General features: G+C 43.8%; 1 protein-coding gene and 1 pseudogene across 4 annotated transcripts; both read right to left on the minus strand.

Annotated features, from left to right (window-relative positions):
* Positions 1–1985: 1985 nt before the first annotated feature.
* LOC147445073 (protein ESMERALDA 1-like) lies at positions 1986–46376 on the minus strand. Of its 4 annotated transcripts, none has more exons than XM_086527564.1 (10): positions 46080–46376; positions 29112–29184; positions 4730–4797; positions 4550–4638; positions 4212–4409; positions 3787–3994; positions 3535–3702; positions 2872–3039; positions 2586–2776; positions 1986–2498 (listed from the first exon to the last, which is right to left on the minus strand). In XM_086527564.1, the coding sequence occupies exons 1-10, from the start codon at positions 46359–46361 to the stop codon at positions 2351–2353; spliced, it is 1593 nt and encodes a 530-aa protein (XP_086383690.1). In that variant the 5' UTR covers positions 46362–46376; the 3' UTR covers positions 1986–2350. The 4 variants fall into 4 exon arrangements, with proteins under 4 accessions (XP_086383690.1, XP_086383687.1, XP_086383688.1 ...); XM_086527561.1 differs by having other exon boundaries at positions 45547–46134; XM_086527563.1 differs by having other exon boundaries at positions 2358–2511; positions 45547–46135.
* LOC147445074 (uncharacterized) lies at positions 29200–31099 on the minus strand (annotated as a pseudogene).
* Positions 46377–72089: the final 25713 nt, after the last annotated feature.

A 72089-nucleotide genomic window follows, 5' to 3' on the forward strand; every position in this document is an offset into this window, starting at 1 on the left:
CGATGGTTTGAGTTCACTTATGGGTCATTTTGCAATTGATTTCGATGATATCTCCTTGTTTATTATAGCAAAAAATTGAAAAAATATGATATGACGCATTATCATGCATTCTACATAATATGAGTTTTACTAAATTAAAGAGTACTTTGCTTCAAGAAATTAAAGAAGTACAACAAGACCCTTTTTTGCAATCAGTAAGGTCTAAAATCAATTTAGAATTCATTACTCTTGATGATGCAGCTCCATTTGTCTCATCGAGTAGCTCTCAACCAAGTTCATTTTTGAATTTCTTAGTGGAAAATGAATTTCTTAAATGGGAGGGAAGATTTATGTTCCTTGTGTATGAGAACTAAAAGCAAAATTTTTGCATGACTACCATGTTAGTCCTTCTGCAGGCCATTCTGACATAGATAAAACTTTACAATTAGTAAAATAGACAATTTTTAATCTAAAAAGAAGTCCACAAGTATGTCACAGAATGTTTTCAATGTTGAATTAATAAAGCAAAAAGAGTTAAAGCGCTTGGTTTGTTACAACCTTTCTAGATTCCAAATGTAATTGACAAAGTAATTCTATGGATTTTATAATGGCACTATCAAAAACTCAAAGAGCCAAGGACTCTATTTTGGTAGTGGTTTGTTGTTTGAGCAAGATGGGTCACTTTATTCCTTCATATAAATTGTGAGAGCTCCACAAGTTGCGGATTTGTTTATTCAAAATAATTTCAGACTTCATTGGTTACCTCAATCCATACTTTCTGATAGAGATCAAAATTTCACAAAACATTTTTGGTTAGAATGAATGTCACTTTATATATGAGTAGTGTGATCACTTTGAGACACATGGTCAAGCAAAAAGGGTGAATTACATTTTAGAAGATATGTTGAGAACCTATGTATCTAAAAGACATGCATATTGGAAGATATATTCAGGCCTTTTGAAAAGGAGAGAGAGTGTTTCTCCAAGTTCTTTCAAAGTCTACTTTGTCCACAAAAAGGTATCACAAGCTTTCACAACGTAATATAGTCCTTGTAAGATCATTAAAAAGCGTAGGAACATGGTCTATCGATTGGAGTTACCTTTCCATCATCGAGTTCACCCGGTGTTTCATGTTAGTAAATTGAAGCGATTTATTTTTGCAAATAATAATATAATTGTAGGAATTCTTCTTTTACAAGAATCAATAATATGACCATAATCGAGACAAATACTAAATAAGATAGAGAAACGGTTAAGAAAACTTATTCTCCAAGAATTTTTAGAGCTTATAATGGTCTTCCACTTATTGATGCTGCTTGGGAACGAACGCAAGGACTTCGTTCTTCAACACTTCCCTATATTGCTCATGGAGGTCAAAGATCTTGTTAAACAGAAAGAGAATGTTAGACAACTATCAAAAGCCTTAAAGCCCGTGAATGATCGGGCATGTCGGGCGACGAGCATGGAGCCCCTTGGGGGGGCCGAGCCCATGGGAAAGCGGAAGGTCAAGTAGATTGGGTGGAGGAAAAAGAAAACAATGGCGACGAGCGTGGAAAGAAGAAGAAGAAGAAGAGTATTTTAACGTCGGTAGGAAACTAGAGCTCGAAGGGGAGAGCAATTGCCTACAGGCCATCACTACGGCAAGGCAAAGCATAGGAGTCTTGCCCATCACCACCACTACAATCCAAGTATGTGTGTGTAGCTATTATTTGCTAGAGCTATGGATGATTGATGCATAGCCATTGTATGCATGGTCATTCTGGTATGAGTTGTGCGCTACCACCCAAAGTCTGCAAGTGATGCTTTGAAAGAAGTCTACGAGCTTACATTGGGCTTGTAGTCTAGGTTGTATTGCTATCGTTGAACATCAACGGGAACCTACATGAACACACAAGTAAAAATGAGTTTAAGGAGACCACTAATCCACTGAACGTCTCTTAACAAAAGACATTGTTGTCAGACTTTTCCTGATTTTAGAATTAGTATCAATCTGTGCAATGAGAACAAAACTCAAGAGTTTAGTATTCAATTCACAATTTATGACAAACTAGCATGAAAAACTTTAGTGAGTCACATCGGCGTGTTGAAAGACTCCCAATCCCATGGAGTGTATCAGACTTAAAGAATGGTTGCACCTGCTTTTCCAAGCCACCCGAAGTGAAGTATTCAGACGTATGGAACATTTAAGTTTTGTGTTGTTTTATTGTTTGCTCTCTCTCTCTCTCTCACACACACACACAGGTAGTATGTCAAGTATGAAAGAATGATTGAAGTACCCTCGAATGGGTATATGATACAAATCCTAGGTTTGCAGCGGGAGGGCTCAATTATAACAAGAAATGCGTTGTAAGAGATGGCAATAAACAGTCCCTTAATAAAAAGTGGGTTGGGGCAAATGGGAGCATAGACACTCTGGTGCAGGGTAGGTGTAGATGGAAGCAGAGACTTTTCGTAACTCATGTCCCTTAACATCACTGTGATACCTCATGACCTGCAGTTCTTTCTTGAAGCTATCCCAACTGCACCAAGCCACTATATGAATCAATTATTAACCTTGAGGCTCGACTAGCTTGAAACTAAGAGCAAAAGCAGATCAAAAGGCATGCCTGCAATCAGGTGTGTCCAGCAATATAGCGAGTTTTCTTTTGTCTGGTTTAATGGTCTTGGCATGGCCATTGTGTAAGTATCGTCTGTGCCCAATCAAAAACTGAGGAAAATTGCCACCCTGGGTTGTAACAAAAACTTCACTCCTTAGGCAGACCAAGTAATCTAGAGCTGCAAGGCGGGACGAAAATTCCTGCAAAAGGTGTAAAAATGGATGACATTTTGATAATTCTATTATCAAGAAATAAACACACTCTTAAACTAAGCTCCACAGCTTTCTAGCTAGACCTTGAAAGGTTTAAGCTCCTCCTCCGAGAGCAGTGTTTCTTTTGAGTAGAGGAAAGGAAACATTTGATGCAGAGGAGCCATGTGTTTATCCGCCTTGTAAATCTTTCCTGATGCAACAAAAATCGGAGTGTCATTTTGAAATCCCATGCCCTGTAGCATGAGGCCGACCTGCCCAGAGAAAAATCACCCTGTTTATTCAGTATACTGGAAGAGATGTGCCCAACACATACAGTTACAAGGTAGAACTTTCTTCACAGTTTCTTTCCAACTTTAAGAGAGTCTGTCAAGCCTGGAAACCTATAGAACCATGTTGGTCCAATTCCAAACATAGATAAACCAGTTTTTTTAAGTACTCTCAGAAGTATGAAGTATCTAATTCTACATGCCAAGAATTCAGAAACGTGCTTAAAGAGTCATGCAATTTGAGCCTTTTCAGATTGCCACAAAGAATGGCCAACTGCAGAATAATTGTTCAGACCACAAGCATCAAATCCTATTTGTGGACTCCGAAACCTTGAACAATGGCAGCACTCCTGGTATGACCTTTTCTCTGAGAAATAGCAAATGCGTGCTTAGGTTCCATTGAACAAATGAAATAAAGGGCGGAGTTACATACACGACAACTTACGAACAATTTACAAACAAACATACAGCAGGACACACCTCTAGTGGTGTCATCGGACATTTTCCATTCATCCTGTTTGCTCCAGGTCTGATAACACGCCCAGGTCTCCGAAATTTTCCTTTCCAACCTCTCTCCCTCGCTGCATCTAATTCCCCTTGTTCTTCTTTACCCCCATCATATATACAGCACGAAAAAGCAACCATATCCTGCTCTTCCAAACCATATGCTTTGTTAGAAAATGGTTGAGAGTATCAATATAACAAACCAGAGGACTACTATAGTTGATTAACCTCTTCAAAACGTAGATGTACAGCAATATATTTTCCGTCATACTTGCTACTCCGCTCTTTCATTCGTGTGACAAGTTTCTCCCCAACGGCTTCAACAGATTTCACAAATCTCAGTGACTCGAAATTTGCAAAACATCTGAGTTGCTGCATACTGGAAGGAACTTCACCATAAGACAGCCGATTTGCAAAAGGAGAAATGCGGATAACCCTGTAGAAGCAAAAATGGGGAGAAACGTGCCTTACAAAAGGTTTTAAAACTGGTTGGGATGACAAAAGGATTCACTACCGGGCTTTTCAGTCTACCTTCCTCCCTCTCTTCACACTTGCAACACCCTAGCTTACAAGAAGTAGACCACTTTGATGTTGTTTCTTAGTATCGAAGTAATGCACAAAGTAGAAGAATCTTCAAGAACTTAGAAACTCACCCAGCTTCAAGCAATTTAGGAAGAACAGAGTCTTTGTAGAAGGTAGCAGGTGCCCATGCTTTGACCTTCAAGTTCTGGACAAGAGTCATATTATATTGAAACTTCTGCATGATGTAGTCTGGAATTTCTCTCACTACTCTGACATGGTCTGCCAGAGACTTAATGAAGTGTTCTTCATTGTATATATCAGCAAATGAGCTGCAACATAGAGAGCTGTCATGGAAATACTTGTTTCTCTACAAATAAACAGAGACACTTACAAAGAAAACAAACAAAACGATTTCAAGAGACCTTTGAAAAATTATTAACAAAGCCTTGGCCTTGTTATCAAAACACACCTCCTGTCTTTCCATACACTATTCAAATGAAAATGTGGGATCACAAGCGTCGCATTGAGAAACCCAGCAACTGCAACAGCATTACAAATCTGCAAAACACAAGTTTCGAACACATCATGATGCACGCTGCATAGCCAAATAAAGCTGGTTAAACCATTGTTTCTAGAAGATTATGATTACAGATGAACGTTGCTGATTCAATCCACCGTTAGCTTCCACCATAATAAACCCACTTGATTCCTGCAAGCCTAAAAGCCCGTTAAGTCAGAAAAACCTCCAATAGCACCATAAAATCTGCTTCTACAAACCATAAGAAAACCCATAGCAAATTTTAAAAAACCAGGTGGACAATGCCAACTGTGTATTTTTCAGCGAAGTTGACCGGACTTGAAATTAACACAAAAGCACTTCTTCATATTGCACCTCTTGTAAAGTCTCACCTGACTCAAGTCATCCGGCCCAAGTCATTCTACATCAACTGGTTTAGCAGTTTCAAGTCAGTAAAAGATATCTAATAAAGCGTTTGAATTAGCTTGCTGAAGTGCTACGGTGGATAGGCAAATGAGGCATTCATGATAATAGAACTGAGTAAAATGTTCCATTCATCTTTCATGAAACAGATGAGTAAATTAAGGCCTCGCATGTAGGATCCAGAGATAGGTTTCTTGGTGACATAATGTTATACATCATTCTGTGATGACATCTTTAACACAGTATCAAGGTTTATATCAAAAATTCAGTTTCTAGACGTGGATGCTTCATATGGACCCACATGGGCTAGGCTATATGGCTATAATTGACATGCATATCAATGGAAGTGGGGCATAAGTCTGCAAAATGCCCTACTTCCATTGATATGCAAGGAAGTCAAAACCACGATTGGCTTAGTATCCAACATGCTTGAAGTGCAGCTAGAAGATGAATCTACGGAATTATGCAAAGCCTATGGAAAGATCGGAGATCAAGAGGCCTTGATATTCTTCAATAATAGAGCTAAGGATATTCTTCAATAATAGAGCTAAGGCAAACTTTATCTCTCCTGAAGTTGCAGCAACGCTTGGAGTGAAGCCAGAGGAGATGGCGCCCTAGTTGGATGTGCTCAAGCAGCACCACGCCATGAAGTGGGAAGAGCTCCCTTGATCGGCAAGCTCAGGATGCATGTCCAAGGTTATATTGGACAAGAAGATTTTCACATCATGCCTTTGGAAGGGTGTGATATTCTGCTTGGGATGCCTTGGCATCCTAAGAACCATGTAACGATTGACACCCATGCCAAGAAGCTGCACTTGCAGCATAAGAGCAAAGCTCTTGTATTGAACGTCAAGCTCAAGGGTGAGTCCAAGTTGTGTCTGCTTCAGCAATGTCAGAGTTACTGAAAACAAAAAAGAAGATCTTCCAAGTTGATCACTTTGAGCAAGACTTTTGCTTCCTCATATGCTAGAGTCAAGGCCACTCGTCAAGCATCACAGGCAAAGCATAAGAAGGCAGCAAACAAGCATACACGGGCTTTGGAGTTCAAAGAAGGTTATACTCGCTTGACTTCACAAGTAAGCTTGAGATTCTCTGTGTTAGCCAAAAGTATGACAACATGAACAGAAGGTTCAGACTTCAGTTTGGAAAAAACGAGAAAGGGTTTGGGAAACAAAAACACAAGAATTAGTCATACAAAAGTGGACTTATTTATTGATGGATCTTTTTTCTTTATCATCTACCCTCCAAATGTGGATTAATTTATCTGAGAAATAGTATTTGCTGCATACATTATTGTACCTCCACTTAGCACCTACTGTGGTTATTTTAGGCTCGTCTTGCCGCATAACCTCGGCAAATCGCTTTTGTTATGCGGGGTGATGTTTTGGCTTTTTCTTGTCCACTTCAAGAAGGCTCGAGATGCGAGGCACCCCCACCTTAACATATTGTAAGTAAATCTCTACTCAAAGCTTAGCATACAAGAAAGGATTAACAATGTATCTTTTCGCTTGAAGCTGCCCACTCATTGGAAGATTCACAATGCTTCCATGCGAGTCTCTTCCTCCCTTTTCAAGAGGATGTGCCCGGAGATATGACTGAAGACTAGTAGCCTAAGGTTGAAGAAATGGAGGAAATTCTTCATCCAGAGTAAGTCCTCGCATATAAAGAAATGGAGGAAATTCTTCATCCAGAGTAAGTCCTCGCATATAAAGAACAGAAGATTAAAGGCAAGGTGACCAAAGGAGGAACTATCCTGTCTTGGATGCCAAGTGGTTGGAGGGTAATTTGGCAGATTATCCTTAGTAGTTGGATCTATACTTTGAGGCTGAATGGAGCCTCTCATAATAAGAGCTCAGGCAATATCAGCTGTTGAGCCTGATGGAGTGCCTACAGCACACAACCAAGACATTCCACTCCCTTGTCACCAAGTCAACCGAATTAGAACTGTAGTAGCCATGAAAATGTACTTTCTTTTTTCTTGTGCAGTTCAAATACTAAGCTGAGATTTTTTGCCTTTGGACTACTGGGCATAGTTACCCGGAACGGGAACGGGGAATGGGAGGGTGCGGAACGGAAGGGAGGAGGGGCCGGAACCGTAGACCATAAAAACTATAGATATTATATGTGTATATATATATATATCTATATATATATATATATATATATATATATAGAGAGAGAGAGAGAGAGAGAGAGAGAGAAGGGGGGGGGGGGGGGATGGAGCTTGAGACACGAGAGGGAGGCATGGAGCTTGAGAAAGAGAGGTAGAGGCCACATTTTTTCTTTGAGGCTGTTGTGCTTTCTGCCAAAAAAGAACAGGTAGAAGCTAGAGCTCCATGTCCAAGCTTAAAGCTTTAGCAAGGAGAGTAGCTCAGTAGAGATGTTGAGAGCTTGAGGAGGAGGACGACCATCCTGATGCAATGCTGCACCAATTGCATAATCACTAGCATCCGTTTCAACTACAAATGGTTTGCTAGGGTCCACAATATGTAATATTGGCGCATTAGTCACCAAGTGCTTTAGTATCTTGAAGCTCTCATCGAGACGCTCAACAGGGGGATTACCCTTACAGTGAGGACCCGAAATCTTCGGTCCTTTCACCCATCCTTTTAAAAGTTGCGTAAGTGGAGCAGCAACTTTAGAATAATTCTTGATAAATTTGCGAAAAAATCCGATAAAGCCTAAAAAGAACTTCACTTGGCGCACATTCTTCAGAATGGGCCAATTTCGCATTTTATCCAGTTTTTCAAGGTCAACGCGAATTCCATTGCTAGTAATAATATGACCCAAATACAATAACACTTTCTTAAAGAATTCTCACTTAGAAGCTTTAGCATAAAGCTTCTTAGTTCTCAGTTCCTCAAGAACAGCGCGTATATGCACCAAATGTTCAGATAAACTCCGGCTGTACATCAAGATGTCATCGAGAAATACAACAACGAAGTTACCTACAAACAATCTCAACAGATCATTCAACATCTGCTAAAACATAGCTGGAGCGTTGGTCAAACCAAAAACGCAAGACCAAAAATTCATAGTAACCATAACGCGTATGGAAACCTGTTTTAGGAACATCTCATAGTTTGATTCGTATCTGGTGATAGCCTGATCGGAGGTCTATCTTCGTAAAATACAACGCTCCATGGAGTCGATCTATTAGATTATCCATATGCAGGGGCGAATACTTATTCTTGATAGTGAGCTTATTCAACCCCTTGTAATCCACGCAAAAGCGCATAGTGTTATCCTTCTTTTGAGAAAATAACGCTGGCGCTTTCCACGGGGATTTACTTGGCCAAACAAAACCCCTGTCGAGATAGTCCTTCACCTGTCGTTGAATCTCGTCCTCTTCGGTTTTACTAAACCGATAGGGTTGCTTCGAAAAGAGCTGGCTACCAACCACCAACTCAATGGCATGATCTACTCCTCTTGAAGGCGGTAAGCCAGGAGATAGATTGTCAAGAAAAACATCCTCGAAATCAGTCATGATTTCTCGAATAAGGGCGGATTCGTCGGAATCCCGAAGTTCAACAGAAGAACATGAAACCTTTTTACGAAATTCACTGACAGAAGCTCCAAGCACTAATGAATCAAACCAAGGAGATGGTATACACTGATAAAAGTCAACATCAGAAGACTTTGTATCCTTCAATATTTCCAAAGCAGTAACAAGTGGTATTCCAAAACCATTATTTACAAAAATTTGATTACAAAGTGAGACAGATGTTCTGTTTTAACAAAAACAAGAGAGTGATGTACACAGTCTATATACGATGTGTCTTGTTTATCATAAAACCATGGAATTCATAAAATAACATCTGCTCAAGATTGGTGATCTGAACTTCTTTTCTTCTCATAATTTGCCCCATTTATTAAATGGAACGTCCTGGCCTTTGTCGCTGCATCCTCGACATCAGTCGGGGATTTATCTTTGATCAAGGCCCAACGATAGTCTTCGTGCAAACGTAGTAGATACATATGCACAATATGTGTGGAATCCACGTTGCAAAAGGTGAGCGCTTCTTTGAAAGCTGTTGTATATTTATCAAAAGACAGAGTTTTCATTGAAAGACTGCAAATTTGCGTACGGCCCCTTGTTTGGAACCCCATTGTTAGCACTCAGAGAGACCACTTGGTTGGTAGTAGGCCTCATGTTGCTTGGGGTCCCATGGTAGAGGGTCCAGCACGCACTCTAGGCGACTGGCTTTAGTTCTTAGGTTTGCCAGAGGAGATACAGAGCATCCAGCTACAGGGCATGAGAGGGGTGAGCATGTACCAGGATATCACAAAGGCTATACCAGCTGAGTGACTCACTCCAGACAGCAGCTCCCCAATGGATGGGGGCCTTCACGCAACTGGAGGTCCTCATTGCAGTTCGCGCTTGCTCAAAGTTTGTACCCTCCATGTTCTTCGAGGTCCAGGCTGAGGGTCGACTACACAGAGTCTCAGTAGAGGCTCCACAGGTTGCAGAGTGTTGTTTTCAGAGGATTCGAGTAGTAGGCTTCTGTGGGAGGACTTGTGTTATCTATCCTGACCCAGCAGATCTTGAGATAGGCCACTGGAGGCTTTGGGCTTGGGAGAGATGCCCTCTGGCACTAGTGCAGTGGGATCCTGGAGAGTGGTTTTGGCATAGTCACGAGGGACGCATCCCAAGGAGTGGGGATGGGAGACGGGGGACGGGGCTCAAATGGATTGTTAGTGTAAAAAAGAGAGCAGGACGGCAAGTGGGGACGGGAAGCCCCAAAATGGGCGTCCCCTGTGACTATGGGTTTTGGAGAGACCCCTTCTCTTCAGTCGACCACCCTAGGATCCCTTTCTTTCAGTACACTCTTCGACTGGGACGTCACATATTGGCAGCACGAAGAGACGCTTGTCCTGCTACAACACTTCATTGGCAGGAGGAGGGTCTCCAGAAAGCCGCGGCGAGTCACTTTGTTCCAGTGGCTAGTTGCACACAAAGCTACAGCAGTGGGGAGCTGGCTAGTACATAGTGGCCTTTTGGCAACATGTGCGGCTTGTGACCATTCTTTGGAGAGTCAACGTCACTGTCTGTGGGATTGCCCCATGGCACAACAGGTTTGGCTTCGGGTTCTTTGGCTGATGCCAGCTCTTCCCACACCGCGACAATACACTTGGGGTGCAACTGCTTGGTCCACCCTCACGGGCCCTGCGCTACAGTTTGAGCTATCTTCCACCAGCAGGATGATAGTGATCTAGGGGGGTCGACCTAACACTCCAGCCTGCTACAGAGCTTACCCCCCAGGAGTGGTGCAGTGAGAGAGAGGTGTGTTGGGAGCTTCTGACACTCTCGTTCATTTGGCAGGCCCGTTGCTTCCGCATCTTCGAGGCTCGCCCTGTCCCACCAACGGAGACTGTTCGTGACTTTTGACTGGAGTTAATCCATACTCTCAGGGGATAGTTCGAGAGACTTCAGGGCAGCTCCAACTGCATGCGGGAGAGCAGAGAGGCGTTCCTACGACTCTGGCGCCCTGGGCCTTTCTTCACCATGGTCCGGGGTGGGCCTAGATGGCACTACCGTCCACCTGTGTGGCTTTCCCTCCTCCCATCTCTTGATTTAGCCCTCATGGTACATATGTTGTTTTTTTCATTGGGAGAGTCTCCCCTATGGTAGATGTAACCGGCCTGTTCAATCCAAAAAGGGCGGTTGACTTTACTTCAAACCTTGATTTAGCTTTCACCCATTATTAGTCGTCTATTTTACCTGCGCTTTAGTGACACAAGAGAGGGGAATGGGATACAGATGCTAGAATGCACCTGTATGAGAAGACCGACACCAGATTGGCCCCTAACTTAGGCGCCCCTCTCGGTATTTCTTTATTGTTCAGAAGAGGGAATAAATGCTGTGGATCCCTACAAGCTGCCCCGCACAAACTTGGCTGAATTTCAACTGTTCTAGCCTGATTTCGGCAGCATAACTGTACTAGGACCCTTCACAGTCAGTATGCCCACGCATTGATTGACTTTCCCGACGCATACGGGCACTTTGCAAAACCTGTCCCCGAACCTCCTGGGGGTATTAGGGTCCGTTTAGGGCCAAAACCCTAAACCTGCAAAAATACACAGCAGGCTGTAATTTACTGTTTCGGGCTCCGTTTCGCATGCCGGTCGCATCCGTAGCAAGTCCTCGAGCTCCCGCACCTGTAGGGCTACTTGCCCTTTGAATTGGACGAGATTTCTGGCGTGAAACCTCTCCAAATTCACCTGTACCTGCGGGGGGATTAGCCGCTAGCTAATCTAGTACCTGTGCAAGAGGCTCTTGCCTCGGCAATCGCGCATGAACCCACACAACTGTACATTGGTCAAATGAAGAGCCCACTAGAGGGGCATAACATATTGCCAAAGGGGAGAGAGAGGGCAGTGCGTAGCGTGCAGGGCATCACTCCTGGCACCGCACTGTACATAAGAGGGAAAGCAAGCACTCCATAGCTCTTAACCTGTGACAAATCTGAAAATGAGGCTCTCCCCCTCCTAAATTCAGCGCCACTTCTTGATGTATGAGGCAAGTGCACCAGAAGGTGCCACTTAGCACATTTATAAGCATTTTCCCGTTTCGGGGTTGCCGTCTTAAAATATCCCAACCGGTTGCCCTGTTGACTTCACGGCAGAGTAAGAAAATGTTCCCCTTGTCATTCCGGAGGTAATGACGTCAACACATTTTCAGGTCCCAAAATAGCAGTTCCCTAAATTTTAGGAGATGCTGCCATTGTATCTTTCTAGGTCATCCGACCCTCTTTGTACACTGCGGCCACATCCAGAACTGAAATGTAGCCTCTGTAGCAAAGGATTCCACTTTGGCTAGTCAATGACCCCACTTGGCTAACCATAGTCCTTGTCCAACCTTAGTGCTCTCTTGCCCTCAGGCCTGGACTCCCTCTGGACAGTTCCACACTAGCTATGCAATGCAGGGCAGTTAGATTTCTCGAGGGGTGTTTCCAAAAAGTGAAAGTAAATAGATAATAAGAAAGAAATCAACAAAAAGGATAGATAGTAGTCACACGCTGGTGACATACCCCTCTCTTGAAATCTCAAACGTCCTCGTTTGCATCTATGTCGTACATGCTTACTGTCAACACTGATGTATTCAACACCTGTGGACACATATACGACACATACATGCTCATTGTCAACCCTGGTGTATTCAACACCTGGTCGACTCATGTATTGCCTGCGTGTGAACCCTGTCCCAATGACATAGTGGTAGCTTCGCACTCTGCCATTGCTTTGAGTCATTAACTTTCCAATGACAAAATGGTAGTTGCACATTTTGCCACTGTCTTATAGTACACGTTGGATCTCGTAACACTTTCGAGCATACCCAAACCGACAGTTTAAGAATACAGTTACACATGCACTCTTCAATAGAAGCAATCACTGTATCCTTGACAAACTGACAAGAAATACTCACTTCTATAGCACTAACCAAACTTTTGGACATTCCATAAGAGCAATTGCCAAACTGACAATCTGTACAACTCTAACATTCATGTAACAGGTATTTGATTTGAGCTCACTTTAAATACCATGTACATCATTTGTTTCAGAAGCCATTGTCACACTGACAATCCATTTAGCTTTGAAACTCAAGGGGTCAAGGTAGGTTGCAAATCGAAGGCTTCCAGGTAAAGTGATAACACAGTTGGTGACTCTGCAAGTTCACCTTCTTCCATCCACTGAGCATCCATTGGTGGATAGTTTCTGAACTTTACCAAGTAACGCCTAGCAACCTTGCCTTTCACTTTCCTTTCTTTGTGTGCCAAAATCTGTTCCGGGACCAAGATCTCGTCAAGTTCCTCCACTTCCGGCTGATCTTCAGCTGGCATATCTTCTGGCACATCACCCACATAGGGTCTGAGAAGACTCACATGAAACGCATTGTGAATCTTCCAACTGTCAGGCAATTTCAGCCTATATGCAACATCACTGATTATGTCGCACACTTGAAAAGGCCCATAGTAACACATGCTGAGCTTTGGAAACAGTCTTTCCTTGCCCTTCATCTTCTTTAACCTTGCCTTTTCAAAGCGTAAAAGCACCCAATCACCAAGTGAATATACCACTTCACGACGGTGACGATCAACTGCTTTCTTTTGCTTTGCCTAAGTCCTTTCTAAGGCCACTTTGACCTTCTTGTACATTTCATCCATGTCCTAAACATACTTATCTGCTTCAAATATCTTGTCCTTTGTATGCAGTATGGGAGGAACTTTCTTGCCACCTTCAACTATCTCAAAAGGTGCCTTGCCAGTTGATGAATGCACTGTATTATTGTATGCATACTCCACCAATGGCAAATACTGCTCCCACTTTCCTTTATGCTCTGACACATAGCACTTCAGTAGATCTAGGACAGGAGAATTTGCGTCTTCTGACTGCCCATCTGTTTGAGGATGAAATGACGAAGAGAATTTGAGCGTGGTGCCCATATTCTCAAACAAGCCTCTCCAGAACAAACTTGTCATGCGTGGATCACGGTCGCTAACAATCAACTGTGGCATGCCATGATACTTGAAAATATTGCTCATAAACAAGCGTGCCATCTGATCTGGCTTTATCTTCTTCCTGACAGGAATAAAATGAGCTTGTTTGCTGAATCTGCAAATAATGGTCCAAATACCATCGTTTCCTGTCTGCGTTCTCGGAAGATCAAAGATAAAATCCATAGCAATACTTTCCCATGGTTTATCTGGAATAGGTAGTGGTTGCAATAATCCTGGTGCCTTTTGCCTGTCAAACTTGACCTTTTGGCATATTAGGCATTCTCGCACAAAGGTATCCACATCCCTTCTCAATGTAGGCCAATAGAAGAATGTCTCAACCGCTTTAACTGTAGCATCGATACCACGATGCCCTGCATACGGTGGGACATGACTCTCTTCCATAACTTTGCGTTGCAATGGCTTTGTGACACACAATCTGCCATGCATCATCATGAACCCGTCTTTAAGAAGATAGTGTTCATGACGTTGTCCATCCATTAGTTGCTCGAAGACCCTTGCAAAATCTTCATCATTTGCATACTCTTCTCTCATATCATCAAGTTCATGATGATAAGGAATCGACACAGCTGAAATTTGTGGCTTCCTTGACAAGGCATCAGCCACAACGTTCTTCTTGCCTTCCACATGCACAATCTGAAAATGGAACATGGACAAGATATTTGCCCATCGCATATGCTTCTCAGATAACTTTGTTTGTGTCAAGAAGTATCGCAAGGTCTGATGGTCCGTTTGGACAACGAAATCTGCACCTAGCAGGTAGTGTTTCCAACTTAAGAGCGCATGAATCACAGCCAGTAACTCTTTCTCATAGACCTGCATGGTCATCTCTGGCCCTTGCAAAATTCTGCTCTCATAGGCAACTACCCTGCCATCTTGCATTAGCACTGCACCAATGCTACTACCGCAGGCATCACACTGGACCACAAATGACTTCCTAAGATCTGGCAACACAATGACTGGATCTGAAGTCATCTTTTCCTTTAAGAGATTAAAAGCTGAAATCTCTTTCTGTGTCCATCTGAAGGTGACTGCCTTCTTTTGAAGAGCATGTAAAGGTGAAGCAATCTCAACGAAATTTCGGATAAACCTTCTGTAATAGGAGCATAGTCCCAAAAAGCTTCGGACATCATGCACCGTCTTCAAATTTGGCCATGACTTGATCGCTTCAACTTTTGCAGGATCCATTCTGACACCATCCTTTGAGACAATGTGTCCCAGAAAGTGAATCTCTTCCAAAAAAAACTCACTTTTCTTTGCATTGATGAGCAACCTATGACTGCGTAGCTCTTTGAACACAATGGCCAAGTGATGCCTATGCTCCTCTTCATTCTTTGAGTAGACTATCATGTCATCAAAGAATGTACCAACAAACTGCTGGTGTGGACGGAAAATTCTATCCATCATCCTATTGAACGTAGCAGGAGCATTTGTGAGACCAAAGGGCATCACTAAAAATTCGTAAAGGCCAAACGTCGTTCTAAAAGCAGTCTTGTGCACATCCTCTGATCTAATGCGAATCTGATGGTACCCACTCTTTAGATCTATCCTGCTAAACATAGCTGCTCCTTCTAATTTGTCCATAATATCATCAATTCTAGGTATAGGGAACCTATTCTTGATGGTATTCTTGTTCAGTGCACGGTAGTTGATGCACATACACCATGAGCCATCCTTTTTCTGCACCAACAACACTGGAGAACAGAATGGAGATGAACTGGGCTGAATCAGCCCCTTTTCTAACAGCTCCTGTACTTGGCCCATTATCTCTTTCTGCTGAGCCGCACTAACCCTGTACGGAGGCTTATTTGGTGGGCTACTGCCTGGCACCAAATCTATCGCATGGTCCTCGGGTCTCTCTGGCGGTAATTGAGACGGTAATGAATCGGAAAAACAGTCACTATACTGTTGTAAAAACATTGACCTTTCTTTATCTAGCACAGATAAATTTGATTCATCACAATCTGACACTTCACGTGCAAAAACCAAGTACGCGGAAAGATGCTTTTTCATTACAGAAGTAATAGCAGAAGCTGATACAGTAGGAATAGACTCCCCTTTAAGCTTTACATCCAGAATGTGAGTCTTTCCCCTGCTCTGTACAGTGATCTTTTTGTTGTAGGCATCCATGATTCCCTGTACACGAAACAACCAAGGAATACCTAACAACACATCACATCCGTCCAGTGGCATGATGTAAAATTCTTCAGCATCTACATAGGACTGGATATGTAGACGCAACTTTCCAATGATGGGTGTCAGCCTCTGTATGGCCAGGACATGCCAAACCTGCCTTTGCTGTATACCCCATCTCTTCGGGTCTTATTCCCAACTTTGAAGCCAATTCTGGGGAAATGAAGTTGGCTTTGGCACCTGGATCAAAGAAGATAAGCACTGTTTGATCTCTGACCTTTCCCCATGCTCTGCAAAGCTCACTTGCATCTGAATTTGGCTTGTCGCCCACCATATCTGGCACTAGACCAGCCATGGGCTTCTTTCCTTTCCTGTCTTCCTTGTCATCAGAATCAGCTGGCCTTTTCTTTGTAGGACAATTGTAAGCAATGTGGCCAGGCTGCTCACATATAAAGCATTTGTTCTCTGTCCTCAGGACCTTCTTTTGCTCTTCTGACTTGCGAGGAAAACGTCTTTTCCATTTCTTTGCTGGTCCTTTTTCTGATTCAGTCGTAGCTTTGTCTTTCCCTGCGTTGGCTGACTCCTGAGTCCCTTTAGGAGCCTCATTGGGAACGTGCTTCTTGGCTGAATTTTTCTTGCCTGATCCTGCCTTGACGCCAGTGTTAAATTCACAATCTTCTCCCTTGAGCAAACCATTGCCAGTGTTTGCTACCTCGATGAGCTGCGTCAAAGTAGTGACTTTGGTCTTTGTGCAGTATTTTCTCAATCCTTTAGGTAGGCCGCAACAGTATTTTTCAATCTGTTCTGTCAATGGCACAAACCTATAGGAAGTTACTGGAAGTAGAGCTTTCCAAAACTTCCGATTGTAATCATCCAGATTTCTGCAAGTGGCAGCATTTAGCTGGTGCCATTCTGTCATGACATCTGCTTCAAAGTCATCAGATAACCATGCTGCTGCAAAAATCTGCTTGAAGTAAATCCATGTGGACGGAGCTTGCCCTTGAAGCAATAAAGTTGTCCACCATTGTCCCGCATTCCCTGTCAAGAAAGTGGCTGCCTTGCGGACCTTTGAAGCCTCTGTAAAGTTTCCCCCTGCATAGGCCTTGTCAAACTGCTGGAGGAATGAGAGAGCCTTCTTCCTGTCATCAAACCCTGTAAAGGTCGTTAATGACACACCTTTGCCACCTTCTTTGTACGGAGTTGGCCTCTCCAGCGGCGTTAAATTGTCATATGGAAGTGACTGAAACATGGGAACACTATTAGGGTTCATCTGTGTTCCTTGGCCGCTATTAACTTGACCTGGAAATGCCATATTTGGCTGTTGATTTGTAATTCCAGCCATACCAAAATTTGCTTGTGGCATCCTAAATTGGCCCTGAGTGCTCTGAAACCCTGGTTGCATACCCATGACACTGTACATGGGGTTAGGCATCATCGTTTGAGCACCCCCAAACACTGTTCCTGGCGTGTAAAACTGATTTCCAGGTGCATGACCAACCATGCTCTGGAATACGGATCCACCTCCAAAATAGCCAGGGTGTACTGAAGGTGGTGGGAAGACCTGTTGCATAGCCTGTAGGTTGCTTCCCTGCCCATTAGAACTAGCTATAGGCTGCTGAAAGGTGGCGGGCTGAACTGGTACAGCGTGAAAGACTGGCATCTCAGCCACCTGTTCTTGCACCTTAGGCATAGATTGTGGAGACTGCATGTTCTCCTTCAAGTGTACAGGTGTTTCCATTGACTGTGCGGTATGACTCACCTGTGCTCGAGCCTTAACAGGCTTTTGAATATGATCCAATGACCCAACTTGCTGAGACGGAACAGCAGGTTGCAGAAAGGCTAAAAACCTCGGGTTCTGCATTACTTGTGTGCACATAGCCACAGCAGTGGCCAACTGGGTCCTGAATATATCGTCATCTGTCTGTGGTGGTCTTGAGGACTCACCCACTTCATGTGTCTGTTGACCCTGTGAAGAGGAAACCTCTTCAGTCACATCATCTGGTCTGTCAGCCATAATTGCTATTCCCTGTGTCTTCAAGCCCAATCTCACCAAGGCTCACTTCTATGGGAAAAAGTGATTTAATCCCATCGATGGAACCATGTAACCGGCCTGTTCAATCCAAAAAGGGCGGTTGACTTTACTTCAAACCTTGATTTAGCTTTCACCCATTATTAGTCATCTATATTACCTGCGCTTTAGTGACACAAGAGAGGGGAATGGGATACAGATGCTAGAATGCACCTGTATGAGAAGACCGACACCAGATTGGCCCCTAACTTAGGCGCCCCTTTCGGTATTTCTTTATTGTTCAAAAGAGGGAATAAATGCTGTGGATCCCTACAAGCTGCCCCGCACAAACTTGGCTGAATTTCATATGTTCTGGCCTGATTTCGGCAACATAACTGTACTAGGACCCTTCACAGTCAGTATTCCCACGCATTGACTGACTTTTCCGACGCATGCAGGCACTTTGCAAAACCTGGCGAGAACCTGCAGCACGCTGAATTCTCTGTTTTCAGCCCTGAAAATGCGCCAGATCACCTGTACAACGGTCCCCTTGTGTCCCCGAACATCCTGGGGGTATTAGGGTCCGTTTAGGGCCAAAACCCTAAACCTGCAAAAATACACAGCAGGCTGTAATTTACTGTTTCGGGCTCCGTTTCGCATGCCGGTCGCATCCGTAGCAAGTCCTCGAGCTCCCGCACCTGTAGGGCTAATTGCCCTTTGAATTGGACGAGATTTCTGGCGTGAAACCTCTCCAAATTCACCTGTACCTGCGGGGGGATTAGCCGCTAGCTAATCCAGTACCTGTGCAAGAGGCTCTTGCCTCGGCAATCGCGCATGAACCCACACAACTGTACATTGGTCAAATGAAGAGCCCACTAGAGGGGCATAACATACTGCCAAAGGGGAGAGAGAGGGCAGTGCGTAGCGTGCAGGGCATCACTCCTGGCACCGCACTGTACATAAGAGGGAAAGCAAGCACTCCATAGCTCTTAACCTGTGACAAATCTGAAAATGAGGCTCTCCCCCTCCTAAATTCAGCGCCACTTCTTGATGTATGAGGCAAGTGCACCAGAAGGTGCCACTTGGCACATTTATAAGCATTTTCCCGTTTCGGGGTTCCCGTCTAAAAATATCTCAACCGGTTGCCCCGTTGACTTCACGGCAGAGTAAGAAAATGTTCCCCTTGTCATTCCGGAGGTAATGACGTCAACACATTTTCAGGTCCCAAAATAGCAGTTCCCTAAATTTTAGGAGATGCTGCCATTGTATCTTTCTAGGTCATCCGACCCTCTTTGTACACTGCGGCCACATCCAGAACTGAAATGTAGCCTCTGTAGCAAAGGATTCCACTTTGGCTAGTCAATGATCCCACTTGGCTAACCATAGTCCTTGTCCAACCTTAGTGCTCTCTTGCCCTCAGGCCTGGACTCCCTCTGGACAGTTCCACACTAGCTATGCAATGCAGGGCAGTTAGATTTCCTGAGGGGTGTTTCCAAAAAGTGAAAGTAAATAGATAATAAGAAAGAAATCAACAAAAAGGATAGATAGTAGTCACACGCTGGTGACAGTAGATGTAGCCCTCTCTCGTAGAGGTGATTGTAGCTCTTTGGGCAAATTTATTGACTAATGGAAGGATCTTTGTTATCCGACTCAAACCGATCCATAGGTGTCCATGTGGTCCTTCCTGCAGCCAAGCCGGCTCTAATACGAACACGCCAAGAGGATCTCCCAGCTACACGCACCGCCTATAGACACGCATCGGACGAACCACCCGAACGTAACCACCATCCGGTAGCACCCCCATGCTGGGGCCAGTGTCCGAGGACGTAGAGTGCACGTGTAAGGCCGAACGTCCCATACCACCCCGCCTCACCTCCTCGAGGTGACCTCGAGCACTCCTAGCGTCACGGGCTAACCACTGAAACTCTGCCAGTGGGGTTTGATTACTCCAAATGAGGCCTTGGCCTCCCTTTTATAATAGTGGCCGGCCACACTGGCGGGGTTCACGCTACTCTTGTCCGGACATCGGACGCCCATCCCGACGGTGTCTTAGCCAAATCCCCTCCCCTGTGAGAGGGACATAACAATATGAAACATTCCATCTTTATGTGTTAGCCCATTGCAACATCTGAAGTAGTTTCTTGTGAAATGTTGGATCAAGATGGGGTGGATAATGCACCATATTTCTTCCAATGTGAGATATTGGCATTACATGTGCCACCCAATGTGCAATGTTGAGCACATATATGTGTTGTTGATTGTTTTATGGAGTCTGTAGGACTTTTGGGTATGCGTGTATGCTTGATAGCAATGTCTACTCATCTTTTTCTTGTCTCTGTAGGTCTAATCGAGGACGATTACTCTTCTTTAGAGGAGGGAATGCCACAAATTGCTACTAAGCACACTTTGCTTGAGAAGCTTGGTGATGTGGCAAAGCGCTCCTAACATTGGACAAGGTAAAGAGGTACTCGTTGACAACAAGGAGCTACTGATATGGCACGTGCTTGCTAACATAGAGAGGAGATAGCTAACTTGACATGCTCGCGATATGGCAGGACACTTGGCAAGTTGAGGTGCCAGTTTGTAAAAAGTGGAAACCAGTCCTTAGAGAAATACCTTTGCTTATCTCTAGAATTTACATGGAAGTTGTTCGAGTTATCTAGTGGAGTTACTATTAGTTACGGTATACTATAAGACTGTTCCGACCAATCAAAGTCCAGTGCAGATACCTATAAATAGGACCCACTAATCCTATTTGGGGAGGCTTAACTCTTAGATCTCAGAGGCTTCTTGAACCTCTGCTTACAGAGCTTAGGAGTATGCAATACTAATCTTTGTATCATTTGTACTTTCCAGTTAATCATTCCAAAGCCTAGATATAAACCACTTGTAATCTTAACCGTATTCTAAATCAGAATGCAACCCCAATGGTCTTGTAATCTGAAGTTTATTTCAGTTCAGTTCATTTGTTCATATGAAGTCTGATGTCAAGTCATCTTGTATGCCCTGGAATTACAAAATCCATCCCATCCCAGACTATGTAAGCAAGAAACTATCCTTTTCCTTTAAAAGACAGCAGTATGATGTAGATGCAAGTGCTAGTGATTGGACTATTCGTATGGTCAGTCACATCGCTATTAAAAGAGAAATAAAGAAGCGTCTTTCTGCTTGCTTGATTTTTGTCAAAGATAGAGAGATGAATGGTGAAAATGTCTTGTCTAATTTAGATAAAGATTGCCTAAATTTTCTTAATCGGTATAAGAATTGCTTTACTAACACTCTCCCAGATGAATTACCTCCTGAAAGATTGGAAGATCATCGTATTGATTGAGTTTGAATCTATCATCTGGTCATCTAAAGTTTGAAGTTCCCATCTAGTCATCTGATCATATGAACTTGGCCAATTACTCTAAGTTTAACTCTGAAATAGCTGTCAAGCGATCCAGCTCATTCCATTTTGGGGATCACACTGGTAAGCTAAAGCCCTTGATAAGAACCAATCTCCCACATCGAACTCACAATCAGTAAACCATTGACAATGCCTATACATTGTTCAACACGAGGAAGGAGACCTGCCACAGCATTTATAGAAAATCAGGACCACATCAGTACAGTGTCAGAGGAATCAGAGCAGGGCTACAATGATGAGCAACCGCGCACTTCGGGTGAAGAAACCAAAGGAAATCCAAGTATCGGAGGAGGTAAGGAACGTCGAACTTTTGAACACTCAGCGTATCCCCGTTGACAAAATTCCGAGAGAGTTGAAAGACGCTCTCAATCACACGGTTCTCGTCATTCATTTGGGAAGGGCAAAGCCATAATCCATACTGACACTAGCAATGCCGGCAAACACAAGCATAGACATTTGAATCACAAACAAAACTTGGTCGAGGGAAAGAGGCAAACACAGTCACGGAAACCGGCAAGGACTATCAAATCAGACCTAAGAGATCGGAGGTAGATATTGACTATAAGGAAAAGCCTAGACAACAAGAGAAAGAATCTGAACATCATGCGGAATCCAGACAACCAACGAGGGAATCAGATCATCATGCAAAATCCATACATGGGGAGAGGTCCAATGATCTGAAAATAGCATTTCCTACTTTCAAAGGTAGCCAAGGCTTTTGAGCAGTACGACGATCTGAAAGATATACATGAAGATAATTGGCCTGAATATTTTCCAATGATTCTAAAAGTTGCCGCAAGAAAATGGTATTATCATACAACAAGCTCTGAACATACAAGCAACTCAAGAAAGCTTCTTGCTAGAATACAGTGAGAACCAAGGGGATGAGGATATCCTCTGCAAGTTGGATAAAATCTGGCAAAGTAAGCTTTCAGTCATAATCTATGTAGAGAAGATAAAAGAGCTAACCAGACAACTGAATGAGCCACCATCAGAGAAGCATATGCGAAAGTGGGTTAAGGATCAGAGAATAAGAGGTACCAACACCTACCAGAAAACTTAATGGTCTATTACAAAGAGCCTTGAAACTGGAGCAACATGCCAAGAAGGAGAAGGGCCGGCACCAGCGAGTCTACAATTGAAGATTCGTCAACCACTCCAATTCTTTGGATGACAAGGAGTTAGAAAACACATCCAAGAGCAAGAAGAAGGAAGCGTGGAGTAGGAAGATTCAAGAGTTGTCCAAACAGATCTCTGAGATCTCAAGGACCAGACCTCTAGTTGGGACAGTAGAGACCTGGTGTACAAAATGCTAGTGTACGTATTGCAAAGCTTTTGGGTACCTACGGGATAACTCTGATTAGACTTATCAATTCAAGGAGGAGAAGGATGTCCCCATGATAGCATTGACCAATCCCGAGCAAGAGAAGGCATCTGAAAATGTAGAGAATGGAGCCAATACCAGTGGTATGGCTGAAAAAGATAGACGCCAGGATTTTTTTTGTAGCAGATGTGGTAGGACTCATTTTACTAGACATAATTTTAGTTGCTACACGTAGAAAGTACGAACACTTTGCAATACAATGTCCAGACAATGTAACAGCTGAAGTGGTCGAAGGAAAGGCAGCAGAGCCTGTACCAAATGCGTGTAATCACTAGGAGCGATGGCGTTGTCATTAAGGCAACGCCAGATGAGCCAACCAGCTAAACGAGGCAAAGTGAAGAGGCTCAGAAGTGGGAAAAACAAAGGACTATCGGAAGGCTAAGGGAATTGGATGAGTGGCAGGAGCAAAGGGTACTAGCTCCAATGTCAAGATCTAGAGCGGAGGAGGCCAGAGAGACGAAAGTGCTCAGAAGCTCCATCCATTCAAAGGCTTTCGCCGGCGGCTTCAAAAACTTAGAGAGTGGAAATCCCAAATTTTGGATCTCGTAAGGAGAATGCTGAAATGCAGCAAGAGAGTCTGGTGAGAACCCTGAGAAGGAGGTATGGCAAGTCAAGACTGACTTGGCTAAAGCCAATAAAAAGGATTTGGGAACAAAAAAAATTCAAAAGAAACAATCTGATCCAACGGCTAGAAGATAGAGAAGGCCAGTAGCTGCATGGCACTATGAGATCGGCTTTCCAAAGGGAAGGTCATCCAATTCAGACAGGAATTCTGGAAATGAGCAAGACGTCAAAGTATGTGAAAGATCTAGAAGCTAACCATTGAGCTAAATGACATCAGAAGGACGCTACTTGAGGCTGCTAAATTCATAAGGAATCAAAGTCGGAAGGAATCTGAAGTAATGGCAACAGCATGGTCTGATATTAAGGACAGTGAAGTACCAATCATTTAGATTGACTACAAGGTGAGAAAACAGTGGGAGTTTGAAACAAACACATGAAGAGGATCTCCCGGCTACAGACCGCCCATAGACACGCGTCGGACGAACCACCCGACCTTACCACCATCCGGTAGCACCCCCGTGCTAGGGCCATCGTCCGAGGACATAGGCGTGCACTTGTAAGACCGAGTGTCCCATACCACCAGACCTCACCTCCTCGAGGTGACCTCGCGCACTCCTATCCTCACTCACAGGCTAACCACTGGCACTATGCCATTGGGGGGTCGATAACTACAAATGAGGCCTTGGCCACCCTTTTATAATAGTGGCCGGCCACACTGGCCAGGTTCACACTACGTCCGTCCAAACACCGGGCGCCCATCCCGACGGTGTCTTAGCCAGATCCCCCCTCCTATAAGCGGGACATAATAGAGCCACTGTCAGGAGTCATTCTGAATGGGGGTATTGGAGTGAACACACCAGGGTGACCATATCACACAGACATTGGGAATCACTGAAATGAAACGTGCACCTTTCAAAATAAGGATGGCAAGCTAGTGGCTTAGTAGAGGATTTATAAATCAAAGTAGATTCTAAGAAGTTTAAAACCAACTTTCTGGTAATGGACATGCAAGATGCCTACAGCATGCTGCTAGGCAAACCTTGGCTCAGAAAACCAAACAGAAGGATCCAGGTCCGGACGAACAACAACACCAAAGGCTGGAAAAGAGCCACGAACCACACGAATTATGCAAGAAACGTGGAACCAAAAAGATAGAACGAATGCTAGCCTCAATGAACATCTTCCCTCTTACAAAAATAGATTTAAACACGATACTGCTAGATCAGAAGAGGGCACTGAAACAATTCAAACACTACCCGGAGAGCTTCACCAAATTGAACAAAAGAGAGAGAACAATTAATCTGGACAACCGAGCTTAAGTAAGAGAAAGGGTAAGATGACTAGGGAAACCTCAGATGAGAACACCCCAGATATAAACAAATCAGATAGAGATGGCACTGAGTCCAGAAATCAAGGTACAGGAATACCAGATGGTGCAGGTCAGACAATATCTGAACGAGAACAGGCTCCGAGCAGTTCAGATACATCTGATAATGAATATTCATCTGGGATTCAAACAAAGAAAGAAGTTGAATCTTTGGCCAGAAGAACAGGGGGCGGGACGCCGAATTGGTTATTACCAAATGATCAAGAAGTAAAAGAATGGAACCTGGGCTTGAAGTCAGATCCAAAGATAATAAAGATTGACGAACACTTGAGGCCAAAGATTAAAGAAAAGGCAAGACATATCTTTCATAAATATCAAGACACCTTTGCCTGCGAGCATACAGATTTGAAAGCAGTCGACTCTGAGGTTTGACAATATATAATACCACTTAAGCCCGATGCTAGACTAGTCAGATTGCAAAGATATAGAATGAATCCGAACTATGCTAAGAAGGTCAAAGAGGAGACAGACAACCTTCTAAAGGTGGCCCATCACAGGGGTGGCGAGTAGTGATTACCTATTTCCCATAGTGATTGTCCCAAAGAAAAATGGCAAACTCAAGAGTATCGGTGGATTACAGAAAGTTGAACGCGTAGACCATCAAAGACCGATTTCCACTATCATTCACAGATATGAAGCTCGATGAGAGAGCTAGACACGAGGTGTACAGCTTTTTGGATGATGATAATGGATATAACCACCTGAAGATTGCACCCGAGGATAGAGCTGAAACAACTTTTATCAATGAATGGTGAGCATTTATGTATCTGATTATGCCATTGGGTTTATGCAATGCTCCGGCTTTCTGGATGATAATAATGGATATAACCAGCTGAAGATTTTACCAGAGGATAGAGCTAAAACGACTTTTATCAATGAATGGTGAGCATTTATGTATCTGATTATGCCATTGGGTTTATGCAATGCTTCGGCAACTTTTCAAGATATTCACCGAGTTCTTGCGTAAGTTTTTAGCAATCTTTGTGGATGATTTCACCATCTATTCATCTGAAGACATGCATCTACTATTCCTGAAGATGGTATTTCATAGATGCACGGAAAAGAGGATCTGTCACAATTCCTTCCAATCAGTATTCATGTTATGGAAGGGACAACTACTTGATCATGTGATGTCTAGAAATGGAATTGAGATGGCCAATGACAAGATCCGAGGTGTTCAACAGGCTAGAGCACCCACAAATGTATCTGATCTTAGCTCATTTCTCGATTATATCAATTTTTATCGGAGGTTCATTCATATGTTTGGAGCTAAAGCTCTTCCATTATATGAACTTACCTTGAAAGGAGTCAAGTTTAGCTGGTCTCATGAATGTAAGACGGCCTTTCAAAACTTGAAAACAACTATTAGCACAAAGCCAGTACTTCGCCAACCAAACTAGATTAGATGCTTTGTACACATTTGCCCATGATAGTGTATTGTCTATTAACATGGGGAAAACCAAGGTTATGGTGTTTAACACCACACCACAGTGGGTTAGGAGGTCAACGCCTACTATTACATATGGCCAAGAGACGGTGGAGTATACAGATGCATATACCTATCTTGGGGTAGTCTTCAGTGGACCGGCATTTTCATTGAGGAGAGCAGCAGAGACTAGATTGACGAGAGCTTATGCAGCCTTGGGAGGTTTGGAGAAGATGTGTTCGCAGGTTCAGTTTCAGGAACCTCGAACAAAGCTGTGGCTTTTTGACACTCTTGTGGCTTCAGCTATGCTCTATGGGGTTCAGATTTGGGGGCCCTCAATGGACCACCAGGGCAGATCTGGTAGCACTGATGGATGGAGATGTATGGAGAGGCATCTAGTCTCTATGATCTCTCGGATGATTTGGGGTAAGGCCTCAGTGCCACATGAGATTATTCGGGCTGAGCTAGCTGCCCCTCCTCACGTAGTTGAGGCCCTTACCAAATCAGTCTCCTTCATGCATAATGTATGGGACCTTCCTAGAGACATATATGCTCGGCTAGCACTTGAGTCATCCCGACAGCTAACGCTACAAGGGGACACAGCATGTTGGTATGGGCATATGACATCATGGTTTCAGTCACACGGCTTCAGCATGGATAGACTGCCTCCATTCCAGTACTCCTTGGATGCACCCTCCCTTTCTCTCACACAGATGGAGACCACTAGACTTATACATCAGGATTTGATTCAACTAGATACCAGAAGCACATGGATACAGCCGGTACAAGAGTTGGGCACGAAGATGGCTTTCTATAGAGAGCATCTCCTCCAACTAGCAGAGGATGGATATGTGATCAGACTGGCCTATATGGACAGTCATTTATCCTATGGGATACGATGTGCTACTGGTCAGATGCGCACATCATCGCATCAGCTAGAGATTAAGAGTGACACATTTAGGAGAGTACCTGCAAAAACCAGGATATGCCAATTATGTCATATAGAGCCAGAGACAGTTACATCACATTTGTCTATGTCCAGTATACTATGAGATACGAGGCCGCTTTCACTGTCTGTTTAGAGAGGGCTTTGAACCGTTGGCTAGAGTCATGAGATATCAAGATCAAAGATGCCTCGGGTTGTTTTTGCTAGAGCTGCGCAGACACAGGGAAAGTCTCTTAAGGAGACCAGGTAGTGGGAGACATTCACAGAGGGAGATCACTGACTTCTTTAGAGAAGGGACTCAGCAGCTAGATGAGCATGCTTCGTAGCAGACTTCAGAGCTAGAGTCATGAGATATCAAGATCAAAGATGCCTCGGGTTGTTTTTGCTAGAGCTGCGCAGACACAGGGAAAGTCTCTTAAGGAGACCAGGTAGTGGGAGACCATTACAGAGGGAGATCACTGACTTCTTTAGAGAAGGGACTCAGCAGCTAGATGAGCATGCTTCGTAGCAGACTTCAGAGCCCACTTCTACTAGAGGTATATTAGTGGACACAGCCACTGAGCTCGGGAGAGCTAGATGCCCACGTCTACGGGGGTGACCACGACATCGGAGGCTCCACCAAAGAATCAGGACTATTCTAGCACGACATGGGAGACGCCCACTATGATTATTTACAAAGGTGGACATTGACGAAGCTCTTCAGCGACCAATGCAATACTTTCTTGGACAACACCCGATGCCGGGCATCCTTGGGCATGGATGATGATGATGATGATTTTCAGGCTGACGATTTGAGTCTTTTATTTTAGTTTTAGTCTTTCACTTTACTTCATTTTATTTTTGTACCCAAACATTGGATTATATCAACAAGGATTGTATCAGTTTGGCCTCATAGGTTATTTTGGCCTTTTAAAGATGTTTAAGATATCATTTCATTTCATTTCTCTCTCTCTCTCTCTCTCTCTCTCTCTCTCTCTCTCTCTCTCTCTCTCTCTCTCTCTGTGTGTGTGTGTGTGTGTGTGTGTGTGTGTGTGTGTGTGTGTGTGTGTTAAAGTTTGTCTTCTCTGTGTGTTAAAGTTTGTCTTACCATTTTGCTAGTAATACCAGCTGGTCACAATAGCAAAGCATCTAATCCGTCTGCAAGAGTCCAAGTGGCAAGAATCGAATCGAGGAAGAGGGTCAATGATGGTTATCAAGTTTCACAATGAGGTCATGATGGTTATCAAGCCTAAATGCCATCCCACCTCCTATATATAAGGAGCCCATTGTACTCAAATCAAGAAGAATGCAAGTGATGTTTGTTTCTACTTCTTTTCGTTATGAATGGCTCATTGTATTATCGATCCTAATTAATGTAGTATATCCCACTAGTTAATTAAGTTCAGAAACCAATAAAAATTAAATTGTGGACAAGTCAAAAACATTCTGACCAAAAAAGAAACTAAGTCCATTGTCTAAAATGAGAATTGCACATGTGGCAAGGCTTGGATTACTTGCTTTTGGAAGAGAGCAAGTTTGTCTCTTACATTTATGAGGACCAAAGACTCACCTTTGAAGCTTTTTCCATAGTCATATATAACTTTGAGAGGCCTCTTTTAAACATCCCACAACAAATAATTCCCACCACCTCTCTTTGGATAAGACATAAATGAAATTTCTCTTCAATCAAGAATTTTATCATGAAGAATTGTAACATAATCGACAACTTTAGCCATTTAACTGGTTTTATAACAAACACTTTGTTAAATCTACTCGTGCAATGTTCTCTAGTCCTTGGCAGCTTCAAAGAATGTATCTTGGTTGTTTTTGCAACGCAATTGTGGACAAATGGAAGAGTTTGGCTTGGCATTGGTTTCATTCTCCCTATTGCACATGTGTGTTTGTTGTAGAGGTATGGGTGTGGGAGTATTGCCTATACTGGGCTTGTTTGCCTTGGTATTGGTTGCATTTTCTGCATTGCATGTGTGTGTTCATAGTAGGGGTATCTTTGTGGGAGAGTAGTAAGAGAGCACAATTGTTTGGGTTAAGATCTTGGAGTCCTCAACGAGGAGATATCTTAAAGTAGTATAGCATGTACGACTAGGTTGCTAACTCTACAAAATATAAGGGTTCCCTCCAAAGGATTTGGGAAAAAAATTCACCAGAAGGGACAGAGAGCTTGGAAAATCATCATTTACAAAATCAATTGTTTGCACTCTTGTTTACAAGAGAAGCTACGTGCTAATCACCCATTCTAAACTGAATCCAAACACATTGCATATCTCTATCATTTCAAGAGCACTTTCTAAACTTATCAAACTAAACGCTTGACCACTCACCTTTTGAAGAATTCAAGACTTCTAAACACGGCTTCCAAACTTCCTTGTCCGTGTGCTGCCATACATTCGCCACCTACAATAGACACAACAATTTCAACAAACTGCAAAACAGTCTTTACTGATTGTTGCCAATAGCAAGAAATAATAGTAAATAGCCTCCAATTACAGTAGAGAGAAAGAAAGAAAGAAAGAAAGATTTTTAACGTCTATGTCAGGCCGAAATCGGCCTATGAGACAAATCAAATGTACATGGTGTGTATGTCATCCGTCTATCGGAAAGACAAATGAAACAAAACTGAACTGAATGTAGGTAGTGGAGTATCTGAGGAGGGATGGAGCTCTATCTCTAGGGGTATATGCATGTCTATATGCTCAATGTAGTACAATCATGAGAATGCATCAAGCTATCTAGCTCCATCCTGTACTAATGGGGGGATGTAAGATGTGGTACATGGGCGGGTCTGGTGCCAAGGCTACCCGGATGAAAGCTGTCGGGTCGGCCCTCATCTGAGCCACTCGCTCCTCAGTGGCACGGCGCTCCCGGGCTCGGATCTCCTCGATCTGTCGGTGGTGGGAGCTCGCGCCCCTGTAGCCTATGACAGAGTGAGAGAGAGAGAGAGAGAGAGAGAGAGAGAGAGAGAGAGAGAGAGAGAAATGAAATGAAATGATATATTAACGTCTTCAAAAGGCCAAAATGACCTATGAGACCAAGCCATTACAACATACTGAATCTGATACCATGTCCGGAATAAAAAAGAAATCAAAAAGAACTGAAACAAAATACAATGTGTAGTACAATGAAGGAAGGGGGGAAGATATGGTGGAAATCCATCCTCATCTGCGCTCTGGACGTCGAGAGAGTATGGCTCGAATCCTCTGTTGTAGTCTCCGTCGATGTTGTGTAGCTCCTCTCCTCAATCGCGGGCGTCTAGATCTCCCTAGCTCCAATGCTCGGTCTATGAGAATGCCACTAGCGGTAGTTGCGGGCAGAGCTCTGCAATGGTGTCTGCTCCTCTGGCTGCTCCTCTGGGGGTCCAATATCTAGTGTAAAGAAATATGTAATCTGTCTCTGGGACCGTCTCTCTCCAGCTCTCCTCAGTAAAGTGTCTCTGTGCCTGTGTAACTCAAGTAGATACAGTCCAAGACATCTCTGATCCTCATAGCTCATGACCCTAGATAGAGGCCCAAAACCCTCTCTGAATAGACAATGAAAACGACCTCGTATCTCATTGTACACTGTGCAATGACATATGTAACGTAACTCTATCTCTGGCTCTAGATGACATAAGCGGCATATCCTGCTATCTGTTGGTATCCCTCTCAATCTGCCAGTCTCAATCTCGAGCTGATGTGAGGATGTGCGTATCTGGCCAATGGCACAACGCAAGCCATGAGAAAGATGTGTGTCCATATAGCTAGGTCGAATCACAAACCCATCCCCTGTGAGGTGGAGAAGATGCTCTCTATAGAAAGCCATCTTCGTGCCGAACTCCTGTACCGGCTCTATCCAAGTCCTCCTCGTGTCCAGCTGGATCAGATCCTAACGAATGACTCTAGTAATCTCCACCCGTGTCAGAGACACCAAGGGTGCATGTAGAGAGTACTGAAAAGGAGGCATCCTGTCCACGGTGAAGCCATGTGTCTACAACCATGATGTCATCTGTGCATACCAGCATGATGTATCCCCTTGTAGAGCTAGCTGTCTGGAGGACTCTAGGGCCAGCCTGGCATATCTGTCTCTGGTAGTATCCCATAGGCTGTGTACAAAGGAGACTGATCTGGTAAGCGCCTCAATCTCCATAGGGGGGGCAACTAACTCCGCTCGAATGATATCATGTGGTACGGACGCCTTGGCTCTAATCAGCCGAGAGATCATAGATACCAAGGGCCTCTCCATACATCTCCAACCATCTTGGCCTACAGAAGGTCCCCAAACCTGCACCCCATATAGCATAGTAGATGCAACCAAAGTATTGAAGAGCCATAGCTTTGTCTTAGGTTCCTAAAACTGAACCTACGAACACATCCTCTCTAGTCCTCCCAAAGCTGCATAAGCTCTAGTCAGTCTAGCCTCTGCTGCTCTTCTCAAAGAAACTCTCGGCCCAGTGAAGCCTGCCCCCAGGTAAGTGTATGCATCTGTATACTCCACAATCTCCTGACCATATGTGAAAGTAGGTGTTGATTTCCTGATCCACTGTGGTGTGGTGTTAAACACCATAACCTTGGTTTTACCAAGGTTTACACACAATCCTGAAAAACTGTGTAGTGCATCCAATTGTCGCTGCATACCCTCTGGTGAGTCAGATATCAACACAATATCATCAGCATATAACAACAATGGGATCCACGTCCCTACCAGCTGGGCACCTCTGTCACCCTCTCTGTCAATGTAATCAGACACCTCATCAACATACATACCAAATAGAGTAGGAGACAATGGGCAGCCCTGTTTCACTTTAACCGGCCTGTACAACGTAGAGGGCGGTACTATTTCAATTACCTATTAACTTTACACAGAGCACTGAGTTGCGTCTAGCGACTAGAATGTCACTGCGCACACGAGACCAACACCCTGTAGGCCCCAAAGACTGGCGCCCCTTTCGTAGAGGGCGGTACTATTTCAATTACCTATTAACTTTACACAGAGCACTGAGTTGCGTCCAGCGGCTAGAATGTCACTGTGCACACGAGACCAACACCCTGTAGGCCCCAAAGACTGGCACCCCTTTCGGTATTTCTTTATTGAAATTAAGGTAGACGATCCGACCACTTAGCACAAGCTTTCACAAAGCTGTCCAAACCTGGTGAGAGCTGAAAACGCAGGTTTTCGACTTGATTTCGGCAACATAACAGCACAAAACCCCCTGTAGGTCAAAAGCACTTGTCTAGGACGGATTCCCTCGCTATCTGGAAGCTTTCTGGTGAGCTGTCACAGAAATTCAGCAGGCTGTAATTCTCTATTTTTCACTGCCGGGTGTCCAAAAGCCTGTACACGCATCCCAAGGCTCTCACGAGGCTTCCCCGGTGTTCCCTTGCAGTTCAGGTGCGAAACCCTGAACCTGCAGAAAAACACAGCAGGCTGTAATTCCCTGTTTTGGAACGTTTTTAGCGGAGCGAACACGCCTACACGTGTCCCAAGGGCTCCCGCACACAATGGGACATTTCCCCTGTGAATAAAGCTCGGCGTTGTGTCATAACACAGTCCACTGTACTGGCCCCATGTCTGTGTGGAAAACATGTGAAGCCGGCTGCTCCAGGAAATCGCTGTAAGCCGTTAAGTATAGCTAACCCATGTGTAGTCGTCATCTCTATGAGGTATCTCCCATACTCTGTCTGCTCTTTGTCATGTGAGCGTCTGTCAAGCCCCAACTCCCCCACATCCATCTCTCTAAGCATCTCATCTGAAGTGTCGTAGAGACTGTCTGAGAGTTGCCCGTTCGGGCATTGAAGTCCCCTAGGAGGATGATATCACCACCCCTAGAAAACTCCCATATATCATCGTCCAGTATAGAGAAAGGCGACTGCCCTTTGGATGCAGCATATACTGACGTACTGAGAGGGAAGTAACATATGGCAATGTATAGAAATCAACATGTGCCAGCTCTCAACCTCACCTGCATGTATCTAGCATGCTCATCTCTCTGTACAATATGTAGTAGTGGTTGTAGCTCCTCTCTAAATAGCACTGCTACTCCTCCTGAACCTCTACTCGCGTGCTCAGATCTCGTGACTGTCCTGTGGGCTGTCTCCCATCTATATCCCCCCACATGTGGCATCACCTGTCCAGGCGCCTGGTGAGTCTCCGAGAAGAATACAATGTCCCTATCTCTGAAACTGTCCTCAAAGGCCCCAACATCCAACCTCATAGACCCATTACAATTCCAAGTAGCCATCTTCAGTGTGGTCCCATAGGTCTCGCACCGTCATGTAGGGAGTCTCTCCATAATGACCACTCTTCCTTCTCTGTAAAAAGCTGTCTTCCCTTTTTCTCTTGCGGCCCTAATCTCTAGCATGACTTCCTGCATGTGGGCAAGCTGTGAGAGGGTGAGATCGTCACCAAGGAAGATACCAGTCTTTTTGAGAGTAAGCCTCCTTCTCAAAAAGTCCTCCTCAATAGAGGGGAAGCGCAATATGAGAGCTCTTCCTCTCGATGTTTCCCCCATGCCTCTGCTTTTCTTACCAACTCTCCATGCTCTTGTGTGTGTCGCTTTTTGCATCCCCATTAGTACCATGAGCTCTTGTACTTCCTCATCAATTTTGTACCAATCGTTGAGGCCGGTAACCCTCACATGCAAAGCCCTCATAGGTCTTCGTTGTTCCTCCTCAAGTGTCATGTGATGATGGTGGGAGTGGGGATTGATACCTCCTTGCCTTTGCCATTCTTTGCGACCGAAATCCACTTCTCCGCTTCCTCCACTTTCTAATGGGTTTTGGTAATCATATATGTCCATGAAGACTCCCGTTTGTGACAGAAGCAAAAACGTCTTCATGGACATATATCAGTTTCAGGAACCTAGGACAAAGCTGTGGCTCTTCAATACTTTGGTTGCATCTACTATGCTATATGGGGTGCAGGTTTTGGGACCTTCTGTAGGCCAAGATGGTTGCCAAATTGGCTTTATCTGACAGAAAAATAATTCTAAATGAATTATTGGATTTATAAGTGAGAGGGTTTTCTCGCTTGGAACACCAAGGAAAAATAATTCTAAATGAATTATTGGAATTTTAAGTGAGAGGGTTTTTCTCACTGGAGACATCCGAGTACAGAATATTCCTAGTGTGTCATTCAGAGTAATGACGGGAGCACTATGAAAGGGAATATCTGTAAGGCCACCAGGAACGGGTACTTCTGATGCGTCACATCGGATGGGTGACAGGGAGCATCGGAAAGAAGTATCCGACCATCCGGGAACGGACATCTCTGATGTGTCATAGGATGGGTGACATAGAGCATCGTGAAGGAGATTGTACCGTAAGTTCGGTAGGAAAGGACTAGGTGATGGGTATTCCTGATGCGTCACAAGGTGGGTGACGGGTGCATCGGAAAGGGAATATCCATAGTCGGGAGGAAATTCCAAACTGTGTTAGAATTGTGCACAAGGAAAAGCAAGCACTTGAATGAAGATGGGTTTAGAGGAAACTTTGAGGAAAAACACATGCTTTCTGAGAAAGCGGGATTGCTTTTCGGGAAAGCAGATGCTTTCCCGCGAGGAAGTCTTTGTCTGCATTGCAACTGTGCATGTGATTGCATCCAGGGACGCTTGGGAAGTGCTGTGAAAGCATTGTTTTTAACTTCTAAGGTTTTATTGAGTTTTTGGGCAGGTTCAGACTATTTTTAAAATACGTCGGCCGCCCACTTAATAAGTGGGCAGCCATCTGATAAATAAGGCAACAGATCAACCAGAGTTTTCTCTCTCTCTTTTTCTGGCAGAACGGGGGGGGAAAAAAAATTGAGAAAAAAAAAAAAAAAAACGGCCGCGATCTCTACGCAAGCAGCTATTCGTGCCTGTGGCTAGGAGCTATAAAAGCATCACATGCCCTCACTCAGAGAGGAGGACCAATCTTTGCAAGGAGGAGATGCTACTGCAGATTTCAGCCGTAAAGAAGACGTTGCCAGTGATGCCCATGGCTGCCCCAAGTGTACCAGATGTCGCCAAGACCCAGTGCGCCAATTCCCTCGCGAAGAAGTGCCTACGAAGCGTGTTTCCATCGTGACAAGTTGCTGTTTTTCTCTGTTTCCAGCCCATAAACGTCGTAGACGGGGCTGATTTACGAGAAGGAACCCGAGAACACACCTCTTTTGTGTGTAGGATTGGAAGAGAGGATTTTTCTATGTAAAGATCTCTTCCGGGGAATTGCTTTTCGAGAACGGAGTTGCGTTTCGAGCGTCGAGACTTTGAAGGTAACGTTTTTCATGTTATGACCTTTGAGTATTTGATTGCAGGTGTACTTCCTCTTCGTGAGGGAGTAGGAGCAGAGGAAGGCATGAGCCTCTGCAGGAGAAAAGCGCTCTGAGGAACTAGAGCCAGATTAGCCCAAGGGTTTCGTACCCGAGTTTGGGAAGAAGATCCACGGATCGGAGAGAGGTAGTCTCTCAAGTTGCGATCCGGAAGTTGGGATTCCCAAGTAAGGACTTCCTGTCTGGGAAAGCAAAGTTGTTCTGCGGGAACAGGACTCTGGAAAGAGAGTTAGAAAGAGTTGCAAGGATGTCATGCCCTGAGTCTGGAAGGTGAGATCCAGAGGCGAGAACCTTGGTTCTCAAGGATTTGGAATAAGAAACGGAAGTTCCTTGGAATAGGGTTTTGCCCTAGGAATCGGAAGCGGAGGCTTCCGAGAACCATCAAGTCTTATTCTAGAACGAACGTGGTAATACGTTCGGTTCAAGTGCTTGTATAGACTTCTCCTCAGTAATAAAGATACTATTACGGGGGGGACCAGCCCATCTTCTGGTCCCAGTACTGTGTCGATCTTCTCACTCTCTATCTCTCTCTCTATTTATTTCTCTCTATATCCTCTGGCTTCAGTAATAAGTGATAAATCCTATTTATCCGAATGTATTTTATATTGTTATGCGCTCCCGTTTGTGACAGTGGTATCAGAGCATGGTCTCCTCTTTCTCTGTAAAGGAGGACGACTCTGAGAAGATACGGGAAGAAGCCATGACAAGCCAAGAGAGAAGTAAGCAGGCGGAACCCTAAGTCCTGCAAGGAAAAGCTCGCAGAGTTGGAAATTTTTTTTTTCTCTCTGCAAGAAGTCGACACAAGGCTTGGGATTCTCTGAGAAGGCGACAAGAGCATGATGCTCAAGAACCTAGAGAATCCAAGGAGCGGAATGCTCGAGATTCTTCAGAATCCAGAAAATATCCATGAACGTCAATCCAGAACTATAGCCATGAAATCCCGTCATTCCGGGAAGGATATGAAGAAGGTCTCTAGACCTAGGAACACTTCCTGTCAAGTTTGATACTTTTGACGGAAGGGAAGATGCCCCGAAAGCTACCGCTTACAGTCGACAGTTTGAAGTTGCCTTTGCATACGGCAATTTCTGAGAAGCATCGAAGATGAGGCATGTGATTAAACACCTCAAGGGGATTGCAAGTACTTGGTGGTATACCAAAGCTCTGCAAGGAACTTATAACAAGACTTCGATTCAATTCAAGGCTGAATTTTCCGACAAATTTTTTTTCCTCTACGCTTTGAGGAAGGCATTCAAGAAGATTGGGATTGGTTTGCCCAATAGGAACACGAGCGAGTCAAAGCAAGTAGTGGTTCACTCTTGCCAAGGTAGGTCCATTCTTGATCCTCTCTGAGGAAGGAAAGATGAACAAATTTAACGAAGGACTTTTGCCCGAATTTTGTAAACCCATCTGCAAGATACTTTGCAGCAGATGGTGGAGTCAGCAATAAAAGCTGAAAGTGTACACCTTAGTGTACATAGAATCCAATCCCCGTAGTGGGATGGGAATCATCGAACACAGAAAGTTTGGAGTAAGGGAATTCAATCTAACTCCTGAGTTCTTGAATAGAAGACCCTCGAACTTTAAGTGAGAGGGCAGGTTTTCAATCAAAGTTACATCTTTGAGGAAATCATAAAGTGCATTGTGCTTGTTTGCTCTTTTGCACAAGATATGGTTATGTCTAACCTGGACTACCACTCTCGAGTGTTTATGAGAGCAGGATCAAACTGAACCATTGTTTTGTGTTCTGAGATGAATTGGTTTGCTTAACTAGCAGGAAGGTCAACTATTGATCTGGTATCCGGTAATTCTCGAACAGATTACCTGCTACTGCGGGTAGGAAATTATGAAGGAACCATTCTGAGCTTTCAAGCAAAGAAAAGCTTTCATGAAGCTTGAGTACTCTTTAAGCCAACACCCCCTACACGGTAAGGGAAGATATGGTAGTGCTTTTTGCACAAGTGAATGAACACTCTCTTTAGGAGGGAAGGAACAAGCGACGACTACGGCCTGTGCTAGGGGGATCCAAGGATTAAAATCCTAGATTATTTGATGAGCGGGTTTTGCTCTAAGATCGAGCCAAGTGATCGTCAAGTTGAGCGTCTTCACTCTAAGGATCTTAAGAAGGGAAGGTAATTTCCAAGGTTCACCAAAACGCTAACACAGCTTAAGAATTATGTACACTTTTGAGTACATGTAGAAGGAATTTGAGTTTCTCTACGGAGAAAAGGTTTTCCGATGGTCGTTGATCATTGAGTACGCTATGTGCCTTTACCATTACAGTAGCAACTTTTGGTTGCGGTATATGTTTCTCCATGAGAAGGTCAAGTAGCATTTACACGCTGCTGGAATAAATTCGAACTATTATGTTCGTAAGAATATAGCTCGCCAACCGTTTCAAAATGGTAAGAATTACATATGGGAGAACATCCCTCAGAATCAAAGAAGGTTCGCTCTATTGTGAACTGGGTTTGAACGTACGTTCAAAAAATGCTATGGCTAGAATCCTATCAGCCTGAGATTTTGCAAGTTGTCATTGATGCTCGCAAGGTGAATCATTTTTTATGATTTTGCAAGAAAGAGACGCTAATGGGCGTCGGGAAAACATTGCTAGTGGTAATAACTCGCAGGAGAATAAAATTGGAAGGAAGTGCCGCCGTGCACAAGGAATCTTCGGATTGGAACCGTCCGCCTACGTTGAGCGACGGCCCGGAACAAGAACCTTCTTTAAGGTATCGTAAATTGTGAAAGAAAGACATCGAGCTTAATGCTCTATGACTTGGGCATTCCCTATGTGGGAGGACACAAGAGGTTTAATATCCTCAGGACTAATAGCGCAAGGTTATGTGCAAGGACAAAGACCTAGATTGATTTCTAGGAGGATTATTCTTCTCGGATTGAGAAGGTGGATTTGAGTTAACAGACTCTCGAATGAGGAAACGTTCGATCTGTTGGAAAGACGCGAATGACGAGTTCTTCCACTGCTCGTAAGTTTGATGATTGGTGAAGGATGTCCTCGAGATACTAGAGGAAGGACATGAATCGGTAAGCTAAGTATTGAATTATTCAATTTTTGAATTTTTGTTTAATTTAATTTTTAAGTTCTCTTTTGAGAAGGACTAGCTCAACTCACCATTAAGCAAGATTTGGAATCTTTCCGGTTTCTCCCCTGCAGTTCAGTTGGACCTCTACAGTTGAGGACAACTGTTTATAAGTGAGAGGGATGTTGCCAAATTGGCTTTATCTGACAGAAAAATAATTCTAAATGAATTATTGAATTTATAAGTGAGAGGGTTTTCTCGCTTGGAACACCAAGGAAAAATAATTCTAAATGAATTATTGGAATTTTAAGTGAGAGGGTTTTTCTCACTGGAGACATCCGAGTATAGAATATTCCTAGTGTGTCATTCAGAGTAATGACGGGAGCACTATGAAAGGGAATATCTGTAAGGCCACCAGGAACGGGTACTTCTGATGCGTCACATCGGATGGGTGACAGGGAGCATCGGAAAGAAGTATCCGACCATCCGGGAACGGACATCTCTGATGTGTCATAGGATGGGTGACATAGAGCATCGTGAAGGAGATTGTACCGTAAGTTCGGTAGGAAAGGACTAGGTGATGGGTATTCCTGATGCGTCACAAGGTGGGTGACGGGTGCATCGGAAAGGGAATATCCATAGTCGGGAGGAAATTCCAAACTGTGTTAGAATTGTGCACAAGGAAAAGCAAGCACTTGAATGAAGATGGGTTCAGAGGAAACTTTGAGGAAAAACACATGCTTTCTGAGAAAGCGGGATTGCTTTTCGGGAAAGCAGATGCTTTCCCGCGAGGAAGTCTTTGTCTGCATTGCAACTGTGCATGTGATTGCATCCAGGGACGCTTGGGAAGTGCTATGAAAGCATTGTTTTTAACTTCTAAGGTTTTATTGAGTTTTTGGGCAGGTTCAGACTATTTTTAAAATACGTCGGCCGCCCACTTAATAAGTGGGCAGCCATCTGATAAATAAGGCAACAGATCAGCCAGCGTTTTCTCTCTCTCTTTTTCTGGCAGAACGGGGGGGGAAAAAAAATTGAGGGGAAAAAAAAAAAAAAAACGGCCGCGATCTCTATGCGAGCAACTATTCGTGCCTGTGGCTAGGAGCTATAAAAGCATCACATGCCCTCACTCAGAGAGGAGGACCAATCTTTGCAAGGAGGAGATGCTACTGCAGATTTCAGCCGTAAAGAAGACGTTGCCAGTGATGCCCATGGCTGCCCCAAGTGTACCAGATGTCGCCAAGACCCAGTGCGCCAATTCCCTCGCGAAGAAGTGCCTACGAAGCGTGTTTCCATCGTGACAAGTTGCTGTTTTTCTCTGTTTTCAGCCCATAAACGTCGTAGACGGGGCTGATTTACGAGAAGGAACCCGAGAACACACTTCTTTTGTGTGTAGGATTGGAAGAGAGGATTTTTCTATGTAAAGATCTCTTCCGGGGAATTGCTTTTCGAGAACGGAGTTGCGTTTCGAGCGACAAGACTTTGAAGGTAACGTTTTTCATGTTATCATCTTTGAGTATTTGATTGCAGGTGTACTTCCTCTTCGTGAGGGAGTAGGAGCAGAGGAAGGCATGAGCCTCTGCAGGAGAAAAGCGCTCTGAGGAACTAGAGCCAGATCAGCCCAAGGGTTTCGTACCCGAGTTTGGGAAGAAGATCCACGGATCGGAGAGAGGTAGTCTCTCAAGTTGCGATCCGGAAGTTGGGATTCCCAAGTAAGGACTTCCTGTCTGGGAAAGCAAAGTTGTTCTGCGGGAACAGGACTCTGGAAAGAGAGTTAGAAAGAGTTGCAAGGATGTCATGCCCTGAGTCTGGAAGGTGAGATCCAGAGGCGAGAACCTTGGTTCTCAAGGATTTGGAATAAGAAACGGAAGTTCCTTGGAATAGGGTTTTGCCCTAGGAATCGGAAGCGGAGGCTTCCGAGAACCATCAAGTCTTATTCTAGAACGAACGTGGTAATACGTTCGGTTCAAGTGCTTGTATAGACTTCTCCTCAGTAATAAAGATACTATTACGGGGGGGGACCAGCCCATCTTCTGGTCCCCAGTACTGTGTCGATCTTCTCACTCTCTATCTCTCTCTCTATTTATTTCTCTCTATATCCTCTGGCTTCAGTAATAAGTGATAAATCCTATTTATCCGAATGTATTTTATATTGTTATGCGCTCCCGTTTGTGACACAGGATCTATGACACAAGTCCTCCCACAAATGCCCACAACACGGATCCCCTGAAAACAGCACTTTGCCACCTGTGGGGCCTCTACTGAAACACGGTGTAAACGACCCACACCCTGTAGCTCAAAAAACAAGGAGGGGACAGTCTCCGAGCAAGCCCAAACTGCGATGAGAAACTCTAGTCGTGTGAAGGCTCTCATCCATCTTGACTCGAGAGGCGTGAGCCACTCAGCTGGTATTGCCTCTGTGATGTCCTGACACATGCTCTGCACCCCTCTCATGCCTTGAAGCTCCTTTGACAAGCCTGAAAAACGTAGTCAATCACCTAAAGTGCGTGTTGGACCCTCTGCCATGGGACCCCAAGAAACATAAGGCCTACTATCAACCAAGTGGCCTCTCTGAGTGCTAACCATGGGGTTCCAAACCAGGGGCTGTCTCAAGCGCTCCTCCGTGCAAGTAGGCTGATGCTGCTCCAGGCCTCTCCGCAGCTACTCCCAGGAACGGAGCAGACACTCAGCAAAACGGTCCTTTAGTCTCCTGCTCAGGCCAACTCTGCGCATCTCTGTGAAAACCAATGTGGTTGAAGGTCGCCAAGGACCTCCAGCCTGAGGCACTCTAGCACTAAGCCGCTAAAGCAAAAACTCCTTCCAGGGTTCCTCCCCTAAAAGTAATCCTGTGACACAAGAAGGCCTCTACTCCGCTGTGCTGGGTCTATGATCCCCAACCCTCCCTGAGAACAAGGAAGAGTGATGACCTGCCAGGCCACTTTGGCCCGTGCTATCTAGGTGTCATGTCCTGACCAAAGGAAGTTCCTGATCAACCTCTCTACGTGGCTCATGCAGGAACTCAAAAAGATCCAAGAAGTGATGTACCACATAGTAGCCCTGCACTAGATCTGTCACCCCTAAGTCCCTTGTGTGGTGTGATAGCCTGAATCTGGAGCCGGTCAAGGACTGTGTGCTGGGTCCACTCTGTGAGATCCCTACCACACAGCGGTAAGGAGAAACCCACCGCTGTGTCCAGAGCCTCAATGCCTCTAGCTGCATAGTCCCAGTGTCTGTGAATGTCGAAGCTAGTCAAACCTCTAGGGATTGCTGCAAAGGGAGAAATTTGCACCAAAAAAGGCGGCCTCCGGTGGGGTTGTCCCTCTTGAACGGCTCGTAGCGAAAGCGCTACCAAGAGAACGCCTCGCGGCAGAAGCGTGTCCAGTACCCTACGTCTGAGGAGGAGTGGAGCGGTCGGGGATGAGGCTGTGGGCCCCATCGGAGGGGTGGGAGGCGAAGGTGGAGGCGGGGGAGGGGAAGGAGGCGGGATCTGAGGAAGGAGGAGGCAATGGTGGAGGAACTGACGTGGACGGGGCCTCCTCAGGCGGGTCCTATTCAAGGGGGTCAAAACGATTCCCAATCGGAACCCAGTGCTACTTAGTTGTCAGAAGGTCGGCCACCAGTGGGAGGGAGTGGGGCGAGCCCACCCCTCTTGACGCTGGCCAGGCACCTGCTGTCAACCGTCAGCTGTCTGATCAATGGTCCTTGTCGAGGGACCAGCCTGTGCATCCTGTGTATCTGGCTGCTTAGCATGCTCAACCTTGGGAGGTTGCCCATGCGCTGTGGGTCGAGGTCTCTTGCGAGGACAGGCCTTTGCCAAATGGCCCATCTGCCTGCAAATGAAACACTCGTTGGGGAGACCCGAATACTCCACACTCTGTCTGATCCATCCCCCACTCACCCAAGGCAGTAGTATCACCTTGGGGAGGGAGTGTGTGTCTCGAACAAGAACCCGCACAGTAGGTAAACCTACGGCCTTGGCCACAACTGAAGCTGCAGTGCACGAAGACTCCAGAACTGTCCCGAACATGGAACCAATCCTGGGGAGAAGAGGGAGGTACTCTCGCCTCAGGCCTAGGAAACAGACCGAAATCAGCAAGTCTGCCTCCTCCTCGAGCACATCTATAGTAGGGTCAAAACCATGATGCCATCGTCGGAAGTAAGCTCGAGTTGCTCGAATGTCGAGCAGGCTCATCGAAATCACCTTGGCCGTCATATCTGCAAACTCAAACTCTACCTGGTAGTACCCGCTCCCAAGGATCTGGACATCGCTGATCTTACCCACAACAGAGAGAAGACGGGCCTGTAGTAAATCCCGAACCTTGCCCCGACTGGGCCGAGTGCCAATGATCTTACAGATAACCGAAGTGGCTTGTAAGCGCTCCACTTCGGCCATCAAGCTCGCTTGCTCTTCTAGCGAAAGAGCAAGTCGAAGGGTAGGCTCCGTAGTGTCGGGCGAGGGGGCTTCTATGGAGTCCCTCTAAGGTGGAGCAGAAGCCGCCATTCTATGTCTACTGCTGAATTGAGGAGGGTGTTGACAACGAGACGCTCACAAGGAAGCTGAAAATACAGCCTGCCTGCGAGCAGGGAGGGGGGATAAGGCGGGGTGAATGGAGCAGGGGGAGGGGGCGCACACAGTGGGGAAAGGGCGGGAGAAGGGGAGGATGAGGCGGGCAAGGGAAAGCGGGCAGCAGGCAGCGCGCATCATCAGCTAGCGGGCAGCAGGCGAGGCGGGCGAGGGTAGGGAAAGGCTGCGCGAAGGGGAGAAGGGGGGCTGGGCGACGGCGATGGCAAGCAGCGAGCAGCGAGCGCTGGCCTTCCAGATCTAGATCATCAGCACACCCCCTTCTTCTCTTTCCGGAAAAGAAGCACCTAACCTCCCTGTATCGCTGAAGCCAATGTCGAATGCTGAAGAAGCATCGAGAGTAAAATCTGACGCCAAAAATATCGGTTGAAAACTGTGTTGCTCAAATGGAAATTTTGAGCGCATAAACAGCTTCGAGAGGGAGGTAAAACCCCAAGACACCCGCTAGAAATAATCTTGGGACGACAAAAAAGCTGCAGTAACAACCGGAACCGAAATCAGGCCTGAAACTCCGCGCGCGGATGCGAATTTCAGCCCTCTCTCTCTCTCTCTCTCTCTCTCTCTCTCTCTCTCTTTGTGCGCTCTCCACGACTATTGTGTGCTCGATTCAAGCTCTGAACCTCCTCTAGGCTCTGCACAATGTACAATATTTGCTATGTCCTTCACCTAAGGCTGTAAGCCTAGCTCATTCTAAAGCTTGTGCACCACGGGGAAGGAAGACACCATCATAGCTCTGATACATTGTGGAGTGCGGGGTGCGTGCGGAGTGCGAGGGAGAAAAAGAGTAGACACAAGAGTGTTTGTGGAGCTTAGCATGAGGATTAACCACTCACCTCTCCTTATTGTTCTATATGATCAAAAGAATAGATAAGGTTAGTAGCCCTCATCCGACCTAGCCCAATCAATGCAAGTCTCCCCAAATTACCGGCCCTCCTAGTCCTTGTCATATGCATTCCCATAGGGATCTAATGAGGTACATGGATCACGATCCATGTTTGACCTTATTTTGACATGAAACAAAGGTAAGCTCATTGAATCTCATAAGAAGGCATGCCGGTCTATCCCCAAAGTGCAGCATGCCAATCAGCATAAATAACATCCTCAATCTATAGCATGTAGGTAGTAAGCCCTCGTTGAATCCCATACTCCTTGCCAAATAGAACGACCACATCGTGAATAGGTGTTCTCATGGGATTTGAAGAAGATTTCTTCCGTCTCAAAGTCTAAAATTGAAAGGCTTAAGCTTTTCATTTTGGAAAAAATAGAAAGTGCTATTCTGATGGTAATTCTAGAGCTGGGGAGGCAGGTCTCTCTCTCTCTCTCTCTCTCTCTCTCTCTCTCTCTCTCCCCCCTTGATGCGGGATGTTGGCCCCATAAGGAGCTTCGTTGCCTCCATGGCTCACATGGAGGAGCCTCTCTCTCTCTCTCTCTCTCTCTCTCAAATAGATTCATCACCCATTGTATCTCTCTCTTGTATTGGGCACCCATTGTATCATTGATCACACATACCCCACATAGTTCGAGCTAGTAGCACTTTTAGATTCATTTTAGTACTTCTTTTCTTGTACTTAGACAAGGTACCAGATTCACAAGTTTGTAACAGCTTGATCACACATACCCCACACAGTTCGAGCTAGTAGCACTTCTAGATTCATTTTAGTACTTCTTTTCTTGTACTTAGACATACCCCACACAGTTCGAGCTAGTAGCACTTCTAGATTCATTTTAGTACTTCTTTTCTTGTACTTAGACAAGGTACCAGATTCACAAGTTTGTAACAGCTTGGTCTCATAGGTCTTTTTGGCCTTTTGAAGACGTTAATATATCAATTCATTTCATTTCCTTCTGATGAGCATTCCTGCGCTCTTTTGGGGGTTTAATGATTAATCGTAAGTTAATGCATTTGATTTGATGGATGTGACTTTTTTTCCCACTCTCACGTGTATCACCAAGATTTGGATGTGAATAGCCTATCAAACTTCTTCCTTCATTTTGCCAAATGCAAAGGGGGAAATGTATGCAGGGTTTGAAGTCTCAGTCTGATAATTTTGGTGTTGACATCCCACATAGGCCACCCATTCTACAGTCACCCTTGATGAACGGGCGCACCACCTCTTGCGTGCTATATAGAATTCAAGGATCGTCATTCCACAGCTTTTATATTATCCTTCCAAGAGGGTACCCCACACCAAGAGGAGGGGGTAACTATTCACCTCCCTCGAAGGTGCAAAGAGGCGTGGTTAGCGTATACAAACTGCAAAGGTTAGAGCCTGGTCGCGGTGGCTTGAGATCTCATCCTGCCATTCAGCCCGTTGCTAGCCGGTCATGGAGAGAGCAAATGCAGCCATAAAACCTTCGAGAGGCTTTGTCACGTCACATAAAAAGAAATTTTTTTGTCCCCATGCCCTCGAACTCGGTGGGATCGTCTTTTAATTGCAAAAATCTCATGTGATTGGACATAGCCGCCCGGCAGCAATCCTGCCACAGTAGCGAGCTCTTTCCAGCAACCTCTCCGGCGGCTGTTGACATGCCTTATCGAGGGTGATGATGGGATTTCGTCGCTACACGCAAACAGGGCAGGCGAGTTGCAAAGCAGGAGCAGGCGACCAGGCTCTTACCCTTCATTTTAAGTGACCACTTTTTACCGTTATTTTGTCCCCCAGGCTAAAACACTTGCAAACAAAGGTGGTTCTCTCTCTCTCTCTCTCTTCGAGAAGTCTTGAGTTCAAAGCTCATCAAGATTATCTATGATTGTGGAATTGCTCCCACGACTCTCTTCTCTGCGCGCACCCCCCTCCTCCTCTCTCCCTCTGAGCTCTCCCCACAACAAAACAACATCATTCAATTCAAAAGGCTGACCGAGAAAGAAGATGAGTTGACTTCGTCCTGTTGCATGTGGGGCCAGAAGCGAGCGAAGGCCTCAGGGCTGCGATAGCGAGAACCAGGAGGAGGAGGGGCGATCCAAGGAGGGGAGGAATCGCCAGAGAGGACATTGCCCATGTAGAGAAGCATGCCAGAAACATAGCAGAGAGGAGCAAGCAGAAGCACAGTATGGCGCCTGACAAGAATTGTGAGCAGCAAGCACACCAAGCGATGTAAGAAGTTCCTAGGAGCTAAATGAGGAGCGCAGCCTCCTGCCACAAGTTTCGTCCCCGGCCTTGCCCCTGATAATGATCCCAAACTCATCCCTTCTCCCGCTGCTCCGCCCCATGCAGCAGCACCCACCCCTGCGCCTGTTGACGTTGATCTTATCTGCGCTCTCATGTACAAGACCAGCTTCTCATGCTTCTTCTTCATTAACTTGAGTTTGTCTCCTCATTACGACAAGCTCCCTGTTTTAACACCCTCGACAGCACAAGCTTGCTGATTACGCAGAACCTGAGCGTACGTACTCTCGGCCCGTTTTGCAGAGGGAGGGAGGGAGGGAGGGAGTCGACAGCGAGCGTCCAGGATGCTTTGAGATTTTCAAGATTCAAGATTGTCAAGGCCCCCGCCGGAGGAACGGACACGTGGCCAGAGACGCGCCGGTCATCGCGCCGCATTGTGGCAAGCTCAAAAAGGGCAGCACTCGTGAATCGTGACCACATCATCCAGCGGCCTCCTGAGTCCATCCTTCCTTCGTAGGCTATGGATGGATGATGATGCTGATGATGTTGGAGTAGAGAATGCGCCATCAGCACACGTCAGCGTCTATGCTTCTCGTGACACAGTTACGGACACTTGCTCCCGTGACAAGCTAGGCCTACTACCTTTTTTCTCCACGACTTTCTTTCCACCCTTAGGAAATTGGAACGGAACACGTAGAGCCGAAGAGAACTTTATGAGAAAATTATCAAAATACCTCTCTAATTTGTGGAAATTCCCAAAATACCCGTCAAATTTCAAAAATTCCCTAAATACCCCGGATATTTTGTCATAATTTCCCAAAACACTCCTCAAATTTTCCAAAATTCCCAAAATACCCCTAGCTGGAAGATTAAATGTTTCCAAAGATTAAAAAATTTGTACCTTTCATAAGAAGATTGATTGTCTATCAATACAAAATACTAAAACTAGAATTTGAGTAGGTTATGTAGACTTTGAAGATGAATTGCTTCATTATATTTTGATAAAATTGCCCTTTCTTGCTAGGTAATTTGTGACAAATTACATGCTAAGCACTCAAAAACGGATCTTGATTGTCAGAAAAGAATAAAGGAGTGATAAGCTTGAATAATTCAACCAAAATAGATACAAGGGTATTTTGGGAATTTCCACAAATTAGAGGGGTATTTTGGTAATTTTCTCGAACTTTAATAACAATGATTCACCATATGGGGCTATCCCACCCGAGTCTCTATTTGACACCTTCATTTTTCAAAGGGGATCTACCTCCGCACTATCTCGCACCGGCATGCTCAAATGGGATCGACAGTTGAGGTGATTTGGGTCGTTAGACGCAAATTTGTAAATTCGGGGGATCAACGGTCCCACATGATTGTTCATTGTTGGTTGTTCGATTCATTTGGAGGAAAAAAAGAAGGGTATAATGGAATTGGCCTATTTAACTTGAGAGTAGCGGAAATTAATGAGAGTACTTTTGAGAAATGACTTTGTGAGCATAGCGGGTGAACATACTTGAAGATAGCAACATAATCATAGCAATTAGTTAACTTGGCATGAACAATACTTTTGCAAGAGAGAGAATTTAGAGAACATGACAACAGTTAAGGACCGGATTTATGTGGAGCCGGTCCCCCCTCCAATAGGCATTTGTATTATGATTTCTCCCCTTAAGAGAGACTTGTTACAATATAATCTTTGTATTCCTTGTAACCTAAGATATGCAATGAAGACGGAAAGCTTCATGCATCACAAGCATAACATAAACTTGAAGAAAGCTTTAACTATCCCAAGCCTCAGTCCCAAGACCTCAAACACCTTCGAAGGTGGAGAGAGCTAGCAGAGAATGAGAGCAGGGAAGAGGAAGAAGAAACATTTCATAGGAGAAAGAATTAGTTCCTCACTTATCATAACTCTTGTTGCTAGCATACATAATAGCATAGTAATGAAGAAGAAGGAGATGGCAAGCTTAAGCATTGAAGCATGGCTCTTGGTTGGATTTGCACTCCATAGCCAAGAGTGTTGGTGTAGGCTCTCAACCTCTACTTGCTTGGAGAAGGAGAGGGGCTCTTGCACTTTGCATAGCACACAATGAGAGTGTTTGTGAGTGTGTGTGGGTGAGAAGCTTCAAGCTTCGCCATTCGGTAAGCACTTTGTCCTTTGCATCGCTTGCAAGGAATTGCTTCATGATGGAAACTCGTAGATTTTTCCATGTCTTTGGGGCTTCTCCATTGCCACGAAAATTAGCCCACCATTGACAAGCTGATTTTTGGAAGTGCATAGCTACATGCCGTAGCCTGGAGGACTCTGTGAAGCCCTCGTCTACAAAGGCCGCATCAAATTGCTGGATAAAGGCCAACACTTTGTCGGTAGCACCAAAGGTGCCATCATAGGTGAGAAAAGAGATACTCTTTCCTCCCTCCTTGAACTTCTTTAGCTTTTGTGACCTTCGCCATGCAGGAAATGATTTGCGATGTCCTCCCCTCTTGTATTCTCTAAGAGAATAGCCATAACTTTCATCGGAAGAGGAGGAAGGTGAAGAAGAAGGAGAAGAGGGTGACCTCTTCCTAGCCCTTTTCTTCCTTTGTTTCCTCTCTTGCCTTTCAGAGTGATGAGGAGAAGGACTATGTGTTGATCTTTTCCTCTTGGGAGGAGTGGGCGATCTTCTAGACCGCCGTCTTTGTGGAGCCACATCTTCAGAGGAACTTAAACTTTCATTGCTTTCTTGCTCTTTGGATTCCTCCTCTCGAATGGGAGAGAGTCTTCTTTTGGGGGTCTCTTCAAGAGGCCTCCTAAGCTCTCTCTCCTCTTAGAGAGGAAGGGAAATTCCATAAGCACGAAGTTGTTGAGTAACTTCGGCTTGCAAAGCAGGGTTGCCCATAGCTTGCTGCAACCTAGTGACGAGATAATTCACAAACATGGGAGCATCATTATTAGCACCTTCATGTGCAAAATCAAAGCTATCAATGTTCATTCTACTCTCTTGATTATTGTCAGCCATGTTTTTAACAAAATTTATGTATGTACTTAGTGTATTCTTTGGCAATTCAAAACCTTAGTTGCCACTCCTCTTAGCCTTTGAAAATCGGCTCTTAAGTATCTACACCCACAGCTCGAAGTGGTTAATTATAGAGAGTAGAGGAGTAGGTCTAACATAGTAGAGTTGTCGAGGCCTAGCTCCTTTCGAACTTCTTATGGCTCAATAATGGTAAAGCCGTAGGCAAGTCTAAAAAGACTCCATTATTAAGTCCAAAGCTCCCGAGGTGTGCACCATCCCCCACATAGTGGGCTCAACAAAACTGATAATAGATCCCAGTTCCACTTACCCTAATATAATTAACAACACCAACCATTTATAGCTACTTGAGGACCTCTTTTCTTAAGCAAGAAAAGAGAAACCAAATGCTCTGATACCAATGTAATGGAATTGGTCTATTTAACTTGAGAGTAGCGAAAATTAATGAGAGTACTTTTGAGAAATGACTTTGTGACCATAGCGGGTGAACATAATTGAAGATAGCAACATAATCATAGCAATTAGTTAACTTGGCATGAACAATACTTTTGCAAGAGAGAGAATTCAGAGAACATGACAACAGTTGAGGACCGGATTTATGTGGAGCCGGTCACCCCTCCAATAGGCATTTGTATTATGATTTCTCCCATTAAGAGAGACTTGTTGCAATACAATCTTTGTGTTCCTTGTAACCTAGGTGATGCAATGAAGATGGAAAGCTTCATGCATCACAAGCATAACATAAACTTGAAGAAAGCTTTAACTATCCCAAGCCTCAGTCCCAAGACCTCAAACACCTTCGAAGGTGGAGAGAGCTAGCAGGGAATGAGAGTAGGGAAGAGGAAGAAGAAACATTTCATAGGAGAATGAATTAGTTCCTCACTTATCATAACTCTTGTTGCTAGCATACATAATAGCATAGTAATGAAGAAGAAGGACATGGCAAGCTTAAGCATTGAAGCATGGCTCTTGGTTGGATCTGCACTCCATAGCCAAGAGTGTTGGTGTAGGCTCTCAACCTCTACTTGCTTGGAGAAGGAGAGGGAGCTCTTGCACTTTGCATAGCACACAATGAGAGTGTTTTTGAGTGTGTGTGGATGAGTATACCCCCTAAGCAACCCCCTAGCTTGCTTGGGTTGACCCCCCCTTGTAGCTCATGCTTGAAGCTCATTGGACCCCTCCAGGCCTAGCCAATCACAAGCAGGAGGCATTACAAGCAGCAAGGGTAGCCTTGAGACAAGTGTCCCCCTTTTCCCTTTGAGAGAGAGGACTTGATAAATGCAAAATCAATTAACTAAATATCATAAATTATCAATGGACCCCTTGGGTGACAAACCAATAGGCTTCAGGCACACCATGAGGGCAACATGAGGAGGAGCTTTACAAGTGTCCCTTTTACTTTCTTTGTACCATGCATGCCTTGTGTGAGTGTGTGGGTGTTCTGTCTCATCCCCCCTCATGTAGGGCTCGCCCCCTCCTTGTAGGGATTGAATATTTGACTTTTTGACACCTCAAGCCCCTCATGCATAGGCCCAGTTCCCACCACAAGCTTGGCCCTTAAGCACTTTAAGCTTCGGCTGGGTTCTCACCTCAAGTGCAACCCTAGCATCTGAAGCATGTCAAGCACCTCAAGCATCTCAATCATCAAGCACGTCAAGCATCTCAAGCACCTCATTCATCAAGCATGACAAGCAGGACTAGCACCTCGATCTGGGTCGGGTTCCCGCCTCAAGCTCAGCCTACCTTACCTAAGGTCAAAGGACATTTACACACATTATAATAGGTCTTCAATGAAGCTAAACCTAAGGTACTATGCTCCATTGGTTAGCCTTGCTCTTTGATATACCATCTCTTATTTGGGCCCCTTTACCATTGGCCCCGTGTTTAGATATATCTATAAGCACATGTCTATATCTTAACACTTGTTCCCGTTTATTCTCCCACATTAAGTGATTAGTTTAATATGAGAAAATCATTTTGGTTGGTAAGATATTAGATATTAGATTTTATGACAAGGGTAGGGTGGGGTTCAACCTCATAACCTCCCCCACTTGAGGCCATTGTTATAACTGCACGTATTTTGATAGGTATGGAGAATGATAGCATTATATTGCGTAGTCCTAGTCCATCGCGATCTTAGTTCACACAGAGTTTACTTCAAGTTTACAATGAGAGTTTACATCTAGTTTACATGCAAGTTCACAACGAGTTTACATTTGTTCGAGTTTACATCAAGTTCACATTCACAATCAACGGTTGTGATCTTCGTCGAAAAATGACGTCGATTTTCAACTGTAGATCCCCTCTAAAAGAATGAGGGTGTCAATAAGAGACGAGGCCCACCCACACCTGACTTGTGGGTCCTTTGTATCTTTTATTTCTCTCTCTTTAATATAATTCCACTTTTCACCCAAAAAAATGATTCACCATTTTTACCTCAACATTTTATCCCATGAGGTCTCCAATGAACGCCAAGTGTTGGGTCGGCAGCAAAGAACTAGACACGTTTCCCACGACTCGCATGATTCCTTGAATGGTGTGCCGAGTTTACTTTTGCATGGGGGAGTTTACTTTATTAGCAAGTGAATTGTTAGGGCAGCAACAAAACCCACGCGAGCGCGTGGTTAGAGCATGAGGCTGCCAGCATGAAGGTCATCGGTTTAAAACCTAGGTTTTGAGGGGGGTAGTCAATGTATGTTCACCTTGAGATTCATGAGAATATGTATCCACTATCGAACTCCACCTCCAAGGGTTCACTTAAGACCCTATGGTAGGTGGTGTCATGCACTTCTCCCTTTCCATAAGTGATGAGGCCTGCCATTTTGGACATGGTGGTGGTAGTCTGCGATTTGTAATAAGACAATATATAAGTTAAGAGAGGTTTAAAAGATCTTCAAGAACTTTTAGACACGACAGGATACTCCCACATCCACACAACCTCACAAATGTGGTATTTATAGACTCTATAAAGGAAAAGGAAATTCAAGTTGCCAAGTGTTAGCGAATGCAATCTCCATCGAAATCTCTCTCTTTTCCCCTTTTCTCTTTACGACACTTTATCTCGAGTTAATGTTCGAGTAGACGACTTGAAAATTTTGAGTTCTAATTGTTGTTACATGCAATCACGTGACGGTTGCACCTCTCTCTCTCTCTCTCTCTCTCTCTCTCTCTCTCTCTCTCTCTCTCTCTCTCTCTCCCGTTCCTCATGTCCCAGCTCTCTTTGGCTTGACTTACAGACAATGACTTTCTATCATTATCTTCTGGGTGTGTAATATCAGAGGGCTGAGAGAGAGAGAGAGAGAGAGTCACCAAATTCCATTTTTGGTTTTACTTAAATAAATTCTATCTCTCAAAAACTGGCCATTTTAATGAGAAAAAATAAAAATATTTACTACTTACATAGTGCAAGGACACTCTAAAGAGAAGAAAACGCTAAAGGAAATTAAGCAAAGAAAAACACAAATGTAGTAATGTGCACTCGACCATCTCTCTCTATATAAACACAAAAAGTATTTTGACTTTCCACTTCCATGGGTCTTTTCATTTCCTAAACTCACCCTTCACTTATTCAACTGCCCAAATTCCTTCAGCAGTTGCACAATCGTTGTGCAAATCCAAACTGGTGAAGTTGATCAATCACTCTCCTCTTCTTCATTGTGTCCAGACATAGTGATGGTGTTTGTGAATCAAAAGTTCCTTGTGAGAGATAACTTGTAATGGAATTGGACTATGAACATTGAGAATATTGGAATTTAAAGAACTGTAGTAAGCATTTTTATGAGAATACTTTGAGAAAATAGAGAGAGAACTTGATTAGAGGTGGCAACATAACCATTATACTGCATGCAACTTAGGATAAATACATTGATAAGCCCTTGGCTACACTAATGGCATCAATGGTTTCACTCAATACCTTTAAGTGCCTTGCACTATCAAAAACTAAATTTGATACATTCAAGTACTATTCAACTTTGTCATACGTAAATGAGAACTTGTATCTCAAGAATATTGATTCCGCTACCCTTGGTGTCTTGTCATAGATCCAAGCATACTAGCAAGGAATCAGCATAGGGTAAAAACCTTGGTTCTCATATGCCCTTCAAAGCACCTTGATTTGCATGTTATGACTCATTTCAAATTAAAGGTTAAAAACACATAATAAGCAGTAAAAGCTTGAAATGTTTCACCCTTGTCACCCGTCTTGTGCCAGTTGTTGTAAAATCCATAAGCTTGAAATGGTATTGAGGCTTAAACTCCCTAGTGTTGAAGCCCCTCTTGTTCAAGTTTTTGGGTTTTATAATAGCCATGGCTTCTTATATACCTAGAACATGTCCTATGTACCTTGTAAGCCCCTTAGCTTGGTTCATCTTGGCACCCATTGGATGACCATGCATCTACACTTGCAAAGCTCCCAAGTCCGTATATTGATAGCATATTGCAAACTTTGGAAGCAAGCATTCCATATCTAGAAAATTGAAGCCTTGCTTCATATAAAAACCGCGGGACCAGGCTCTTGGCCACTCCAAATACCCAAAGACCTTTAAAAAATTATGGCTTGGTTTGAAAGTAAGCTCACCACCGACAATCATGGCAGTAGCAGAGTGCGCAAGTAAGACAAAGAGAGAGACAACGCTCTATGCTGCTTCTTGTGCCACGATGTAGTGACGAGAGTTGTTCCTCAAAGCCTTGGGAATTTTCCAAGCCTACCTTGATGCATGATGATGCATGTCCCTCATATGTCAATCGTGTGTGCAAGGACAGCTTCATTCTTGAATGCTTCATATACCCAAAGGTTGCCTTGAACTTCCATCAGCATGGTTTGCATGGCACATGCAAAGACTCCATGACCTTCCACTCTCCACAGGACTTGGAACCACACTTTGATACCAGTGAAAGACTGATGGGAACTAGAGCATGCTACCTCATATGCCAATCGTGTGTGCAAGGACAGCTTCATTCTTGACTACTTCATATACCCAAAGGTTGCCCTGAACTTCCATCAGCATGGTTTGCATGGCACATGCAAAGACTCCATGACCTTCCACTCTCCACAGGACTTGGAACCACACTTTGATACCAGTGAAAGACTGATGGGAACTAGAGCATGCTACTCTCCACCCATCCACTCTTCTTTATAGACTCCTAGCGTGCTTTTTAGGAAAACCCCTAAATCGTGCATGCCTAGCATGCCCTGCCTAGGGCCGTGCCCCCTGGTCCTACTATTGTCCTGACAAATAATTTCCCAAAAAATATTTTTCAATTTCTTGTAGACCATGAATCAAAAAACCAAGGTGGCACCACACTCTCATAGTAGTATCAAAGTTATCATAGTAATGACAGGTTGATACAATCTGGAAGCTTGCAGCCCCGGCTCATCAATTACAATGTTTATTCAAAAAATAGGAGTTACAATATTCCCAATTTATCAAAAATAATAAGTGTTTTTACATGGGAGCTCTCCCCAGCGCATTCACTCTCTGTCACCTTGAGAGTGCATCAGCCACTTGATTATGCTTCCCAGCAATGTGGGCAATATGAAAATGAAATTGCGAAAGGAAATTTGCCCGCCTCATTTGTTTGCCAGAGAGCTTGGTCTACGTCATGAAGTGCTTAAGGCTTTGGTGATCCGTTCGCAGAATGAAAGGAGTCCCCAATAAATAGTGCTTCCACGAGTCTAGAGCATGTAGAACTGCTAAGAGTTCCCCCTCCTCGTCTGTGTCGTCCCTTGACACAGCTTTATGGGCTGAAGTAGTCTTCAGGTTGACGGCTGGCGAGGCGGTCTTTAAGTGCATTTAGTGCCTTTTGGTATTTGATCTTTCTCTCTTTATCTCGCATTTGCAAGGAGTGCATTGTTACTCTGTTTTTCAGCTCCATTGTTGAGTAGCCTATAGACCATGATGTCAGGTTGCTCATCACTGGCCCAAATATTTTCGTTCGCCAAGTGAAGAACCCTGTGTAGAATGCTTTTTCGAACGCCAGCATATTGTGAGAAGGTAAAAACATGCATCTGGCGTAGAAGCCATAGAGAAGTTCTTTGGAAGGTTGACCACTAAGGTCGTAGCATAATCCTTTATTACCCTCGAGGAATGACATCCAAGGGGCGCCTGCTTGCTCTCGATCATCGAAGACTTCGATGCAGCTGAGCAGCATTCGGCAGATTTTATATAACATTGCACATGATAAATCTGGTAGACTTTTGAAGAAGGACATGGCACCCATTAGGGTTTTCACCATGTACTCTTTCGTCGGCGGTCCATTTGTTGGAGCAGGCAATATGGGGTAATTTAGCCAAGTTGACCACTTCTTTACTAGTGCCTCGTGTGCTTGCCAAGTCCTTACTCTTGGTACAGGATAGAAAGTAGGATCCTTTTGCAAGGTTGCAAGTGCTCTTGTGAAGAGAATCAAATACCTTGGATTCTTGTTCAACCAACTCAACCTCCACCCGGGTGGTCTTGGTCTGCGCCCTCGACTTGCATTTCTATGTAAAGCCTTTCTTTCACTTGTAGCAACTCCACTTTAATCAGAGGATAGGGCAGGGATTGTTGGTGCCATTGTGCATTGATTTGATTGGGAGTGAGTTGTGTAACGTTGACGGAGTGAAGAACTCTCAGCTCCCAATCCATTGCTACCTTCCACTGCTCATCTACCTCTTGTGTAATTTTCTCTTTTAGTACATCTTCCTCAGCCTTTGAGAGCTAGACCATTGGCACTGTGTCTGTTTCGGTAATTGTACTTGAAACTCCTCCTTGCCACTTGCTCTTCTGCTGGATGCATCTCCATCTCAGTGAATGAAACTGAGGGGATCTCTACCTGTGGATGCTCTGAAGTGCCTGCCTCCTCTTGGGTTTCTAGCTGTCCCTCTCTCAATAGCTGGTTGACTCTTTTAAGTTCAGCTATTTCTTTCAGCAGCTCGTCTTCTCTTTGGACCCGCATCAAAGCCAGGTCTTTGTGCTGAGACTGCTCCAATTTAAGCTCCAGCTCGAGGTCTTTATTCTTCTTCTCTAATGTCTTGTAGACCTCGTCTGTGCCTTTGATCGAAGCCACTGCGGGATTTTCTCTAATTTGTCGCAGGAAAAGTGCCTGATCATTTATTCTTTGCTCTGAGTATTGTAGGGAGGCATTGGCTATATCTAACTGAATCTGAATCTTCTGAACTGACAGGGTTGTAGTTAGAAGTTCATTTGTGACTTCTATCAGCTTTTCATCCTTTGCTTTGCATGCGTCTGACAATTTCGTAAACAATTCACCAAGATCCTCCATCTCTTTCTGCTGCTTATCCCTTGCAAGCTGATGTTGTTCAACTTTCGCTTTCAACTCTTGCACTTGCCTTTGTAGATCGGTGATGACGTTTAGTCGGTCGTCTAACTCCCCTTGGAGTGCGTCAATCACCATTTCTAATTCTTTGGCCCTTGTGCTACGGCTAAGTGTTGCTGAGCGAAGTCGTTCAGTCATGTCCTGCATTTTCTTAGCATACTCATTAACTTGCAAGATCACTTCGTCATTTGATTGCCAATCTTTGTTTCGTGCCAGTTGACTTGATGTTTCTGCAGATTCTTGTGTATCCTTTGGCGGCGTCATGGTTGCTGGTTGATGTTGCCCTTGTGGCTGTGGCTGATCCTCTTTCGCTTTGTCATCCTGAGGCTTTCTCGATGCCTCGGCCTTCTCTTGCTGTGTTGAGGTAGAGGGTGTTTCCTCGGTATCCTCTTTTCTTGTTTGTTCAAACCCTGTGGTGTCCTTTGGTGCAGGACTTGTTGCCCTTTCCGGCTCTGGCTCTTGCTCTTTTCATGGCTCTTGTGTAGTAGCTGCCTGTTGTGCAGATTTCGTTGCTTCTTGTTGTTCAGGCTCTGTCTCTTTTGTTGGCTCAGTTGTTGTTGTTCTAACTGTTGGTGATGGTGGTGGGCTTGGCATGGGGTGATCATGCTGTTCAGAAATAGGTGAAGAAGGGCGAGGAGACACATCACCCTGATCATGTTGTGCTACTCCTTGTTCAATTGCTTCCTCTGCTTGATTTTGCTGCTTCGCCACCTCTTTAGCTTTCTGTTCCGCTTCCTAGGCTTCCCTTAGCTTTAAAGCTTCTGCAACTTGGTACATCTTTTCCAGCAATTCGGTGCGATCTTCAGCTTGTTTCCTGGTATGATGCTTTGTTCTTGCACCTTTAAGCTTAGTGGGTACCCACTTTGCCGTGTCCTTTCCTTGTGCTTGGCGGCTGCGTTTATAGGATTGCTTTTCTCTTTCAAAACGGGCCTGATTTTGTATAGGTTCCTCCTGGTGTGCTGCCACGGCTTTTCTCTTCATTTCTTCCCGTCGTGCTCTTTTTTCCTTGTTATCTGAGCTTTCATTGCTATGTCGTTCTGGCGAGCTCTCAGCAGACTCTTCATTAGACTTGAACGATCTCTTGGCAGATCTTGTAGCTCAAGGGGAAGGTTGTGCTGACACTATTCAAGTGTTCTGATCTGGGGCGGGCGGCAAGTTGTCGCCCATGCCGATGGCATGGTAGGCGATTCTGGTCAAAACCTCTGGTGTCCCCAGGTATGTAATTTTTCCCTCTTTCTTTGTCCCCTTCAATGTGGACAAAACGTATTGTGCATGGTCAATTAGTTGCCTAGTTGTTGATTTGAGAACTTGTGTAAAGGTTGTGGCAACCGCATGATTTGGTGTCGTATACCTTGGTGGTCTCTTGGCAAGGAAGTGAAAGTGCTGGTGGTACAACCTTGCAGGCTCTTCCACCTGTTTGTGAATGAAGTCGGCATATGTGGCTGCGGCGGTTTCCTTGGTGAAAGTTTTGGTCGTCTTTCTATCTCTTGCCCTCATTGTCATTCCTTCTGTTGGCAGTCTGAGTGCTTCTGCCACTATCTCCTACTTCAACCTTATTCCCTTGTGGGTCAGAGATTTGAGCGGTTCCATCTTCTTTGATCGTGGACAAAAGCTCATAAGCTTTTTGGAAGTCCACACCACACAGCTCTTGTTCATAGAAATCTCTGAGTCCTAGCCTTCGGTTGGCTTCTTTGGTCTCGGGCTTTGCGACTACATCATACACTTCTTTTGGTAGAAGTTGAAGCTCTACCTGATGTCCTTCCTCGCTCTTGAATCCGTCGGTGAACACTGTGGTGTTGTGCTCTTCAAGCAGTTTTCTTGATAGATAGGTTGCTTGGGCGGTTTTGACTGGATTGGGGTCCAGTTGGTATGATGGTAGCTCTTGCAACTTTTCTTTTTGATTGAGCTTCTTCTTGGCCTTCTCTGTTGCTTGCATGGCTCCTGTTGAGTGAATAGAGTGTCAAAGTTAGCAAATTTGACAAATATTTCTCTGAAAGGTCTTCAGTCAGAAATGCTGACAAATTTGGTCCAATTTGCTTCAAATTAATTTTTGAACATGCATGGATGCATAAAAACATGTAAAGGTCAAACTCATAAAGTCAATACAAAAATTTGCAACAAAAGTAAATAATCGCGATTTACACCTGAGTAATTTTTTCAACTTTTTACAAATTTGGCATTATTGGCTTGAGTATATACCAACTACATACTCTGAGTGAAATATGGGCTTATTTGAGTGCACTGGATGAAAATGGTGCCAGATTTAGGCTTTAGGTCTCTGAAACAGTAGATGTTCTGAGATTCTGAGCTCTAAATTTGTTCAAAGTTGGCTAGTGGCCTTAGGGCATCATGTACTTTGGATCTATGATGGAAAAGGTGCAAATTTTTCCCATTTTGGCCAAAAAGTAAATAATCGCGATTATTAACTTTTCTACCAAAAGGAGCATTTTTTGGTACAACTTGGTTCTAGGCATTGTATAGACCCTGTGTATGTGATATGAGGTGATTTGGATCAAAAAATGTTGCTCATAACTCAAAATTTTGGCTTGCAAAGACTTCTTTGCGTTTTTTGGCAATTTTCCAAGTTATATGTGATCATTTTGGCTCATACTTGAATTTTGGCATGTAATAGGTGTGTACAAGTGATAGGCCAAAATAGTACAAAAGTAAATAATCGCGATTATTTATAGCAGTCAACATTTTCTTGCAAAACTTGTAAATTTTGACCTAAACACCTTCTAGACACCTAAAACAAGTCATAAATTGAATTTGGTAAAGTTTGGTCTTGCCGGCATCACTTTATGCTTTGTCGACTCAGAAATCTTTGATTTTTGTGACTACACTGCCTGTTGAGTTGGTTAGTCACCTTTAAGGCTGTGGACTTGTCCGCAACATAGTCATGAAGCAACTCATCCAATTTTGGTCCATTTGGAGTCAGTTTGACCCCGTATGTCAAATTTGACGCTTTGTAGCCTATGAGCCTTTTTCTACTTTTCGAGGGCTTTGCTTGATTGATTCACGAAACCAATCATATACATTGTGTATAGACCTTGTAGGTAAGCTGTCTGTGGAGTCAGAACCCAATTCTGGCATCTGCCAAAAACCTAGCTTGTCTACTTGGGACCCCCTCGACCTTTGCCAAATGGTCAACTGTTGCTATAGATGTGTTCTAATATGTTGGGGCATGCTACAATTCAAATCTTGTCCGATTTGGTTGAGCTAACAGGCCGTGATGGTCGATTTTTGGTCGTAGGTCTTCGTGCACTGCTTGGATTCTAGGGTTTTTTCTACGGGTTTAGACTAGCTACCGGCCGTACAAAATGGATCATTGATGAGTAAAGAACTTACCCCTCATGTCTTGTGTGAGACGGCGCTGAAAATGGACAACTGTAAACTCCGAAAAGTACGCGCGAAAGAGGTCGAAAAGCTCTCTCTCCAAAGGCAACAAGTGAAAATGAGGTGGTTTTAGCCTACCTTGGATATCTATACCCGGACTTCCCGAACCATTTTTCCCCAGATTCCCCCATTAGTCCTACTAGGCTTTGAAATCTATGTTAGACTCAAAAATTTCCCCAATCGGATTCCTGTAGCTCATTCTGCACAAATTCTGCAAAAGTAGGTCTGGCCGCCCAATTTAGGCTTCCCGCTTCCATCTTCCAATTTGATTGAAATTTTTTGTGCTTGTTCGCCTTGTCTTTCTGATCAGCACCGTGTCTTCAGTTTTTCCATCTGAGCTCCTTTGCTATTTATTATTAATTTTTGACCTGTTTATTGAAATATCAAAGAAAATAACAAAATGCGCTAAAAAAGCAAAGTGAAAATCCAATAATTAAGAAAATCCATTGAAAAACAAGACTTTATTGTTTTTTGTTGGATTTCTCCATTTTTAAGTCTTAATATCAAGAAAAATGATGAAAAATAATCAAAAAGGACTATTTTTGATGATTTTTTATAGTATATACACTATTTATACTCATTGGGGAGATATCATCAGTTAAATTCCCATTTTGATGATTTATAAGGACATTATTAGGTAATTTTACAAAAAATCACACGTTAACATCAAACTTTTTCCTCCCTCTTCAAACATTGCCCTTAATTACTTAGTACTCTTCCACCCCTCCTAGATGGCGTACTCCGGGACGACTGTGTGCATGGGTTGAACAATCGTGCCTTGCATAGCCCTGGTTGGCTCTACCATGCTTTGAAGATCAATGCAGTTCAAACCATTATGTTGTGCAAGAGGTGGGTCTTGAGTGATTAACTCAAGGGTTTCTGGTGTCGAGGCTTGCTGTTGCTGTTTTCCAAAGAGCAAATTTTGTAGCTTGTGTGCTCTTTGCTTGATTGTACCATCAGGATGCTTTAGCACGCTGATTTCTTGAGCTTTAGGTAACAGTAAGGATTGTTGTCGAGCTTTTACTCGCCATTGATACCTTGGTTTGTCTTGGTCAGAATGGTGTGGTTGGGGTTTCTGAGACTTAACTCTCCATTGCTTGATTGGTTTTCCCGTTTGCGGAGAAGATAAGTGCTCTTTTTTCTGCCAAACCCATTTCGTGTTAGGTTCCTTTCTCGGAGATGCTCGTCTCTGTGTTTTGACCTTTGGAACCGTCTTTGGTATTGTCGATGATGTTTTGGGCACCCAGATTTGAATCGGCTTGTCCTTAAGCAGTGCCTTTGGTACCCAAATTTGCATGACTCCTTGCATGCTACCTGTAGCATTTCCTTGTCGATAGGATGCAGAAGATTGATTACTTCGTGGTTTGGTCTGCTGATCGCTTCCTTTCCATTCCTCCTTGCTTGGTGCAATTGGAACAATGAGTTGTCCACCTTTAGGTGATAGCTTGAGCTGATTCATATCCCAATCTAGTACTACCTTGTATGTCCGCATCCATGGAATTCCAAGAATCATCGTCTCATTCATGTGTTCATCTGGTAAGCATACAAACTTATGAGGATATGAACATCCATGTACTATCACGTTTAAGTTGACTACTTCCAATGCTGGTGTTGGGTTCTTGTTGCATTCTTTTATTGTCACTATTCCTGTTGTCAAAGACTGACTTGTTTCTTTCTTGTACATGGAATAACTGACTACATTTACTCGAGCTCTTATATCGACCAATACATTCGTGCTATGATTGTTGAGTTTGATGCAAAGGTCCATTCCATCTAACCATTCATCATCTGTTGACACTGCATCTTTTGGCAATTCCCATTGTCGATCATCTATTTCCAGGGTATTGATGGGAATAGGTATCTGTTGATTCTTGAGAGCAGCTTGTCTTTTGAGTACCCAAAGCCGAGCTTCCTCTTGGGCTTCAACAATAACCTGCTGTCTTTTTATCTTCTTTTGCTTGGCTGCATGCATTCTTTCTAGCAATTCATTGGTTAGTGGCAGATTGTACTTCTTTGAACGACATCCACTAATCCAATTAGCCATTGGTTCACCATCTAGGGTGGATAACTTAATTGCTCCACTTGGAGATACATCTTCAATGATAAAAGGTATGTTTCTCTTTTTCTTAAACTTGGGAATATGTTGCTTAAGGAATAGATTAAAACTAAGTCCCCTTTTTTGAAGATTTTGGTAATTAGATGGGAATCAAAAAATTGTTTTTGTTTCCACTTTTGTGCATAGATGTGAGCTACAGCAGTTAGCCTTTGTTCATCTAGCTTCTCTAAATCCTCAAGTCTTTCCGACAATTCATGTCCACTCCACTCAAGATCTTTTGCTACCCTTAGTGTCGGCAATAGAAATTTTATTGGCAGTATGGCATCAAGACCATAAACAAGGTTAAAGGGTGTAGCATTTAAAGCTGTTTTGAATGAAACTCGATAAGCCCGTAGAGCAGCATGGAGATTCATTTCCCAGTCTGTTCTTCCTGAACTAACCACTTTAGTCAAAACCGAGCTAAGAATCTTATTCGTATGCTCAGCTTGTCCATTTGCTTGTGGGTGATAGGGAGCTGATTTGTTATGGATGACCATAAAGTCATTAAGCAAATACTTGGTTACCTCATTGAGGAAATGAGTTCCCCTATCACTGACAATTTCTATTGGCAGTCCATATCTTGTGAACACATACTCATATAAGAATGCGGCAGTGGTTCTGGCATCATTCTTTTGAGTTGCTTTAGCCTCGGCCCACTTAGTCAAATAGTCCGTAGCTACAATGATATATTGAGCTTGGCTTCTATAAGTAGATGGTTGTATTGGCCCAACACAATCTATACCCCATTTTGTGAAAGCTCTAGCTTCCATCATTGGTCTTAAGGGCATGCTATCTACTCGTGTTGGCTTTTTTGCTCGTTGACAAGCATCACACCTTCGAACATATTCTTTGGCTTTTGCAAAAAGTGTTGGCCACCATATGCCTACCATCAAGATTGCTCTTGTGGTGGTCTCACTAGAAAAGTGACTTCCAACATGTGCTTATTCTATGATCGGAATATATTCGTCTTCATTTGCACAAAGACGCAAATGTTAATCCTTACCTCTCCGATACAATTGGTTTCCAATAAGAGCATAGTCTCTTGCTTCTGTTTCAATTGCTCTTTGACGGCGTTTACTCATATCCTCAGGAAGTGTTCAGATCGATAAGTAAGTGACTAGAGAGTTACTCCACTTAGGAACATGCGACATTTGAAACAATGTTACATGAGGTATTGGTGTTTGTTTTTTACATTGAGGACAATCCTTTACAAAAGAGCGAACATCACTCCTCATAGTTGGCCAAAATACTCCAAGTCTCAAGATCCTTTACATAGTTTGGTCTTCCGCACAGTGAAGTCCTACCATGGTAATATGTGCTTGACTTAGGTATTGGTTTTTCTCTTCAGGATTAATGTATAAGAGCAATACTCCATCTTGGTTTCTTTTGTATAGCCTACCAGCTAGTAATTGATACATAGCCAATTGCTCAATTAATTCAACTGTAATAAGAAGTGGTATTTGTGAATCCACTTGAGCTATGGTCATCAATGATACCATATTTTTCGACCATCCAGGTATCATTTCCGTGGAGAACAAATATGCATCTGGTAGATCATCATCTACTCCTTTAAGTGATTCCCCTGAAACAATCCTTGACAAATGATTTTCTCTTTGATAAGTAGTACCCTTTTTTACCACCACCGTGAAATCAAATTCTAGAAGAATGATGAACCATCTCACTATTCTTCCTGTGGTGTATGGCTTGTTGACCAGGTACAATAAAGCTTGGTGCTCCACAAAGAACACAAATTTGTTCGCTAATAGGTAATGTCTATACTTTTTTACGGCATAGATCATTCTTAATCCTTCCCTTTCGGTGGTGGTGTAATTCTTTTTTGCCATGTTCGACTGTCGACTAGCATAAGAAATAGGAAAATCGATTTTCCCATCTCCTGGTTGAGCTAGTATACACCCTATTGCAAAATTGAAAGCATCTACATGTATGTGGAATATCTTATTCCAATCTGGTGCTTTCAATATTGGAGCTGAGGTGAGAGTTTTCTCAAGCTTCATGAAGGATTCTTCACACTCATCAATCCATTCAAAGTGTGTAATCAAGCTATACATGGGTTTTGCAATTATACCGTATATGTAAATGAACCGTCTGTAATATCCACAATGCCCCATGAAGGCTTGAACCCCTTGACTATTGTTGATCTAGGCAAATTAGCAATGATATGAATTTTATCCATATCAGTAGCTATGCCATTTTTAGACACTATATGTCCAAGAATTTTCCCTTGTCTACCCATGGATGTGCACTTTTCAAGATTTAGGCAAATCCTATAAAGTCTACATTTTTCAAATACCTTTTTTGAGATGTTCAAAATGATTAGCTCAGATTGATGAATCTATGCATAGATCATCCATATATACTTTCAAGAATTTCCTAAGATATTCTTTAAAAGCATGATTCATCAATCTTTGAAAGGTGGTAGGAGCATTAGTTAACCCAAAAGGCATAACCCGATAGGCAAAAATACCCCATTTCATTACAAAAGCAGTTTTATGTTGATCTTTTGGGTCAACCAAAAGTTGATTATATCCTGAAAAGCCATCTAAGAAGTTGTAAGCCTCTTTTTCTGCAACTTGTTCTAACACATGCTCAGTGATTGAAAGAGGAAATTTGTCTCTAATGGTAGCTGCATTCACTTTCTTCAGATTGACGCACACTCATAATTTTCCATTCTTCTTGGGTACTACCACAATTGGAGACACCCAATCTGTGTGTTCAATTTCGTAAATGAATTCGTCTTCCTTTAGTTTTTCAATCTCTTCTTTAATCATCTTGGCAAATATTTCATTATATGTGTATGGCCTTTGTCTACTTGGTTTCGCACCATATCTCATGGGTATGGTATGTTGACAATTTTTTGGATCAACACCCTTGAGATCCTTGTAAGACCAAGCGAAAATATCTCGGTATTCTTTTAGCAAGCTTAGAAAAATCTCTTTTTCTTTCTTTGTTAAGTCATTTGCAATGTAGGCAGGCCTACGCTCTTCTCTTTTTCTTTCTTTGTTAAGTCATTTGCAATGTAGGCAGGCCTAGGCTCTTCTCTTGGTTCAGCCAAATCTATCTTTTTAGCATTTTCACGCCCTTCATAGGACTCGCTCTGTTTTCGTAGTTCTCTAATAGGTTGTTCGACAATGATTTTTCGATCTTGGTGAGTATACTTTTTGTAATGGGATGGAACACTCATTATATCTCTACCATCCTCTTCTGTGGTTTCCATTTCGGTTGTATATATCTCATTTAGAGCTTTTTTCAACTCTTGATACTTCTTTTTCTGCTCAAATTGTGTCATGGTTGACTCCTTTTCTTGTTATTTCAGCTTTGCTTGAGTATCCTTCCCCATTTTTCTCGATGTTTTTGACATTTTTGGGTTTTCGTCTGAAGGATATCTACCAATGATTTTGTCCTTGACACAATCATGTGCATCTATCTGCATCAGGAACTGTGTTCTACTGGAGACTGATGGCATAGGTCTAGCTTTCACGTTTCTGGTGTCTCTTTTTTGTCTATACCATTTTTGTCTTCTCGGTTTCTTGTTAGGAAAGTCAAAAAACTTTTCCTCCCGTCCTTTCATGAGTAGCTTAGCTCTCACATGTTCTTTTTCTCACCCTGAATCTTCTGAGGTAGCTGAGTGTTCTTCTAACTCATCTGTTGCATCGTAGTAGAGGTCTAAAAAGACTTTCTGATCTTTCATCAAGTCCTTGGGTTGCTCAATTTCATCTTCAATGTAGAGGGTTGAAATCATGTGGATGGGAATTATGTCATAGCCGTCCTCATTGCAAAATTGAGTAGGCATAGACGTATTCACACATACATCCATTGTCGCTAAAATTTGAGTCCACTCAAATGGCTCAAACAAATGCTCTGGAAAGGCTTCAGGCACATAGGCTTCATCTGTGCAATCCCTTTCTAAAATACATTCTTCTCGTTTTAAACTCCCATTTTTTGAAGCTCCGCACATCCAAATAGGGGTGTCTTTGTTCAACCACGATGGAAGCTTAGTTTCAACCGAGGAGAATGAATCAAACTCTTGTATGGGCATTTTCATGACATCTCTATAAGTGTGATCTTTTAGATTAACCCTTGTTATAGATCCCACTTGCTTCAAGTACAGATAATTGTTTCCCCAATCTTGGATAAGTTGTACCTATTGCATGAAAGGTCTTCTCAATATGATTTCGTAATTGAGTTTTTTCTCAAAGTCTACTATTAATTATCACTTTTTCAAGCAATCCTAATGGTATTTCTATGTGTCCGTCAGCCAATTGCAATTTCATTCGAGTTTGTCTAATGGCTTGCTGTCCCCAGGATTCCCATACTGCTTTTGTGGCTATGGCTATGCGTGCCCCACTATCCAGTATTGTTTCAATGTCATTATATTTTACTAGAAGGGTGGTATTTTGTTCTTCCCCTTCGTAATATTCTCCAACTTTGTTCATTGGAACAGATCAAATCTCCTTGTTGTTCATTTCATGTTTCAATCTTTCCACTTTTTTTTTGAGTCCCGTTATCCCCACCTTCTCTAGGGTTCTCTGTAGATCATTCCATAAATAGGGTCTAAATTTTAACAGTTCTCCCAAAGTAAGAGTGCATTGAATGGGTGTAGACATGATTGAATGAATGTTGTCTACTTCTAGGGTCTGTTCCGCTCTTTTTACTTGAGTGGTCTTACACACTATGGATTCATCTTTGTTATCTCTCAAGTAAGAGGGTAAGGTTTTCAAGGTCAATGGTTTTGACATTCCTGAAGCTTCAGATCCACAATCCCCATACAAGTGAAGGAGTACGAGCGGAAGTGCGACGCGAGAGAGAGTGCGAGAAGAAGAGCACGATGATATGGTGAACTCGCTCTACTGTAATGTGTAGAGCATAGTGAGTTCTTATTGGGTTTTTACAAAAGAATATGTGTACATACCTGGCGGCCCGCCCACTTACCTGGGCGATCACATTGGGCTTTACACCCCATGGGCTGTAAGGCCCACCCACTTACCTGGGCGACCACATTGGGCTTTACAGCCCATGGGGTGTAAAGCCCAATGTGGTCGCCCAGGTAAGTGGGCGGGCCGCCAGGTATGTACACATATTCTTTTGTAAAAACCTAATAAGAACTCACTATGCTCTACACATTACAATAGAGCGAGTTCACCATATCGTCGTGCTCTTCTTCTCACACTCTCTCTCGCGTCGCACTTTCGCTCGTACTCCTTCAACTGGTATCAGAGCTCAGATCGAGGCTCGGGGCAGCATTGCAGGAGGCTAGAGTCACCAGCTCATATTGGAGTGAAATTTGACAGGCGAAGACACGGCCCCAAATCTCGTGGGAGAGATCGAAGGGCTTGGTGTTGTCAGAATTTCATTTTGAGGTCATCTCGGCCACCGTTCGGCTTCGACAAAGGTCTACGCAGGCCATTTTCGACTACGTGGTCTCGACGGGTGCATATCCGACTCTGCAAATTTGGTGTTTTCGGCCTACGGCTGCAGGTACTGAGGATATCGACACTCCCAGAGTGTTGATTTGTGGCTGTCTACACATCGAAGGACGGCTCACAGTTCTTGGAGGCGTCTCACATACGACACGGGCGCATCTACACACAGACTGTAGGCGACATCCACTAGTTCATCAAGTAGCTTGTGTTTGCTGCTTGATATTCCAGATTTCATCCTAACATTGCAGGTACTTCCACATGGGATGTATTGTCAGAGATGATGTATGTATGTTGAGGGTTTGCTGGCTGTGAGTCACGCAGCAAACAACCGCAGCAGCGGTTACAGCATACAGTGGGAAATTTGTGGATGTATGACTTTGTGGGAAGTCTATGTACTGTCAGATCTACCGCAGCCTTTGTTGAGGGTCGAGTGAGGTTTTATTGAGCTGGGGGGTTCTCGAATGTTGAGATCCTTTCGGTGATACAGGTCTTCGAGCGATCCCTCGAGCACCCTTAGATAGGCAGCTAGGATGTATTGACTGTGAGTTAGACAGTTGGGATTGCATCTTTGCTTTACTTCTGTTGAGGCATTGTCGCAGTCTATGCTTATAGGACAGTGACAGGACAGTGAGAGACAGTACAGGTGCAAGACAGGTTTACCCACAGCTTACAGTGTCAGAGAGACAGTGTTTTTGAGCTGTTTTTGGTCTGTTTTTTGAGAACACCAGAGCCATTTTACAAAGGAGACTCTGCCGAAATTTATGTAGAATCTGAAGCTTTCTTGGTTCATTTGGCAGGTTGATATTGGTTCAGAGGTCAGTTTACAGGGGAAACTCTGCCGATTTTTTCCCAAGAAAGTAAACCACTGTGAAGCGTAGCTATGGCTGGATCTCAGGACACTGCTCTTTACAATATCAAGAAGCTGGATGGAACCAATTTCCCATTGTGGAAGAAGCAGATTTGGCACGTGTTGGTACAAAAGAAGCAGATAAAACCTATAAAGCTCAAGGGCATAAAACCAGAAGATATGGACGAAGATGAATGGAGCGAAATGGATGAGCACTTTCTACCATTATGCTGACTTTGGCAGAAAGCGTTTACTTCAATGTAGCAGACGAGATGTCGGCATGGTTAAAGCTGAGTGATCTTTATGAGAAGCAGAGTGCAGCTTCACAAGTATACTGGCTTAAGAAGCTTGTTGACTTGAAGATGAAAGAAGGGACATCTATGTCCAATCATCTGAATGAATTCAACACAATCTATAGTCAGTTGTCAGCTCAAGGTGTCAAGTTTGATGAACCTGTTAGAGCTATGTTCCTGTTGATCACATTGTCGGAAAGTTGGGACACTTTTCGCACAGCTTTGAGTAATTCTGCACCTCCAGATGGTTTGAACATAGCAGGTGTAGAAGGAAGTCTGCTTACTGAAGAAACCAATAGAAAGACAATGGACAAAGGCAAAGGAACAGCCTTAGTTGTCAGGGGAAGGACCAAAGGAAAGTACAAAGGTGGAAAGAGGAATCAGTCTCGTAGCAAGTCCCGCAGTGCTAAAGGCAAGAGTGACATAGAATGCTACCATTGTGTCAAGAAGGGTCACATGAAAAGAGACTGCAGAGAATGGAAAGCAGAAAAAGGCAAAGAGAAAGCTGAAGACCATGGTGAGAAGAACAAGTCCTCAGTGAAGATTCAAGAAATAAATGTGACAAACACTGTTGCAGAGGATGACAGTCTAGTGTCAGGAGACATCTACTTCTTGAAGAATACAATGGACTCAGCTCTTCTTACAGCATCTGATGGAAATGCACTGAGTGACTGGATTATAGACTCAGGGGCATCACTTCATGTGTCTCCAAACAAGGAGTGGTTTACTTCTTATGTGACCACTAAAGATCATGTTCGGCTAGGCAATGGGCAGACATGTGAGATCTTAGGTGTTGGAGATGTTCAATTGAAGTTTCAGAATGGCTCTTCTTTCACGCTGAAGAATGTGAGACATGTTCCCGCAATTACAAAGAGCTTGATCAGCACAGGTTTACTTGATGATGCTGGCTACGTCACCACTTTTGGACAGAACATGTGGAAGATATCCAAGGGTTCTATGACAGTAGCACATGGAGTAAAGTCTGGAGGACTTTACATGATTTATGTATCAAATGTCTCTAAAAATGTAATCAATGTAACCGAGCAGCCGAACGTTTCTTTGTGGCATAGCCGGTTAGGACATATGTCCAAGAAGGGAATGGAAATATTGTCTCGTTCTGGTTATTTGCCTGGCTTTTCATTTAATGATTTTGAATTATGTGAACATTGTCTGTATGGTAAGCAAACACAACAGCCACATAAGCATAGAAGCAGTAGAAGAGATACACAGTTGGCACTTGTTCATAGTGATTTGTGTGGACCTATGCCTAACCTATCTCTAGGGGGAGCTTCTTACTTTATGACATTTATAGATGATTACTCGAGGAAAGTATGGGTTTACTTTCTCAAGCACAAGGATGAAGCGTTTAGTGTTTTCAAAACGTTTGTGACACTTGTGGAGAATCAGAGTGGCAAGAAGCTTAAATGCTTACGCACTGACAATGGTGGAGAGTATGTTTCAAAGGCCTTTCAGGACTTTTGTGAGTCAAAAGGTATAAAACGTGAACTTACTGCTCCTTACAATCCTCCTCAAAATGGTGTTGCTGAGAGGATGAATAGGACCATACAAGAGAAAGTCAGAAGTATGTTGTCTAATGCACAGCTGCCAAATGGGTTTTGGGTTGAAGCTGTATCAACAGCTGTTCATCTTGTAAATAGATCTCCTAGCAAGGTTTTGCAGAAGGATTCAGTGCCAGAGATGCTATGGTCAGGCAAAATGCCCTCATACAAGCATCTCAGAGTCTTTGGCTGTGAGGCATATACTCACGTTCCAAAGGAATTTAGGAACAAACTTGAGCCAAAGAGTAGAAAGTGCATCTTTCTAGGCTATGGTAATTCTGGTGAGATGGGGTACAGACTTTGGGATCCCGAATCCAGAAAGGTTGTCCGCAGCAATGATGTTCACTTTAATGAATCCAAATATCATTCTAAACCAGAGAGGGTTGAGGAGATTAGAAGAGTTGTCTTCCAAGAAGATGGACCTGCACGTGCAAGACAAAATGTCAGGGCTCAAGAGGAGCAAGGACAGGATAGAGTGGAACCACAGGTTGTGGCTGAGCTTGAGCCACCTATTGTGCATAGATCTGGACGTATCACGCGACCTCCTGATAGGTTTGTTCCATCTATGAACTATGTCATGTTGACTGATTGCAATGAGCCTTCATGTTACAAGGAAGCAGTGCAAATGAAGGACTCCGGGAATTGGCAATTGGCCATGCAGTCAGAGATGACAGCTCTACATAAAAACAAGACATGGAAGCTAGTTAAATTACCACAGGGCAAAAAGGCTCTACCTTGTAGATGGGTTTACAGGTATAAGATCACCGCTCATGATAGTCAGCCAAAGTACAAAGCAAGGCTTGTTGCCAAGGGCTTTAAGCAAGAACAAGGCATTGACTTTGATGAAGTCTTCTCTCCGGTGGTCAAGATGACTACATTGAGATGCTTTCTTGCATTGGTTGCCATATTAGATTTGGTGTTGCACCAAATGGATGTCAAGACAGCGTTCTTGCATGGTGATTTAGATGTGGAAAGTTACATGCAGCAGCCAGAAGGGTTTGTTGAGAAAGGCAAGGAAGATTGGGTATGCCAGTTGTTAAAGAGTCTTTATGGCTTAAAACAATCACCGAGGGCATGGTACCATAAATTCCACAAGTTTACGCTTTCTCAAAGCTACAAACGTAGTGAGTTCGATCACTGTCTATATACAAAGAAGGCTAAGGATGGCAGTTGGCTGATCCTTATTTTGTATGTGGATGACATGTTGATTGCTGGCAAGCACTTGGAAGAAATTTCAGCTTTGAAGTCAAAGATGGCAAAATCGTTTGACATGAAAGACATGGGTGAGGCAAGTCATATACTTGGTATGCGCATTGAGAGAGACAGATCAAAGAAGTTGATTTGGTTATCTCAAACAGAGTATATTGACAAGGTTTTGCAACGTTTTAGTATAGAGAAGGGAAAGGCATTGAGTGTTCCATTGCCACCATATGTGAAACTTAGCAAACAAGATTGTCCTGTGTCTGAGGAAGAACAGGCTGAAATGGATAAGATTCCATATGCATCTGCAGTGGGTAGTTTGATGTATGCAATGATTGCTACTCGCCCAGACATTGCATTTGCAGTGGGAGTAGTAAGTCGATACATGTCAAACCCAGGCAAGAAACATTGGGAGGCAGTGAAAGGAATATTGAGATACCTGAAAGCTACAAAGAGTATGCGTATATGCTATGGGAGTCAGGAGCTAAGTGTAAAGGGTTTTACAAACTCAGATTATGCAGGTGACTTAGACAACCGAAGGTCTACGTCAGGGTATTTCTTTACATTGGCTGGTGGAGCAGTATCATGGCGTTCTAGATTACAAGATTGTGTTACTCAGTCTACTACAGAGGCTGAATATGTTGCAGCATCAGAGGCATGCAAAGAATCAATTTGGCTTAATCGACTAGTAACAGATTTGGGAATCAAAGAAGAGATGCCTGTGTTATATTGTGATAGTCAAAGTGCTATACAATTGGCTCGCAATCCAGTTTTTCACTCAAAGACAAAGCATGTGGATGTGAAGTATCATTTCATCAGGGAAATGCTCGAGGATAAGCAACTTCAGCTTGTCAAAGTTCACACCACAGAAAATCCTGCTGATCTACTTACAAAAGGACTTCCCTCAGAGAGCTTTGCGCATTTTCGCAAGCAATTAGGTGTAGGGTACTACATCACTTCTCTACATCTCTTGTATATTAGCTTGTATAGTAGCTTCTCTCACACTTAAAGTACCACATTGGACTTTAAGTGGGAGGTTGTTGGGATATAAAGCCCAATGTGGTCGCCCAGGTAAGTGGGCGGGCCGCCAGGTATGTACACATATTCTTTTGCAAAAACCTAATAAGAACTCACTATGC

Source organism: Adiantum capillus-veneris, chromosome 13, assembly GCF_014529385.1.
Source record: "Adiantum capillus-veneris isolate H3 chromosome 13, ASM1452938v2, whole genome shotgun sequence".
Taxonomy (NCBI): domain Eukaryota; kingdom Viridiplantae; phylum Streptophyta; class Polypodiopsida; order Polypodiales; family Pteridaceae; genus Adiantum; species Adiantum capillus-veneris.

Coding starts and splice junctions, on each gene's coding strand:
- LOC147445073 (XM_086527561.1), bottom strand. CDS start 45,984: ATGAAGAAGAAGCATGAGAAGCTGGTCTTGTACATGAGAGCGCAGATA. Junction 4,639..4,729: donor TGAATCAGCAACGTTCATCT/GTAATCATAATC, acceptor TGTGTTTTGCAG/ATTTGTAATGCTGTTGCAGT. Junction 3,703..3,786: donor TACATCTACGTTTTGAAGAG/GTTAATCAACTA, acceptor TTGGAAGAGCAG/GATATGGTTGCTTTTTCGTG.